The sequence below is a fragment of the Nothobranchius furzeri genome, chromosome 7 (assembly GCF_043380555.1).
Source record: "Nothobranchius furzeri strain GRZ-AD chromosome 7, NfurGRZ-RIMD1, whole genome shotgun sequence".
In the NCBI taxonomy this organism is placed as follows: Eukaryota; Metazoa; Chordata; class Actinopteri; order Cyprinodontiformes; family Nothobranchiidae; genus Nothobranchius; species Nothobranchius furzeri.
Genome location: NC_091747.1, coordinates 28,917,289 through 28,989,377, shown reverse-complemented (window position 1 = coordinate 28,989,377; position 72,089 = coordinate 28,917,289). Strand labels below are relative to the sequence as shown.

The 72,089-nt window shown below is 43.3% G+C and overlaps 1 protein-coding gene across 1 annotated transcript; it reads right to left on the bottom strand.

Annotated features, from left to right (window-relative positions):
• Nucleotides 1-16,322: 16,322 nt before the first annotated feature.
• On the bottom strand, nt 16,323-69,249 carry aoc1 (amine oxidase copper containing 1). The gene is made up of 5 exons (XM_015955055.3): nt 68,992-69,249; nt 50,411-51,949; nt 47,906-48,194; nt 47,622-47,754; nt 16,323-17,169 (listed from the first exon to the last, which is right to left on the bottom strand). The coding sequence occupies exons 2-5, from the start codon at nt 51,945-51,947 to the stop codon at nt 16,900-16,902; spliced, it is 2,229 nt and encodes a 742-aa protein (XP_015810541.1). The 5' UTR covers nt 51,948-51,949; nt 68,992-69,249; the 3' UTR covers nt 16,323-16,899.
• Between the last annotated feature and the right edge of the window lie 2,840 nt (nt 69,250-72,089).

Sequence of the window (72,089 nt, the reverse complement as noted above, 5' to 3'; positions counted from 1 at the left end):
ACTTTAGCAGCTGGGCGTGCTAAGCTAGCAGGGCCTGTTAGCTAAACAGGACTTTCCGGTCTAATTCTGTTAGAATTAGCCAGTCCGAGTAACCAAACGTTCGTGAGGCGTTCTTGTTAATATTTTGGACTAATTAGTGTGAGCAATTCGTGCTGCAGCGCGCTCTTCCATTTTAAAAGCTTATAAGACAATTGCAATTCAGTGCTAGTCAAGCTGATTTGCCGGTGATCAAACGGCAATCGGGGAAACAAACTTCCGGTGAAGAAATTATTTTATCGCCGTACACAAGAAGAATACACAGTGTCACGAAACACTCAAAAAAGACAAAAAAAAACATTTACATTAAAGATGACAGCAGGAAAAAACCTGTGCTTTGTGATAGAAGCTCCAACATGGCTTGAGCTGACGTCAGCCTTAGGTGAAGAGAGATGAATCAGCGCCTCCTGCCAGAGGTGAATAGTGTCACACCCCCTTTTGACTTTAAATGGAGATGCTGCACTCTAGCGGTGGATTACGAGATTGTCCCGTTTTCAACCAGAAACATCAAGTTTTAAGTGTTTGACTGTTTAAAAATGTCTCAGAATGAGCAAAAAGTGTCAAAAATGTACAAATATCTGGCAATGGCTCGCCATTCTGTAAAGGGTTTAATTTACATGCTATTTCATGAACCATGAGACATGAGATTCCATAGGAAATATGGAATCCATCGTATGGATCTTTTTATTGCAGGGATTATGTAACACTTCGTATTGACTGAGAGACAACAGAAGAGAGAGTCAAGCTTTAAAGTTTAAAGATTTATTACTAAAAAAATTAAAACTAGACTAACTTTAAACACTAAATGTATGGCGTAACTAAGGTGAAGTTAGATGGAGAATGGTGTAGTGTGGAATGTTGTTCAGAACCAGCAAATCAGAAGAAACGATTAGTTGTGATGGGAGTGAAGGTGATGTCTTCGCGCTAAGCTTTAATTCGGAGATTCATAAACACATAAGACGCCATGTTGTCGCTCCACACATACCCTTAGGATGAGACCTCCGTACAGACCCTGAATGCCAGGTCCTCGAATCCCTCTTTCGGTACCGGAGCAGATAAAACAGCGTCAGCAGTATGACAGACTAGTCTTTGGATTGTCTCCAGGTAAAAAGTGACAGTTGGTTGACAGCGTCAAATGGACACGCGGAGGGTCAGTCAGTTCAGCTTTTATTCTGAAAGGAACCATTGCTTGGTTGGTAAAATGCAACAGATTTTACCCAGCTTGTCGTTGCTTCTCTCGGGTGAAGAAGAAAGTTACAGATTGGCCACTCCGTCAGCTTCTCTAGAACACTTTGAACTGGCGTTAAAGATGACGTGGGCATAGTTTTATACTTCGAATGTTTTGGTTTATGGTCGAAGGAAAAGATGACAGATTTACCAAGCACCACCAAAACCACGCCTCCGTCAGATCTGGCAGATTCTGATTGGATCAGTAAAAGCAATGTGTCATGTCTTAACGCTACGTGAGATCAGTCTCGAGTGGAAACATTTAAAGTTATATTACTTATTATATTCTATTGGATTATAATAAAGTAATTAATATTTTCATTTCGCAAATTTCACATTTTATTATTGACTAACACTTTGTTTGATTAGCTTATTAAAAATAGAGTTCTTTGATTTATTAAAAAGAAAGAGTCCTTTGTCTTCATTCTTCTCTTGCGCTGGAAAGGAAAACAGTTTAGGAGCAGATGCATAAGACCTTGGGGCAGTATCTCATGCAGATTAGTTCTTGCTGAGGAGAGGGGGGAAATGACTTTTAGGTGGAAAACAGTCATTTCATTCAATTACAACGGCAACTTTAACGTAAAAGTTAAAGTCCCATCACATTTGTTCTCCGTATCTGACCCATCCCCTGGGGGAGTGATGAGCTACAGCTCTGGCTGCGCTCAGGAACCATTTGGTGGTTTAACTCCCATTCCAACCCCTTAAAGCTGAGTGTCGAGCAGGGAGATGTTGGGTCCCATTTTTAAAGTCTTTGGTCTGACCCGACCAGGAATTGAACCCTGGTCTCCCAGTCCCAGGACGGACACTCTACCACTGGGCCACTGAGCTTTACATTAAGTATGTAACCCCGATACCTCAACACAGTGGCGGTTTTACCATTTGGCATAGGTAGGCGGCCGCCTGGGGCCCCCTTGTTTTGGGGCCCCCCTAGCCCTGACCGCCGGCACCCCTCTGTTAATGCCACAATATTCTTATTACCAACCTGTCGCCGCAGATGGGATTGGACATGCGCACTTCTCATTACCATAATTCCTGAACCGTTCAAGACATCATTGAAATTCCAAAAGTGCTGAAAAGATTAAAAATGGGGCTTTTCGTGCTTATAAAATACATTCTGGTAGCCACCGAGATTCCCTATCTTGAGCGCAACAAATCACAACACAGATTCAGAGACGTGCTGTTTGTCATCCAAAATGCTCCGTTTTATAACTTTTGAATGGCTGATCAGATTCAAAAAATTCTAACGGTTCCTAAAAGTACATAAAAGCAACTTTCCAAGATCTACAGCATGAAGCAATCAGAGTTATGGAAAATATCGCTACAAGGGGAAATCCTGCTGTACAGCCTGATTGAAACGGAGCACAGCGAAGCGCAGTGCCGTGGTGAAAGCGGATAACAGAACAGGGAAGCTAGTTAGCATAAAAAGCCGGCATGAAATTATGGAAATGCCTCAAAGAAAATCAACACGATCTATTAGGTGTCCCAGAAGGCTTATATCTGAAGACAGTGACCACGAAGAAGGACAGATCTCCAGTGAACCAGGGTATGAATGTTTGTTCAGTCTTTATTTTTTAATTTTTATTCAAACAACCCTCAACTATTTGCTAATTTTTAAGATTCAGCTTCATTCCAGCATTATTTATCTTTTTACAATAAATAAGTATTTTTACTAAAACAAAAGTTTTTGGTATAGCAGTGCACGGTATGCAAGAGAAGCACCCCATGGCAGTGTGAGGTGTGCAGGACTCTGCCCCCAGCTGGAGAGAAACTGCTTCAAGGTCTACCACATCAAATAAAAACGCCTGAAAGTTTACAAAAATAAATGGTCTTAAACACTGCTAAAAAAAGATACCAAGGTTCAAACTTTCTTAAGAATAGATGCATTTCAGTTCAAAGTTTAAATTGTTTGCCCAGTAATTTTGAAGTTCCTGTTCAGTAATAAATGTAAAAAAATTATAATCCGATTTTTGCTTTTTTCACTTTTAAGCTGATTTTTTTAAAGGCTTGAATAGAAGTAAATTCTAAATACAAACCATACACTGAAAGCTGAGGTTGTTCTGAAGAAAGGAGAAGAGTTACACACACTTTGCCCTTTTCATTACAAATTTACAGCCATGAGGTTAAAAAAAATACCAGGCGGCCCTTTTAAAATTATGGTCATAAGAGGGTTATTGAGACGGCGATGCACAAACAGGAAGTGATTGGTAGTCATTCCACTCCAATCCAGTTGGTGGCGGTAATGCACAAAATTGTTGTTTGCCAAGTGCCATAAGACCACAAATAAGAAGCAGAGAGGCGGGAGTGTTTGTAACAAACTCAAAGCGATAGCCAAAACATTAAGCATGACATGAAGTTATCCTAGTGGCTCCAATAAGAGAAAGAAGCAGCTTGCTTCATAAAAGCTTTTATTTTCACTTCTGAAAGTGACGTCGTTTTTCGATGTAAACATCAAAGTCAAAGTTGGTTTTATTGTAATTTCTACCTCATGTGCAAGACATACAGACAAATGAAATTGAGTTTCAGTACATACAATTCAGAGATCAGACATACATGGGCAAGACACATGACAAGAATTGGTGACTGTGGTCCTTTGCAACATGAGTCGCGCTACCTTAAAAAGATGAAAAGGGAATTACATGAGGTTAAATTGGGGGAAGGGGAAAAAAGGCATACCAGAGTTACTCCCGGCAGGGCATAGCTTTACTATGCAAAAAAACCCCGCCTCAAACATATAAGCACAATCCTGTGTGGCGCTCAGCCAGCTGTACCCACAGGAGGGAGAGAGATTGGAGGAGCGCAGAGCACATTTGAGTTTCCTGCAGATTGATGACCTCGCTAGGCAGAAGTCCACAATCTGAAGGCGGGGGGGTAGGACGGGTTTCCACAGCATCTGTCTGCATTCCTTCCTTCGTGGGGGTTGTTGTTAGCAGCTCAAGGCTGCCGTGGCGTCAGATTTGGATAACAAGACTTTGTTTGGGTCAGGCAGAGATAATTTTCCCCTCTGCCTTCAGTCTGTAACTGGTCATTCCAGTCCTCCAGTGAAGCCCATTTCAGTTATTAAACATCTCCACACCATCCGGTGACCCTCTCCGAGATGACATCCATTTTGCGCACTAACACCGGTAACGCAGCTAAGACATTGTCCAGCTTACGATTCACCTCAAGTAACGTCCCAATCTGTGAGGTCTCCACCCGGGCGGTGCTTTCCGTGGGTGCGGGTTTCCCTCCAATCGCTCCCGTCTTCCCAAATTTCCAGAAAACCAGATATCCTCCCACTCCAATCAGAAGAAATCCAGTGATCATCAGGCCAAATATCCACATATCTTCGACGTCCTCAATGGACAGCTGAGAGGGACAAACGATCCTCCACACCTTCCAGGAATCGAGTGCATATCCCGCTGCGTGTGTCCCTTGAGGGCAAGTGGGAGCCCCCTCCTCCGTTCTCATTGTAGAAAAGATCTTATCAATCACGTTGAATGACCAATTATTTAAATCCATTTCCAAAAAATAGGGATTTCCTGAAGAAATGCAGAGAAGTGCTCTGTAGGCAGACAGAACCATTTGGGAAAGCCTTGGGAAAAAAGATAAGGGAGCAAAAGCAGAAGCGTCTGTTCTCTGCGAGTGCCGGATGTCTTCCATCAATGAAAAGGAACATTAAAACATCAAAAGGAAGCAGAAAGGAAAGACAATGGAAAATGTTTAAAGAGAGGAAAACATAGACCAAAATGGAAAATAGAAAAAAAAAATTACTAAGGCCAAAGCACAGGAGCACTGACAGGAAAAAGAAAGCAGAGCAAATATTAAAAGCACTCAAAGGGAGGGAAATACAGGAAAAAAGAGGAGGACTAATAAAAAGGGAAAATAACTCATGTCAGAAGAGGGGAGAGTTTCGCAAATCCAGTTAAAGGTAAGATTGTCTAAATCTGCCTCTGCCTCAACATTTGAGTGTTTACATTTCATTTTGTAGTTTAGACTTGTCTTATTGCCATGTTTACATTATCCTTTTACATGTTTAGTTCCTTAAACTGGCTGAGTCTGTGTGGTTGTGTGTGAGAGAGTGTGTATGCATGACTTCTGTTTTAGCCTTGTTATTTTATTTTTCTATCTCCCGATGTGAGCTGTCTCTAATGATCCCAAAGTCACTGTCACTGAACACCTGTGCAGTGACAGAAACATTTTCACCTGAAAACGCTCTGGAAAGTTGTTACGATCGCTGGTTTTATGCCTTTAGAAAAGTTTCTGTACTTAGGGTTGGTTTTTTTTTTTTCTCTGAGTGTACAGCCCAGCTCTCCATATTCTTCAGCCTGCAGCCCAGGGGATTCAACTGACTGTGTTCCTGGTTCCTCCACCATCACCTGGGACCAGCTGGGAATCATCCAGCAGTCAGCTGCTGGGTGGCTTAGAAGACACTTCCTGTTCTGCCTGCATTTGGGGAGCAGCTGACTGTGTGCTGTTTGCCCCACTTGGTCAACTTTGCTTGAACTTTGTGCTGTTAGTAAACTCTAGTGGGTTACTGGTGTAAAATTGCTGCTTAGTAGCTTTGTTAGCCTTTAGACCTATAGGTGGTTGTACAGAGAGTTAAATCTCCTCTGGTTGGGTTTAGGTGTGGTAACTGCTATTGCCCTCTTTCATTTGAAGTCTTTATGAGCCTGTGTATGGTTGGTATATCCTCAGCATTGTGCGCTTTAAGTTAATTTCATGAGTGCCCTGTTTGTCTGGTAAGGCTTTTCTCTGTTAGTACTTATCTGTGCCATTCTGTAAATTGTAAGTTTATTTATATGCAGTTTTTTTTATTAAATGCATGTACTCCCCTCATTCCATCTGGTCACAGGTTTAGGTTACCTCGTTACCTTCCTAGCATAGCCAAGACGTAACATAAGTGTACGTTGCGTATTGATAGCAGTGCATTTTGTGTGTTTTCTTGTCACACAACCACTTGCACATTTGCACAAAGATGAAAATAGATGTCAACAAAAATCCTCCTATTGTAGCCGACCCCTCCCTTGTTTCTTTGTATTCTGCGTTGTGTGTCGTGGACCAAGGGGCCAGCAGACAAGAACCACCACAGGGTTGCAGCTAGTCAGGCATTATTCTGTTTAAAACAATAATACTTTCAGCACAGCACTTCGGTAACACAGGTCTCCTCACAAACACCTCTCCCAAGCGCAGCTAAGCGTGAACTCAGCTTACAATTCTCAATAAAATCAAATCACTATTTTACTGGAAAACCTTAAAATAAAACACAGCACATAAACAAAAAAATCTGCCTGATAACTTATATTTGTGTATAATTTATGGAACAAACTACCATCAAAACTTTGGCACTAAAATATTAACAACCGTGGATACAATATATTTTACAGGCAACCAATGCAAAACTCACTTACATACCTGTTTAAAACAAGAATACTTTCAGCACAGCACTTCGGTAACACACGTCTCCTCACAAACACCTTCAATAAAGAACAAAAAGAAACCACAATGGCGCTGGAGAACCTGATAAAGGTTACATGAACTTATAACCACTGCACTGATGAAAAAAAAAACCCGCCCAACAACCCCTAAATGGGTGGATAACAACATTAAACAGGCTGTAGCAAGGCCGGATTAACCATATGGGTAACTGGGCAATTGCCCAGGGCCCACAAACTCTAAAGGGCCCAGGCCCAGGGCAGCAAGGGCACGAGCAAAATACTGTATCTGTAATCTCCTGCTTTATATTAAACCAGTGTGACCATATGTCCTCTTTTCCCCAGACATGTCCACTTTTCACTCTCTGTCCGGGGTGGGGTGGGGGTGGTGGGGGGGTGTTCTTGTATTGATGAAAATGTCCGGTTTTTCATCCAGGAGCAGGGATCGAATTATGGGGGTGCTGGATATCCTACACATCCAGGGGAGCCGGAAAAAAAGTTTTCTACCTATATTACATCATTTATGGGCTCTTTTGAGCAGAGAGCACATTTAATGATGATCGTTGTTGCGCGGCGCTCCAGGCAGCTGCTTCCAGCACACGGTCCATTCTCAAAGTGGCACAACCAACAAACTTTAGGTTACTGTCGTAACCCCGGTTCTCTGAGTAACATGAGTGAGATGTCTCACTATGGGATACGCCCCTCCGCGGATTCCTCAGAAGCACTTATCTCTATACGCCAATCCTGATTGGCCAGTGACCGTGACGTACGCGTCACCTGCTACTATAAGTAGCAAGCGTACCAACGTACGCACTATTCAAGATAAACACCTCTTCTCGCTTCGCCCAGCAAGAAGGGTTGTCTGGTGAGACATCTCACTCATGTTACTCAGAGAACCGGGGTTACGACAGTAACCTAAAGTTCTCTTTCTTAACATTCGTTTCGATGTCTCACTATGGGATATGGAGACTCCCGTATTGCCAGACAGCTTATCCAGCGATCACCAACCTACAAGGATACGTCTTGGCCCGCCAAAGACCCCACACTCAGAATCGTGTGAGTCATTGCAGGGACCGAAACATCAAGCTTATAGAAGCGTGCAAATGCAAGTGGAGAAGTCCAACTTGCTGCAGCAAAAATCTCCTGGATTGACAGCCCCCGAAAAAGGGCCCAAGAAGCAGACAGGCCCCTAGTAGAATGGGCCCTGAGCCCAACAGGTGCCTGAACGCCCTGACAGGAGTAAGCCATAGAAATAGCCTCTACAATCCAGTGGGAAAGCCGCTGCTTTGTGACGGGTTTCCCCTTACGAGGCCCACCCCATGACACAAAAAGCTGGTCCCCCCTGCGAAGGTTCTCCGTCCGATTCACATACTCCTTGAGCGCGCGAATCGGACACAGCTTGTGCAACCGCTCCTCCTCAGGAGAGGAGAAGTGTGGTGGGTAGAAAGCTGTGAGGATAATAGGAGAAAAGGAGCCCACCACCTTAGGCACAAAGGCAGGGTTGGGCTTCACGGACACCTTCATGTCACCTGGTGCAAACTGGGTGCAGGATGGGTGCACAGAGAGAGCCTGTAAGTCACTAACTCGCTTTGCAGATACCAAAGCCAGGAGTAGCACCACCTTAAGAGACAGGATCTTAAGGTCCAGGCCGTCCCTAGGTTCAAATGGAGGCCCGGAGAGGGCCGACAGCACCAAAGACAGATCCCATGAGGGCACCAGGGGTCGAGACACAGGGAGAAGCCTGCACGTGCCCCTCATGAAGCTACACACCAGGGGGTGTTGACCTGCCAATTTCCTCCCAAAACCCAAGTGTCGGGCGGAAATGGCTGCTAGGTACACTTTAATGGTGGAGAAAGCCTTCTTCCCATCCAACAAGTCTTGCAGGAAAGACAGAATGACGTTCACCGGGCATTGGAAGGGTGAGACCTCCCTGCTCTGACACCAGGCTTCAAACACCCTCCATTTACAGTCATATAGGGACCTAGTGGAGGGGGCCCTAGCATTCTGAATGGTTCGAATGACTGCCTGGGGCAGCTCTGCTGACACTAGCCCACACCCCTCAGGGGCCAGGCCCACAGGGCCAGCCGTTCTGGATGAGGGTGGAAGATCGAGCCTCCCGCTTTGGACACCAGGTCCCTGCGAAGCGGCAGTTTCCAAGGTTGGCCGTCCAGGAGCTGGAAAATGTCTGCCACCCAATGCATGGCTGGCCAGTATGGGGCCACCAGAATGAGAGTGTGGCGCTGGGTTCGTACCCTCAGCAAGGTGGGTGGTATCAGGGCCACTGGGGGAAAAGCGTAAAGCAGTCCCCGTGGCCAGTCGTGCGCCAGCACGTCCACGCTGAGTGGAGCGTCTCGGTCGCGCAGGGAGAAGAACAGAGGACACTGAGCATTCTCCTTGGAGGCAAAAAGATCCACTACGGCTGTGCCGAACCGGATCCGAATCTGTTCCAACACTGCTGGATGCAGGCTCCAATCCCCGTACAGGGGTGTCCCTCTGGACAACAGATCCGCCCCCCGATTCAGAACACCCGGGACGTGGGTGGCTCTGATTGAGAGGAGATGCCTGCTGCACCATAGGATCAGTCTGCGTGCCAGCGTGTGTAACCTCATGGAGCGCAGCCCCCCCTGGCGGTTTATATAAGCCACAGTCGTGGTGTTGTCTGTTCTCACTAGGACATGATGGCGGAGAGAAAAGGCAGGAAGCGCCTCAGGGCCAGAAAGACCGCGAGGAGTTCCAGATAATTTATGTGTGTCCCCCAGAGCTCTCTGCTCCACACACCCCTGACAGAGCAACCCTCCAGGAGCCCCCCCCAACCTGACAGGCTCGCATCTGTCGTGACCACTTTCCTCACGAGAACCAACCCCAAAGGCACCCCCTGTGCCAAGAGGGAGGGGTGACGCCAACAGCGGAGCGCTGCGACGCACGCTGCAGAGACCATCACCCTGCGCGCTCTGTGGCGCACTGGAGAGAGACCCAGAGAAGCCACCCAGCGTTGAAAATCTCTCATGTGTAGACGGCCGAGTGGTACCACTGAAATAGCCGACGCCATGAGACCCAAAAGCCTGAGGCATAACGCAAACCGCACCGAACTGTGTAGGCGGAAGCGCGCCAGGCAGAACGAGAGCGCGTTCACGCGCGGTGCCGAGAGACGGGCCGTGAATGCCCCTGAGTCCAGATTCAGACCTAGAAAGGTTGTTTTCTGGGAGGGGAGTAAAGCGCTTTTCTGCCAGTTTATTCTGAAACCCAGACCACACAAGTGATGGATCACAACCAGAGTGTTTGACGCTGCCTCCTCTCTGGACCGTGCCAGCAGGAGCCAGTCGTCTAAATACGTGGCCAGCCGAATGCCCCTCCCTCTCAGAGGGGCGATCGCCGCCTCCGTACACCTGACAAACACCCTTGGGCTCAGCGAGAGGCCAAATGGGAGCACGGTGTATTCGTAACACACTCCCTGAAAGGCAAACCTCAGAAATTTCCTGTGTGGAGGGTACACGGGAATATGAAAGTATGTGTCCCTCAGGTCGATTGAGGTGAACCAGTCGTTCTGGTGAATCAGACGCAAAAGGGATGAGAGCGTGAGCATTTTGAATCTGTACTTTCTGAGGCATCGGTTCAGGGCCCTCAGATCCAGGATCGGGCGAATCCCGGTCCCTCCCCGCTTCGGGACCAGGAAGTACCTGGAGTAGAAACCGCTTGAGACCGATCGGGAGGCACAATGCATATCGCTCCCTTCTCCAGCAGGGAGGAGATTTCTCCCTGAAGGATGTGAGCTGATGTCCCCTGGGCGTGGGAGAACACTACGCCGGAGAATCGAGGAGGAACAGAAGCGAAATGGAGCCTGTAACCTCTCGAAATAGTTCTCAGCACCCAACGTGAAGCAGAACCCGCTGTCCATTCCTCCATGTGAGTGGAGAGCGGTGACACAGCCGTGACACACGGAGCAGCAGCTCCCTCCAGAGGTTGTGAGGCAGCGGTGCTCGTGGCAGCCACTGCGCATGAGCGGGGGCTTTGTGCTTTGACGGCCAAGGCGTACGGGGACGACCCGTGGCTGGCGGGAAAGTCCGCCAGGGATCGCCCCCGCCTGGAATCGCTCATGGGTGACATTTTTATTGATTTTTGCTGCGCCCTTGACATCTTGTCTGGATGCGACAGCGAACCTTTTAATGCTCCTTGAGCGTGACATGTTTGTGAAAATCTATGTGAGTGCTTGTGACGTGTGTTTCGAGCCGGCACCGCCGGCTGCACGTCCTGGCCCCACCCTGGACCACTCGGGAACTCTGCCGGAGGGGTTCCGTGGGGGGGGGGGGGGGGGGGAGCACCATGGCAACATCGAACAGGAGGAGCTGGCGAACGGGGAACTGCCAGCTGCAGCGTCGGGAGGGAAGAACTCCGACAGGCTGCCCTCATCTTCCTCCTCACCTGCTGACCGCCGTGTCTGGTGGATTGTCCCGGCGGCGGAGCAGCTTGGTTGCCGGATCCCTGAGGCCAAACTGGTCGAGGCGCTGAGCCCGAAGGAGCTGGTTGGACAGCCTGAGGCTTTGGGCGCTTTGGGATCCGGAACTGAGGCTGGGCTTGGGCAGCTGCCTGAGGCAGGTTCGGCCGAGCCGGTGAGGGTTTACGGGGAAGGCAGAGCTGAAGGGCTTCATCCTCTTTCCTTTTGGCCGCACACCGTTGCTGCATTGAAGCTAGGGCAGAGCCAAAAATGCCTTCAGGCACGATTGGCATGTCCAAAATGTCCTTCTCTCTCTCAGAGAGGTTGGTGAAGATCAGCCATCGTGCACGTTCTTGAAGCACCATCATGCCCATAGCTTTAGCCGTAGACTGGACCGCGCAGCGCTGCACAAGCAGGCAGATGTCGGTCAGTACGGTGATTTCCTCCCACACCTCCGGGTCCGGCTTCGTATTCATGTCCTCACAGAGCTCGGCTTGGTACGCCGAGAGCATGGAGGAGACGTTCAAAGCTCGGACCGAGATGGCGGCAGCCTTGTACGCCCTCTCGTTCAGCGCTGACTGGAAGCGGTCCGCCTTTGCAGGGAGAGCGGGAGGCCTGGAGGAAGTCGCCGAGAGCCGTGGGTGCAGGTGGGCTGCAACCAGCGGTTCCATCGGCGGCATGCGAAGCATGCCAGCCTTCTCCATCCCTTCGAAGTCCAGCGAGGAGGCTCCTTGGACAGGAGACCTGGAGCTGAACGGGTGTTTGTCCCAGGAGGACCTCACTTCTTGGAGAAGCTCCGGGAAGGCGGGAAGGAGGGGCTTTGCCGCCCTCGTGGCCTGAGGCAGCTTCTTTCCCTCGTAGCGGGATCTGACAGCCTCAGTGACCACGGTGGGCCAAGGGATGTTGAGCCTGGTCGCAGCGCGTCGGCAGACTGACTGCATGTCCAGGTGGGCGGCCGGAGAAGCCGCTCCATCCCTGGGAGAGGACGGAAAGCTAGGCATGGAGGCCTGAAAGATGGGGAGAAAGACGTCGTCCTCCTCTGAAATGAGGAGTTCCGAGGTGTCCTCGTCGTCTCCGTAGTCCAACTCCAACACGTCCTCGGCGGGGTGGCTCGGACCGGCCAGTTCGAGCTGTGAGCCCCAGCTGAGTTCGGCACACGGTTCCGGCTCCAGGAGGACATGTTCGCTGGCATCCCCAGGCGGTGGCCCAGGGGCCGGCAGGCAAGGGTCCTTCCCCGACAGGCTAGCTTGGCGCGCTAGCCGCCGGCGAAGGCTCTTCATGGTGAAGCAAGCACAGCTCTCACATGACCCGGGGACCTCCAATGCCAGCTGAGCGTGTTCCAGCCCAAGGCAGCTCGAGCAGACCCTGTGCGGGTCTTTGCTTGAGATTTTGTTCCCACAGGTACAGAGGCGAGCTCCTGCGCCGTCGACTCCTCTGGTGGGAGGAGCGGCTTCCATGTCGGCTAACTGGTGTGTTAGCACAGAACGAACAGATGCACTGGAGTGTGAAGCTGCTCGTTATGCCCCGAGCCTATGGTGAAGGTCAGGACAGAAGGACGGTAAGTTAACGTTCGGCGACCGAGAGAATATTAAAAGGCTCGGTCTGTGAACAGTTGAGCTAACTTACCTCAGAGATAAGCGACCACCGAAGCGAGAAGAGGTGATTGAATAGTGCGTACGTTGGGACGCTTGCTACTTATAGTAGCAGGTGACGCGTACGTCACGGTCACTGGCCAATCAGGATTGGCGTATTGAGATAAGTGCTTCTGAGGAATCCGCGGAGGGGCGTATCCCATAGTGAGACATCGAAACGAATGTTAAGAAAGAGAACTATAATTAACACACGATTGTTCATGTCCATACGTGTTCTCTGCTTTCTGAAGCGCTCTGCTGCTGCGGAGCTCATCACTTGTGCTGCGGTGATTTCACCTCACTGATGCAGCATCGAAACGCGCTCTCCGCTTTGCTGTCAGGAGATCCCTTTGATCTGCTCAAAAGTAACTGATGAGGTGAAAAAGTAAGAATCCAGGCAACAGATTTTCTGGAGAATTTAGAGGAGATGCAGGAAGATGAGAGACAGACAGGACAGGAAATAGTTCAATAAAAACAAGAAAACAAAACAAAGTGTTGAAAAGTAAAATCTAGGTAGATTTATCTCCACTACACGTTTTTACCTGCATAAAGCAATAAGTTCTACACATGTAATAATTATACATCTGATACAATTCAGATCACCTTCAAAACTCAGTCACACACCCAGGGCCGTTTCAAGACATGTTGTACCCTCTCCAGTAGTGTTAGTTATACAGTGTTTGTAAAAGCCCCTCAGACATCACTGACATGTTCTAATATTATCAGATGAAAAACTAAATTATCAGACATGCTGTCTCATCTGCTTCTTTTCTAAACTTGCAAAAAGTAACAAAACCATTTGAAAGCCACTATTTGTGGATTCTCTGAAAGTTTCCATGGAGTGTGGGACAACTTATTTTTTCATTGATCCTATCGTCTAATCTCACAGCTGAAACAAGCATCCTTAATAATCTGTGCACAGGAAGCGTACCGATGCTGTAGTAAAACAAAAGTTATAATAATTTCTTATTAATAAAACCTTGTTGCTGCACTAAAGCAGAAAAATGAGATTTTGCAATAAATACGCTAAATATTTACATATGAATTGTTTTAGAGCCCTTTTATTGGCAGAATCTGATATTAATTTAGTTCTTACAAAAAAATGGGTCCCAACGTGGTTTGTGTGGCTTTGCCATAGTGTGACGTCATAGGCACAGATCCCCTGTCCTCTTGTTTGGAAATGGAAATATGATCACCCTATTAAACAAACTGTCCACCCGGGCTTTTGCGCTGCACAGAGACGCTTCGCTTGCTATGACTGAACGTCAGTTGAGAGTCAGTCTCATGCAGACTGACCAATGAAGAGAGGGCCTCAAGTGAAGACCCTCTCCTCATTGGTCAGTCCACATGAGGTGGGTCAAAGGTTACCCTGAGCAGGTTATGTGATGTCAGGCATTCAAGTATTGAGTATATTTACTGCATATTACAGTAAAATATTCTGTATGTGACCATATTATGGTGATCCTTGGGTCATGATGATGGGGCCCTTTAATATTGTTGCCCAGGGTACAACAAAGTGTTAATCTGGCCCTGGGCTGTAGAATTAATTAATGCAAGTTGAAAGTGTTTTCTATAACATTAACACATTCATATGCGACACAACTCAACTCACTCACCTCTCCCAAGCACAGCTAAGCGCGAACTGAGGGAAAAGAGAGCCAACACGGAAATGACATCCAGTGGGTTAAGAAAATAAAAGCTTCCCCGCCGAAATAAAATACAATCTGTATATCAAGAAGATAAATACACACAGAAAGCAACAACTGATTTTGGATGGAATATAAAATTGCTTCTCTTGTTTTACACACCTGTTACACTATACCTGTTCAAACTTCCAAATCTCCTCCTCCTCGGTGTCATGAGGTAAAACTACAGAGTCCAGCTTTAATTCTGATTTATGTGACGCACTCTGCTTTAAATCAGGACACAAATGTCTTCTCTTACATGCTTTTTGGAACATTGTGGACCAGCAACCAGCTGCTACTTTCTAGAAACTCTTTTCCTCATAACACCCTGCCCTCTTCATCATCACATTAGTGTGTAACTACGTATCGGTGCATTTGTTTAATTCTACTGCATGTATTGTTCTATATTTCAGCACTGCTGTATATACAGAATTTAATGCTGAACAATTACTTATGTATTGGTCTTATTTGTTCTCAGCTAAACCATGAAACGCTCTTCGTAACCTGTAGCACAGTACTTTATATTTATTGGAAATGTAATTCAAAACAAAATAAAAAAGACACAGAAGGACAAAATCAGCTAGCATCATAACAAAATTTAACTCATTCACTGCCAATGACGACTAAAGTTGTCATTTGCATTTTTTTTTTACTGTTTGAGCATCAGAACGAGCCCCCGCGCTGAGAGAACAAACATCTCAGCCCTGAAGCCGATCTTCATCCGCATACGTCACATGATCAGGAAAAAGACCATCCATGTATTAGGAGATCGTTTTGGGCCGTTCCTGTAAAAAAAGTGAAGCGCGAACCGGAAAAGCGTCTGCCAATCACAATTCAACAACGGATTATGAAAGAACGGATAACGCTCAAAACACACGGATTCTTCCTGATGTAAGAGGTGAGTCTCCGCTTTGTTTTGGTTGTTTTGGCATCGACATCATGCTAGAGCGCAACGTTCTGTGACTCTTAAAAAAACAGTAAAAACGGTGAGAAACGCTGGCAGCGAAGGCCGTTAGCGATCAGGAAACGGCTGGCAGTGAATGAGTTAATAGGGGTATCATTATTGATTAAGTGTAATTGTAGCCATAATTATTTTCTTTTTTTTTTTAAATCATGTTTAACTCATTTAAATCTATAACTTTATTGTTTCGACATTCAGACTTCCATCGTAGATAGAAGTACAGGTTTGAGCAACACTTGAGTCTGGTCTCAAAACCAGTAAACATGAATGGATTATTACATATTAGATGTGAGGTTTTATTTGTGTAGATGTCTAACGGTTAACCCCGAAAACTGCTTTAAATAACAATCAATCACCTCACAAATAATCTCTCCAAAGGTGAGGTAAGCTCAGGAAAGAAACTTTTTAGAGCTAAAATAAATCCAATTTAAGTGGAACAAGACATCAATGTGAGGCTAAATCAATGAGAAACTCGGCTGCTGAAGACTTTACTACCTCTTTACCCGGAATCAAGACCTTTGTTGCCAGGGGAAAAGCCTCTGGAATGCTGGTTATTCAAGTCGTGTTGTTTTTGGTGGGGCACTCATTAAAGTGTTTTTCATTCACCAGCTCATGTTTCAGCTTCTCTACTTTCCTTCTTTATCTACACACACACACACACACACACTGTAAAACGTCAGCAAACACATAAAAACAAGCTTATCTTTTTCTTAAAGGAGAATCACAACTCAGTGCTTCACACAAACCAGTGTTGTGCTGATGGCCCTCACCTTGTGTTATACTGGTAAAACAAAGACCCTGACCTTGTGTTATACTGGTAAAACAAAGACCCTGACCTTGTGTTATACTGGTAAAACAAAGACCCTGACCTTGTGTTATACTGGTAAAACAAAGACCCTGACCTTGTGGTATACTGGTAAAACAAAGACCAAATCGTGCTTGTGAGTGAATATTTAATACACAAAAGCTTAGATCAGTTGGTGCAATTTGACAAGTAAAAAACGATTAACAGAGTCATTTGAAACAAAGAGTTTGTATATGTGGAGATGTTGCTTCAGAGGTCAGGGCAACAGCGCAGCTAGGTGGTATCTTGAATTATTTGTATAGAAGGAACAAGAGTCTTGCTGTTTGCTTTGTCAGGTCTGTTGTGTTTCCCCGTTGTGGGAGAAGGCGGAACATGCTCAGAGACAATCCTGAATCCGTGAAGCATCCTGTTACCAGACTTAATCCGTGGAGACCCAACATGGAGTAAAGGAACTTCTAAAGTGTCCTTGGGCCTGGCTACATGTGACGCTTGGCTCAGATTTGTATTGATTGAATCAAAAGTAAAATGAAAAGAATTAAGTAGTTATGGATAAAAGTTTTAGATCTCCTACAAAACATTTTGAGTTACAGCTCATGGTAATAAAAACAGAATACACATAAACCTTTCATCATGACGACTTTTAAATGAAAAATTTAAATCTGTGAATGCAACAGAATGATTATTAATTATTAACATATTTTGGATCCTCCATTAGACTCCTGCATATGTACCATTGTAAGAGAATGGCCTCTCTGTCACACAGTGACCTATGACCTCAGGCGTCCATCTCTGGATTTTGGGTTTGCCATCCTGGCCAGGACGAACAATGACGGTGCTTTTGGATGCCAGAGAGGGATCTTCGTTAAAGAAGTTGAAGGGTCTGAGGAAGAAGCCTACTGCATTCCCAGGTGTGGCCGTGTTGGGAATGTCTTCTGAATGAGGCACGTGTAGGAAACCCACCGTTACCCAGGCAACTAGGTCCTGCAGGAAAAATAAACAGAGGGAATGAAAAGATTTTAAAATATTATCGAAGAAAACTCTGAAGCCTCAACCCAACCTGACCATACATGCATGTATTAAACATTAATTATTGCATAAAAGCAGCAAAATCAGTAATAATAAAGCAACCAAGCATAAAATAATACAGAACTTTAAAAAGCAGCAGAAAAGAAGTGTTTTCAAACAGTCAAAGTTTCCTATCTGTAATGAAAAATCAGCCTATGAATTTATATACATTTGAATGACCAACTAATGATAAATTATCACCATACTGTAGAATTTTTAAATATCAGAATAAACAGTTCTAACATAAGTCCTAACCCTAACAGTGGCAACCTGGACTTACATGGACAAGCACCATCATATACTGGTGATCTTCTTAGTCCCTACACCCCCAGCAGGTCCCTGAGGTCCAGTGACCAAATCCTACTGGTTGTGCAGCATCAGGCTAAAGGTCAAAGTTAAAGTTAAAGTCCCATTAGTTGTCACACACACAGGTGTGTGTGCGAAATTTGTTCTCCGCATTTGACCCATCCCCTGGGGAAGCGGTGAGCTGCAGACACAGCCACGCTCGGGAACTATTTGGTGGTTTAACCCCCCAATCCAACCCCTTAATGCTGAGTGTCAAGCAGGGAGGCATCGGGTCCCATTTTTTCAAAGTCTTTGGTATGACCCGACCAGGAATCGAACACCTGATCTCCCAGTCTCAGCAGGGCCGGCTCTGTCGACAGGCGACACAGGCGGCCGCCTGGGGCGCCATCTGATGGACAGGGCGAAAAATTTAAAAAAAAATAAATAAATAAAATTAAAAAAAAGTTGATTAAATTTATGTTTGTAATATGAAATGTGCCCTCTGCATAATCAAAATTTCCCTCTGCTCTGAAATGACATGAAATTGAAACATCAATATTTAAATTCTAATAATCTGGCTGCATGACAAGCTCCCGCTTGGGCCACCGCTCCGATGCATTTGAAAGTTAAGGTTGCCGTAGATCAAGTGCGTGGTTGGTGGCGCTGTAGAAGGACTTCCTGTTGTCGCGTTTAAACCTTTGGTATTTTACGATGAAAAGAACACCTAAGCCATCGGGATCAGCATTCCGAAAGAGACGGAAGGAGGAAGAAAAAAAACGGGCCCAAAGCAGAGGTATGTAGACTTTATAAATTTGGCAAAGGAACTTTTTGCGTTAGCATTGTAGCTAACTGCCTCTCCTGCCACGCACGGTCCACGGACGGACCCTCGCTAGCTGTTTACATACACAATACAGAATCTCATAACTTTAACCAATTAATTTTACTTTTGAATCGTCGTGTACAGATGCAATGAGACAATATCTGCAGCCACACAGGCACCTGTTGACACCACAGGGGCGGGACTGTCTTCAACACCTGTTGAGTCTCACTGTGAAGACGAAGAATGTAAGATTTTTGACTGTTTTTTGGAATATGATCGCAGGCTTTTTATGAACTTTGTTTCAAGTTTTAAGTACACATACAATATTTAATATTTGTATATCAGAAGAACGTGTGGGTGGGTGTAGCAAACTTTCACTTTGTCCGACACATCGGGCGGGCGGCGCCGCAGCGGCCGTGGCGGGGACTCCCCCGCTGCCGCCGGGCTGGCGGGGAGTGAGAACTGCCTAAACACAGCATGACATCCTATGCCGTCTCTTTCTTGTTTACGCTGCAGCGTCTTCTATCCAGGCATCAAGCAGCAGCAGCACATTTACTGAGCTGCAATCTCAGCATCTAGAACCAGGTGAGTAAGTTACTTGTTAGGCTATTTGTAATCAGCAGTAGAAACGGACTTTTTCAAATTAAACGGCTTATCACATATATCGCTATGCAAAATTAATTTATTTAAATCCACACCAGACACTTGTTTTTGGCACAGTGAGTGCAGCATTGATTTAGCATTGAGAATATTAAATAATCTGAACATACACATCTGAAATCGTCTCCTTACTTAAGGATGTCATTGTCAATTAGGCTCTAAATTTGTAAAAAAAAAAAAAGGATGGACATTAGTTTTTGTGACATTAGTCGGTGTTTCCTTGTTTAATAAATGAAAACCTCAGAGTGCCTCAGATCACCAGTTCTTCTTCCTCATGTTCTACAATTTATTTGATGCTGAAGAGCACCTGAGAGTGAGACATAATTTATTACAAATATTCCCCATGGATGCACTCACTTCCACCTGTTTTTGATAATTGCATTCATGTTTTCATAGAACAGATAAAAAAGATCAATAAAATAAAAAGTCCAGTATCATTAAAAATAATGAAAAGCATCACTGCACATGACTGAGGAAGTAAAATACTGAATGTGAAAGTGGCACTGTTCTTAAGTAATTCATGCATCAGAAGGTTAAGTTGCTTTGTGTGTGTGTGTTTTCTTTTTCTCACAGAAGAAGAACCCAACACCAGCAGACTCAGTGCTGCTTCAATCCAACAGCCTGAAGAGACACCATCATCAGCTTCTAGAGATGTCTGTGAACATGTACGAGCTGGCCCCATGGATCCTGCTGACTGGCCACAGCAGTTGACTGATGCAGTGAAAAGTGAATTAGTTAGTCGAGGACCTTATGAGGTAAAGCCAGATTTCACTTTCCCCAAAAATGAGGACGGAAGAAGTTTCCATCACCACTATGTCCACAGACAGTTAGTGAATGGGGAGAAAATCAAGAGAACGTGGTTGATGTATTCACCCAAAAGGGATAGTTTTTACTGTTTCTGTTGCAAAATCTTCTCCCAGAAAGCATTTAAATTAAGTAGGGATGGGTTTAACTACTGGAAAAACTGTAGTGAGAATCTTAAAATGCATGAAAATAGTCCAGAACACACCAAGAACATGGGATTGTGGAAGGAACTAGAGAGCCGTATAAGAACGGGCAAAACAATAGACAAAGTGGAAATGGCACTAATAAATACAGAAAGAAGAAGGTGGCGTGAGGTGCTTACCAGGTTGGTTGCCATCATCCAGTCATTGGCCGAGCGCAACATTGCTCTCAGGGGAACCACTGACAGATTAAATGCTCCCAACAATGGCAACTTCCTGAAAGAAGTGGAGCTCATGGCTCAGTTTGATCCTGTCCTAAAGGAGCACGTTGCCAAAGTGGAAGGAGGAGCGAACCACACATCATACCTTGGAAAAATCATCCAAAATGAAATCATTGACTGTATCAGTGAAAGGATTGTGGAGTCCATTGTGTCTGAAATTATACAGTCAAAATATTTTTCAATAATTTTAGACTGCACTCCAGATTTGAGCCACAAAGAGCAGTTGTCAGTGATTCTGAGAATTGTTTCAATTGAAGGTATTCCACAAATAAAAGAACACTTCCTTGGTTTCCTTGAAGCAGAAGAGACAACCGGAAAAGGCCTTTCAGAACTAATTTTAGGGAGACTTCAAGAGTTACACATCCCATTTGAGGACTGCAGGGGGCAGTCATATGATAACGGTGCTAACATGAAGGGGAAGAAAGCAGGTGTTCAAGCAAGATTACTACAACGAAACCCCCGAGCATTATTTGTGCCATGCGGAGCACACACTGTTAATTTAGTTATCTCGGATGCAGCAAAGAGCTCTGCAGATGCAACTGGATACTTTGGCTACCTACAGAAACTGTTCACTTTGTTTTCTGCTTCCACTAAAAGGTGGTCCATTCTACAAAAGCACGTGAACACAACTCTGAAATCCTGGGCAGATACACGATGGGAGAGCCGAATTAACAGTGTGGCAGCTGTAAGGTTTCAGGCTGCCAAAGTTAGAGATGCCCTTATTGAGGTGAGAGACAGCACTGCAGACCCAATCATAAAAGTAGAAGCACAGTCTTTGGCTGAAGAAGTTGGTTCATACCGCTTCTGCATTTGCACTGTTGTCTGGTATGACATTCTGGTAACAGTCCAAAATGTCAATAAACTGCTGCAGTCTGCAACCGTGCACTTGGATGTTGCTGTAGACCTCCTGAAAAAAGTTGACGTCTCCCTTGCCAGTTACAGAAACACTGGTTTTGCTGATGCACAATCCTCTGCAAAAGAATTGTGTGAGGAGATGAATGTAGTTGCTACCCTAAAACAGATGAGGCTCAGAGTGACCAAAAGGCAATTTTCCTACGAGGCTCCCGATGAGCAGCTTAGTGATGCACTGAAGCAGGGACGAAATTTTGATTTCAGAAGTGGGGGGGACACAGCAGGCTTGTGCGGATTTGGGGTGGGGGGTGTTATGTAAAGACCCCTTGACACGTCACGTGCCCATCTCAATAATTTTTCCATCCTCAATATATATATATATATATATATATATATATATATATATATATATATATATATATATATATATATATATATATATATCTCAAAGTTAAAAAATGTACAACTCTATTATTATTTTTATTTATTCTCATTATTGAAGTGCAGTTTTGGCTGTTGACAATGGATAGGCCATTGTATTTATTGTTTCGGGTCTTTTTTTATTGTTTTTGGTGCAACATTTTCTAACAGGGAGTGAGATTCCTTTTTTATTTAATTTTTGTTTGTTATTTTTATTCATTTAGAAGTTCTGGTTCTGGACATTTCAATGTTAAATGAAGGTTTATTTGTTGCATTTTAAAGGGTGTACTTGCATTATTATGATATATTAACATTATATTAGTGGTTATTTTGGTCTAGATAATGTTGACAATGATATCGTTTATCATCAACAATTTGTTGGACAAAATATCGTCCAGCAAAATGTGTTACTTTCCCAGGCCTAGTCAAAAGTATAAAAATTATTTATACATAAACGGTCCCTCCTGAGATCTGGCCGTTTGTTCATTTGCTGTGTTAGAGGACATGCTGAACTAATGTTTTACACATGATCATCACCCTAACATTTGAGTGTATAAAAACATATTAAATATGTTTTTCCCTTAAAAGTGTTTAAACAGTTGTTGCATTTCAACACACAAAAAATAAATGGAAAAAATAAGATAAATCTAATGAAAAGTGTACATCTTTGACATTAAGCTTAAAAAAATCTGTTGAAGATGATGATACTGTTCATTTTTCATAGCTTTTTAATGTGAACATATACATTGCAATAGATAAGTTTACAATAAAGTTAAATGATAAAAGTTTTGAAGTTACACTTCTACTACTACTACTAGTAGTAATAATAATTATGATGATAATAGTAATAATAAAAAACATAATAATTATAATAATACGAATAAATTGTGTCTGAGGAGTCAGTTATGTGGAGGAGATGAGTTTGTAAAAGTTAGTTTTGAGTATGTGTGTGAAGGAGGAGGTGAGTGAGCTTAATGCAGGGGTGTCACATGTTCCAACTTATGTTTTGACTTTGAAAGAAGTCTCTTATATCCACTTTTCGTTTTCTTGACATGCTGCCTCCTGGCTGTGCCTAACTACCAAAGACTCACAAATGAACACTTATTCAAATGTTATGTAATGGAAGCTGAGCTGAGCTCTGATATTACACAGCGTCTAGTTGACGATGTGACTCAGTACCGGTGTTCCCTAGCGGCTCCAAACTAGCAAAACAACGTGAGCACGTTTTGTTTACAACTTGAGTGACAGCAGCAACAGCCAATAATACGTTAGCAAGTATCAGCAGAGCCAATAGATTAGCTTTTGGGCGGGTCTAATAGGAAACCGGTTTCTGTTTCGGTCCTAGTGCTCAACCATATCCATTTAATGGAGCGTAACATTGTTTTTGGACGGAAAAAAGTGCAGGGGACCAAAACTGCCTTTTGAAAAAGTGGGGGGGACATGTCCCACCCGTCCCCCCCCAAAATTACGTCCCAGCACTGAAGAGAATGGAAATTTCTTTCTTCAATGCAGTTGTTGATGTGTGCATTTCATCACTAAGAGAAAGAACAGAAATGATAGGTGACATTGCTAGCAAGTTTAGTGTTCTCACAAACTTCCCTGATCTCCCAGCTGATGAGCTTGTGAACCAAGCAAAAAAACTGGCCAACACCCTGACCTTCGGAGATCAATCAGATTTGGATGCAGAAGAACTGATTGGGGAGATGCAATCTTTTCCAACTTGGCCGAAACACAAAATGACATCTCTTGAACTGTTGGTGTTTCTTGAGGAGAAAAACCTTAAGGAAGCATATCCCAATCTATGGATAGCACTGAGAATTGCTGCCACAACTCCAGTGACTGTGGCATCTGCTGAGAGAAGCTTCTCCAAGCTCAAGCTAATCAAGACATATTTGCGATCCACAATGTCTCAGGAACGTCTCAGTGGACTGGCAATAATAAGCATCAATCAGGAAGTGTCAAAACAAATTTCATTGGATGAAACCATAGATGCCTTTGCTGCTAGAAAGTCCAGACGAGTGCAGTTTTGAATAACACTGGAAATGATAGTGAGGTTTTGGTGTTTGAGATTATCTTTTTGTGGAAATAACCCACAATATTTTCCATCTTGGCCCAAACCTAAAATGACAGCACTATAACTTATTTTCCTTGAGGTGAGATTTTAGTGCTTCTCTGTTGTGTAAGAATCTTTTGATTGCCCACTGTGATATGTTTTTAAGTTTTATTTATAACAACATTGACTAAAATGGAAAGTAGAACTTTCTTTATGACACTTTGATATTTGAGTTTTACTTTTGATTGCACAGTTTAATGCTGCTTTTGATTTTGCATCCCCCCAATGACATTTGCACGACATTTTGAGTTGGATATTTTAATATTCTCAGGTTAGTTTTCTTCAAGCTTACTTTTATTCTTCAGGCTGTTGCCTTTAAATAGTTGTTCTGTGAATATTTAAAATAAAAAATCAGTAATTAAGGAAAAATTGTGGAGTTGCTTTTTTCCAGTGTGTGGTGGGTGAACTTGGGTTTGGGTGAGAGGTGTGCAGGGGGGGGGGGGGCAAATGGGCACTATCGCCTTGGGCACCAAATTACCTAGAGCTGGCCCTGAGTCTCAGGGCGGACACTCTACCACTAGGCCACTGAGAAAGGTGACAGATCATCTGCTGCTGTGGCCCCCAGACTCTGGACCTCTCTCCCCCTGAGCCTGAGATCAGTGGACTCAGTGGTCTCCTCTAAACTCACCTGTTCAGCCTTTGGTGGGACCTTCATCACCTCCTTCTCCTTGTTCTGCTCTTATTCCACCTTTCCTGGAATCCCTTGATTTCCCTCTTTCCTATCCATTCTCTCTCTCCCTTTCTTTACAATTGTTTTGTTCTTTTCTCTTTTTAAATATATTTTAATCATTTTTAAAATCTTTTTATACTTTAATTGTTGTTTTTGTGAAGCGCCTCATGATTTTTATATAAAAGACAGTCCTCTTCTTCTGCTGCTGCTTTCTTAACACTGGAACTCCCAGCATCTTCTGACCTCTCTCAGCTCAACCTAGCTGAGTCAAATAGCTCATTGGTTTGTTAAACCACTGACGAGCTGCCTTTATTTGTAAATGTAGCCAGCAGCGGCATTGAAATGTGCCTGGGTGTTGTCAGTCTTTCAGGTTGGCCTCTACTTTGGCCTTACACACTAGCATCAGCTCCACTCCGTCTGGACCCTGCCTTGGTTTTTCCCACGCACAACCGGACATCTTTTTAGCCCTCGTTTCCAGGAGGTTTGCTTGGAGCCAAATTGGTCCAACACACCCACTGCTGACTGACTGGCTGGCTCAAAAGCATGCCTACCATTAGGGGGAGCCTCCAAATGGCGGATAGAATCAGCCCGCGAGGGCTTCCCACATGCGCCATTCATTATCGTTCTGGATGCTGTGGAGTTAACAAACCTCAGACTGTAGCCATTTCTCTCTGTCTCTCACTGTTGTGAGGAGACACACACACACACACACACACACACACACACACACACACACACACACACACACACACGCACACACAGCTGCCAGACACAGCAAATTAGGGTCCAACGTCAGAGTCAAAGTCTCCAAAAGCAAGACTGCTCAGGCAGTTTTTGTTTAATAAAGAAGACACAGCCACTTCCCTGCGCTCTTTTTCCCCACCCATGTGCTCAGAGATGCACTCATGACATCACAAACCACAGACTGCATGTGCTCTATTACGTCCGCATTCCTAACTGTGCCCAGGCTGGGCCGGGTGGGGTGGAGCTGACGCTAGTGTGTAAGTGCCACTTGTCTCCTCTGTCTTGTGTCACAAATGTGTGGGTGAGATGAGCCAGAGGTGAGGATCTGCACACTGGGGAAGAAGGCAGGCAGGTAGATGGGAACAGTTTAACAAGTCTTTAATATAAAACATGCTGGACAATGAAACAATGAACCGACAAGACACACAGAACTGAGAGGGTTTAAATACATGAGGGCTGGGAGCTTGGGCAATTGGAAAATGAGAGGCAGGTGGGAGTAATCAAGAGACATAGGACTGAACAGAGTGGGGAGACAGGACAGGGTGTGACATCTTGAATGTACAGTAGTCACCTGAACTTGACTGACTGCTTTTGCAAAGACTTCACAGAAGCAGGAATTTTACATACCGCTTCTCAGAATAAAAAATCGTGAGGTGATTTACAAAAGTAATAAAACATTTTAAAAGTATTTGAAAAAAGATCATAATTTAAAAAAGGGAGGAAAAAAAAGAAAATTTGAGATTCAAAAAATGAGAATTAAAATGAAAAAATGTGAGCACAGGAGCCGAAAAATGTGAAATTTTTCATGTCCTGTGTCCTATGTGTCCCCAGTTCCTTCCATGTCTCTCCCCTTATGTGTCCTTGTTTTTCCTGTGCCTTTACTCATTATCTTTCAGCTTTCATACTCATCCTCCTGTTATAGTACCAATCCTGCCATTTCCAGCAGTCGATAGGCTCTTAAGCTTCTTTTAGAAAAGAATGCACACACACACACACACACACACACACACACACACACACACACACACACACACACACACACACACATGCATTACCACATCTTATGCTGCAGGACTCCCTTGAAAAAGAGGTTTTATATCTCAATGGGACTTTTTTCCTGGGTAAATAAAGGTTTAATAAAAAATAAATAAATAAAATTGATCATTCAGTACAAGTAACCACTTCCATCACGTTACACGATAAAATTCTATCCTGTTGAAAGGTTTGGTTTGATCTCCAAATGAGAGGTTAATTTAGCATGAAGGCTGAACACCTTCCTGAATATCCAAATATAGGACGTGTTGCAATGATTCATGTTCCTCATGTTCTGCCTGTCATGTTGGTTGCCCTTTCTGCACTAATCAGCATCATTTAGTTCACCTGAGTTCTGCCTGATTACCTCATGGAGCTCACCTGTTCTTTCCTCTATTTAAACCCTCAGTGATCTCTGCCAGATTGGCTGTAGCCTTTTGTCTCAGCATTCCAGCAATTCATCGTTCTGACCTACCAAGCCCTGTACCACGTTCACAGTCCTGGATTTTCTCTGCCTAGCCCTTAAAGGATTTTTCTGCCTTTCTGACCTCTGACCTCTGGACTCTGACCCTGTTTTGAACCATGGCTTCTGATCCTAGTCTGCTCCTCCTGTTAAGTATGCCTGCTTCTGCCTCTCTGTTGATGACGTTTGCCTGTTTCTGAACCCTGCCTATGGACTGAGAATTTGTGGATAATATTTGTCTGCTTCACAGAAGAGGAGACATATTCACAGACCGAAGAGGAGGGAGTTATCTAAGGAACATCCTGGGAACTCTAACCCCGGGTTTCCACGGGAGCCGTTAGCAGCACCAGCACCAGCACGTCTTGCTCACGTAAGCTGCTGCTTGGCCCTTCCCACGAGACGCGAAGCAGCAGGGGAGCAGCTGTCACAGACAGAGCACGAAGTCACACGAGTGACTTCGTCAGTAAACACAACAACAAGCAGGAGAAAACTACAACATGGTTTGTGTTTTATGTTCTGTCCGTTGTATAATCGCCAATACGGACCTGAAAAACAAAGGAGACCGCTAGCTAGGTGATAACTTCTCACAGGGACGCACAGTTAGTAACCTTTTTTAAAAGTAAAGCAACCGGAAGGCAGTACGTTCTTTATTCTGAAAATCTCGGTAGATTCTCTCCATTTCCGCGTCCGATTTCCTGTCTTTCCTTCACCAAAAATGTCAAACTTGACCCATTTCAGAGGCGTCGCGCGTAGAAAATAGAACCGGCGCGTAAAGGCCGCGACATGCTGCACCTGAGACGCGGCGGACTCACGCTGCTGACGGCTGCTGATGGCTCCAGTGGAAAAGGTTCTGTTGACCACAGCAGTTCCTATCAGCAGCTATGACGTGCTGCTGCAGTAACGTGCTGCTGACGGCTCCCGTGGAAAGCCGGGGTAATCCAAACCAACGTTTCCCCCGTCTCTGCCTCTGCCACATTTTCCCTCTACACTTACCCCTTCAACAGTACATGACTGCAAAGACCCAGCTCATGCCCAAACCCTTACTCCTTTAAATTATCTTTTTATATATTTAACTCCTGTGTGTGGCTGAATTCCGGGTCTCCAGAAAACCCTTTACACGTGCTCCATCTTTTAAGAGTTCACTGTTGAAGTTTTCGTCTAATCAGAAGCCAGAAAGTGAAATGAGCATTATCAGACATCCCCTTTCTCAGACACTTAAAAAGGCTTATTTCACTTAATGTGAAGTAAATCTGTGAATGAGTAATTTGTTAACACTGATATTAATATGTGACAACTGATAACAAATCATTATTGCATCATTAAGTAGACTTGTCTGGTGTATTTAAGATGTGAAATAAAGGCATTTAGTATAAAACGTAAACATTTCTGATGATTCGTTCATTACTGTAAAGCAGTCAAGACATCACTTTAGATTTGGTAGGGCAGGCTGTTGACGTGTGTGTAATATATATATATGTGTGTGTGTGTGTGTGTGTGTATGCAGGGTCCGAAATTAACACTCGCCAAATGCGAGCAAATTGCTCCATTTGGCGAGTACATTTTTGAGCTCAGCTACAAAGCGAGTAAAGGTTTACACCAAATTATGTTTATGAGTCATCTTCCATGGATTTCTGTGATACTCCTCCCGCCTGCATGCAACGTACACAAACGTACGCGAAACATGAGCGCCGCATCCAACGTCATTTCCACCTATCGGTCAGTTTATCAAGTTAGCAGTTGGCTTCATGTTAAAACTAGCGGTGAAATGTGGCAGTTTTTAACTGGAGTCAGCCAGCCACCCAAAAGAGAACTCGTGGAACTGGAAGAAAAAACCACCAGGGCCAGTGGCAACCAGAAGATTTTGTGAAAAGTAGTGAACTGGAGATGGCGGAGTCGTAAGACACTGGCTACATTATGAACCAGAATCTGCGCAAATGAGCTGCACCGTTTGCCGCCAGCACGCTGGAGAGAAGAACTGTAACAACTCGTTTGTCATAGGAAATAAGACAATGAAGCCTGAGACTTTTCGATAACATGAAAACAGCAAATGCCACATTGCCTGCACATCTATGTCCCGGGCTCACTGGTGACACCCAAGGTCTGGGCGCTAATGGCTGTCAGAGAAAACAAGCACAAAAATGAAAACGCTGTTTCGCACCGTGCATGCTATTGGGAAGAAGGCAAGGCCATTTTCCGATTTTGAGTGGATGTGCGAGTAAGTAAACTTTTTTTCTCTGAAATGTCCGTGCTCTTAAGTTCAGATGTGAAATATGGCTAATTATAATAATACAAAGTGTTATTACCTGGAAGGCAAGTTATGTTGATTAAAATTATTGTATATTTACAGTATGCAAATATACAAATACATATTTTTATTTTTAACAGTCTATTTTTATTCTTTGCAGTCTGGATGAACAAAAGGGAATAACTGTGATCAACATACAGAAATGAAAAGCAGGCCAAAGTGTTTATGCACTATATTGCTGAGGTAGAAAGAAACAACATTAGAGAGAATCTTAAAACACAAAATTTATCTCTATAACCACTGATGGCTCCTCAGACAATTCTGTGAAAGAGGAGGAGTGGGTATATGTAAGATTTAGTCTCAAAATCAAGTCAACGTTTGTTGGCATCAAGTCAGTGGAGAAGGCAGACACATCACAAATTAGCAAAGCCATTAGTGACATCATGGATGAAGTGAGTGATGACTGGGGAAGCAAACTAGTCGCTATGGGAACAGATGGAGCGGCAGTAATGACTGGAGCAAAAAATTGAGTCGTCAGCAAGTTGAAGGGTGACTGGACCTACATCACTGGCATCCACTGCATGGCACACCGCCTCGAATTGAGCTTTCTGATGCTATGCGCTCAAATTAGATGTTTCAGAAAGTGGAAGCCCTGTGTAGCGTCATGAATGGCCTCATATTTGTGACCCAAAGGTCACACTTTCCCAGCTGGGTCGAGCTGGGTCAAGCTGTAACTTTTGCTCCACAGATTACCCGTCAGGAGCCGGGATGTCTGCAAAACATCATCTTTATGTGGCTGCAGTTCCGTCCCAAGATGAAGGACACTTCAAGATTTTAAAATAATAATTTTAAAATAATAATTTAATTAACTGTTTTACTGTTCATTACAATCATCATAAATAATCATCTTGGTTCAGTATAATGTATTTACTTATTGAAATGACTTATTATTCTTTGGGTTAATAATGATTATTATTTATGATAATCAGTAATGTGTGATCATCAACCAGAAGGTCATTAGCATGTGTACATGTCATGCAGGACTGGATCCAGGGTAAAAGTTAAACCACCTCACATGTCTTTACTCCATAACATCAAGCTTTCTGATGCTGAGAGGGCATGTTCTGAGGATTTGTTAAAACCAAATCTCTGCAGCCGAAGTTCAGTTATTGAACCCACCAGAGGACGAGGGTCGGCCGCCCCAGCCTCACTAAGCATTCTGTCACGCCGATAGAATTGCTCCGAATAGACGCACCTGTTTCCAGCTGACGCAAAAACTCCTTCAGAGTTATTGATTTTGAGACGCAAATAGTTTCATCAGTCATGTGACCCACGGAGACATCTCAGGACCGATTAGAGACGCACCGAGGTCTCTCTACCAACCTCGTGCCCGGAGGAAACGATCTCCACCTGACATCTCGGATCCACGGAAGGTCTCCTGAACTGGGTGAGGTAGACATTGTCCGACAGATGGTGTCTGTATGCTGTTCTCTAAGAAACATCAGTTAGCTGCCAAACAATGTTTTCACCCAAAACACTTTCTCTCTCTGACAGAAACCTTCTGAGATTCATTCACGCATCCAAACCTCGCATTTCACTTTAGCTTTTCATTCAGACAGGTAAAGCTTTTAATAACAAGTTTAATATCAAGCTGTTGTAGCGTTATGGATGACCGTCTTCCTGGGACAAAGTTCACATTCCAGCTAGGCCACAGCTGGGTCAAGATATAACCTTTATCCACAGATTAAAGACATCAGGAGCCAGAGTGTCTGAAGAATAATCATCAGCCTGACTGTTTATCTGTGTCCATCTGAAGATGAAGGACATCTTCAACTATTATCAAATAACTCAATAAAAGCTTATTATTATTAAGGTTTATAATAATCATCATAAATAATCATCCTTTTCATATTAAATGTATTCTAATTAATGAAATGACTTATTAACCTTTGGTTAATAAGTATTATTTATGATAATCAGTAATGTTTAATCAGTAACCAGAAGATGCCTTTGCACGTGTCCAGCTCATGCAGGATTCCCTACAAGGTAAATACTTCACACATGTTTTTGACACATGATCAAAGCTTTCTTCCTGAGAGAGTGGGAGTGTCCTGGAGCTTGGTAAAACTAACCATCTACAGCTTCAGAACCAGTTCTTGAACCAACACCACGGAGAAAGGGGAACGGCCGTCCCTGAATCTCCACCTGCTGTTCAGGCACGCCGACCAGAATAGCCAAAGAATAAACTAACTGTAACCAGCTAACGAAGACTCTCCCAGAGTCAGTGATTTCTGAGTTAAGTTAAAAGACGAAAAACTCCTTCAGAGTTACGGATCTTGAGACGCAAATCGTTCCACCAGTCGAGTGACCCAAGGAGACATGTCAGGACTGATTTGGTCGCATAGAGGTTCTTCTACCAACCTCGTGCCTGGAGAAAACCATCTCCACCTGGACACTTCGGATCCGAAGGAGGCTCTTCTATATGGGTGAGGTAGACTTCGACAGATTGCGTCTGATGCAGTTTTCTCTCTAAATAACTTAGTTAGCCTCAAAACATCATTTTCATCCAGAACGCTTCCAACTCTCTGGGAAAGAAACCTTCTCATAACTTCATCCACGCATCCAAACTCGTATTTTCCATTTAGCTTCCATTCAGGCACAGGTTCGCTTTTAAAACAAGTTTAATATCAAAGCTGTTGAAAATTGTCATTGAAATTGTCATCCTTGAATTGTCATTTTATAATTGTGGTTTCAAATCTTGCAGTTTAAATTTGTTAGTAATAAAATTTCTTCATTTTTAAACTTGCCTCCTTATTGAAACGGAACACAGAAAAGGTATAATAGTTCTGGTTATTTGAAAGTAAAGATCCTAGTTTCTGATTCAAAAATAACTTTTGCTATTAAATTTAATTATCTAAATTAAACATTAATCTTTGGATTACAATTAGATCAAACAGGTTGATGTATGAACTTAGATCGATATAAGTATCCGGGATATTTATATATGATCTAAGCCTCATAGGTTAATCTGATTGGTCATTTTTCGGAATCTCCACTGAATAGCAACAGAGGTGATTTCAGTATGCAGATATAACTCTACACTGTTTCAAATTGTCATTTTAAAAAGTGTTAGTAATAAATTCTTAACTTTCTAAAACCTGACTCTTCTTTGAAATGAAACACAGAATGGTGTATATTTTGGAATAAGCAACGATTCCTTTAAACTTCTGATTCAATAAATAAACTTTTGCTAAAATTTAATTATCTTAAAATTAAAAAATTAATCTTCGGATTAAATATAGACCAAGCTCGTTGGCTTATCAGAATCAGAATCAGCAGGATCCTGAATCCTCCAACGGGAGCTGCCAGTGTAAGCACGGCGCTCAGCCAGCTGCAGTCAAACAGGTGGGAGGGAGAGAGGAGGGCCAGAGAGCACATCGAGTTTCCTGCTGCCCGCAGATAAACGGAGAAGGAAGTGACGCGCCACCATCAGCGTCAGCCTGAAGAAGCCGGCAGCTGTCGGCGAAACCGTAGCTACAAACAGGTAAACAAAACTGTTTCTGTGTTTAAAAAAGAACGAAAGCATGGATTTACAAAGACACAGCAAGAACACACCTAAGATGTTCCTGCAGGTTGATGACCTCGAAGCAGAAGTCACAATCTGAAGGCAGGGGGGGAAGGTCGGTTCACAGCATCTGTCTGCATTCCTCTTTTACAATAAATCCAATGTTTTATTGTCTCTGGTGGGGGATGTCACACACTGTGTGAAAGTGTGGGAAACAGAGTCCAATGATGCATGATTAAAATCCCTTGATATTAAAAACAGTGCTTGTGCAGACTGTGTCTGAAGTCTGCTAACTACAGAGAGGAGAGAGTCACAGGCAGCCTCTGCATTCCTCGAGCGTGGAACAAACACAGTCACGACAATAACATGCGAGAATTCCCGAGGGAGGTAATAAGGTCGCATACTCGCAGCCAGTAGCTCAATATCCCTGCTGCAGAGTTGCACCTTCAATGTAATATGATCAGGGTGGCACCATCCATTGTTTACAAACATCGCCAGCCCGCCTCCCCTCCCCTTCCCGCTCTCGTCTGTCCTGTCTGCCCGCAGGAACTGAAATCCAGTAAGTGAGACGTCTGAGTCGGGGATAAGCGATGTTAACCAGGTCTCTGTCCACATCATCATTCTCGACTGTGTGAATTAAGTCCGGTACCGAATCAGCCCAGCAAGTTCATCCATCTTGTTGGAGAGAGATCGCACATTCCCCATAGTGATGGAAGGTAGGGATGGTCTATACCATCTCCTTCGTGGGCAAAGACGCTCCGTCTCTGCTCGGCACCCCCGTCTTTTCCTCTTCAACTCTCCGCAGATGTCAGGTCTGTCCGCCACACGCATCGCTGCAGGTTTCAGTGCCAGTAGCTGCTCTTGGTTGTAAACAAGTCAGCCACCTGCCATGTCACCAAACACCGACAAAAAAAAAAACAAAAAAACAAAAAATACCAAACAATGACCAGAGCGAACACAACCCAATAGTGCATTTTTGTGCTGCCCCTAATGAAAAAATAAAAATAGTAAAGAATCAGAAGAAGCTCAGAAATGAGCAGAGCTGCTGCAACAGGCTGCCACTCAACGGGGGCACCAGATGAAAGCTCCAGTGCTAAAACAACTCAACTGTGTGTTGTTCCAGCAAAAGGAAAGGAAAACCTAAAGTGTGCTCTACCATTACAAGTTACCAAAGTGGAAGTAAGTGGGAGGAGTGTGGAAGCTTTGATTGACACAGGTAGTGTTCAGACACTAGTGGAAAGAACCCTGGTCCCGCATTCCCCTGTTAATGTGTTAGACACCATTCCTATCCAATGTGTGCACGGCGATGGACGGAGGTATCCTACTGCCAGCCTGTATATCAAAGTTCAAGGACAAGTTCATTTGCTGAGAGTTGGAGTGTTAAACAGTCTTCCTTTTCCAGTGGTGTTGGGTAGTGACTTACCAGTCCTGTTTGGCTTGATTCAGGCTCCATTGAACTATGCTGTGGTTATTCGCTCTCAGGTCAGGCAGAAGGAGGAGTCACTTCCGCCTCTTAGTGCGCTGCCCTTCTTCGACGCTGAGCTGGACGTGCAGCCTGGGAAACTACGCAAATCCCATCAACAGCGGAGGCGGGAGCAGTCTCTACATACTGCGAGGATGTCTAAGAAGGGCCTGATAGAGGTACCACAGGGTTTCACAATGCCTTCAAGGATGGCCCAGATGCAGCAAGATGATATTGAACTATCTGAACTCATCCAGAGAGCCCGGGGAGATGGGAGTGGTGAGCACAAGGGCTGTGCTGAGTATGTTTTACAGGATGGCATTTTGTATCGGCAACAAGGAGTACAGAGGCAGCTGGTGGTCCTACGAGAGGCACGAGAGATGGTGCTGGAGTTGGGTCTGCTATTCCTTGGGCTGGCCACCTGGGGAAGCAGAAAACATGGGCCCGCATTCAACCCCATTTCTACTGGCCTGGTCTGAGGTCTGATGTTGCCCAATTTTGTAAAACGTGTCCTGAGTGTCAACTAGCATCCAACCAATGCCCTCCAAAGGTACCATTGCAACCACTTCCTCTTATAAACACTCCTTTTGAGCGTCTGGGAATGGATATGGTGGGACCCCTCGAGAAGAGTAATACGGGTTATGGCTATATGTTGGTAATTACAGACTATGCAACCAGATACCCTGAGGTATTTCCTCTTAAGACAATGAAAGCAAAAGCAGTGGCTCTTTCCTTGGTGCAGCTGTTCTCTCGGGTGGGTTTCCCTCGTGAAATTGTGACTGATCAGGGACACTAACAGCCGCCTAACCCGATGGGCCTAGGCGCTGCAGCCTTTTTGTTTCACAGTTCAACATATGCCGGTCAGGAAGAATGTTATGGCTGATTACCTTTCCCGCTGGTGCAGTGTGGACTCTTAAGGAGGGGGGACTCTGACAACAGTGTCTGTCACCTCAGGGATATGGTCTTCTGGTAATGTTTGTTTTCTGTGTTCTGTCCAGGATGACTGGTTGATACACACACAATCAGTCTTCTGTTTATGAATGCATGTGTTAATTTTATACTTCTATTTGAGTTACCAGTGACTTGGAGTTGCCCATTGAGTCTCACACCTGCAGCTCATCTCCTCAGGAAGCCTAATCAGCACTCCTGGGATCTACCTACTCCCAAGGGAGGAGAGATTCATGTTTATGCTTATGTTTAATTTAATGTAGATATTTTCTGTTATGGATAGGAAGTTTGTCATTATGATTTAGTTATTTGAGTTACCTGAATTGATTAGACTGGTTAGTTTGTGTGTGTGAGGATGTGTGTGTTAATTGTATGTTAATTGTTCCCCTCTTGTTTGTATAGTGGTCTGATCAGCCACTATTTAAGTTGAACCTGGTGGGTCTGAAAGGGGATAATGTGTGTCTTGTGCTGGTGCCATTCTGACTAATTTACACTGAATAGGTTAAGTTCATGTTAATTTTGAAGCTTCTCCAAAATAAAATGGACTTTTCAGTATATATATATATAAATATATATATATATATATATATATATATATATATATATATATATATATATATATATATATATATATATATATGTTTATGTTTATGTATTTAGCAGACGCTTTTGTCAAAAGCGACTTACAAGTGATAATCGGCATGTTGCCCTTGAGGCTAACAACAACAATAACAACAACAACTTGACATCAATCATGGAGAGGAGGGAACAAGGAGTGGACAGTAGAGGGGGGGGGACGAGTGCAGGGAGGGTGCTAGTTTAGAAGATGCTCTCTGAAGAGCAGGGTCTTCAGGAGTTTCTTGAAAATTGAAAAGGAAGCCCCTGTTCTGGTAGTCAGGGGCGTCGGACTGGGGGGGGAAAGGGTACCGTTTACCCAGGGCCCACTGCAGGGAGGGGCCCTGAGACAGCTTTGAATAAAAATGTTTTATTGTTGTTGTTTTTTTCCCCCAACTTACTTAATGTCTTAATAAATTTCCCTTTACCTGGATAAAGAGGTTAAGAAACAGAATTTCGCCTTAAAAATAATAACTGAATAATCTCTGAGGCATCTATCACCCCTTAAAAATGTGCAAAGTGGTTTAGTCCACACCAGCGGCCAGGGGCTGCCCGGCTGCATGTGCTAATAAGACATCGCAGATGCCGACAGCCAGAGCTGGAGGCAGGAGAGTCAGTCATGTCTTTTCCCAAGAAAGGGAAATCTGGCTTCCAGAAAAGAAAAGAAAAGAAAAGAAGGAGAAGGAGGAAAAGTTAATTGAACAGAAGCAAGTAGAAGGACGGTGAGCAGCAGCAGCAGAACACAGTTTTAGCTGATATTAGCTAGCTCTCAGAAGCTGCATTCATGTTAGGTGTTCAGTGTTAAACACCTTTAGTTTCACCATCAAGATCAAATATAAATTAATTAGTGTTATCAGTGAAAACACTAATTTTAGGGATAAGCCGGATACTCATTTCAGACGAGTATCCGGTACGGATAACGCATTTTTGACGAATACGAGCATGAAACTAGTAAAACGAGTCAATATCTGTAATCGTGCTGAAGGAAAATCTTCATTGGGTAACTGACTGTCTTCACGCTCTGTGATTGGCCAGTCACATAGAGCGCCCGCCCCTCCCTACTTACAAAACTCTCTAGCCGACCGGGAGCTCAGTCCGGCCGGCTCATCCACGCACACACACAGACAGTAACGGATCGCGCTGTGATGGCTTCACTGTTGCTCACGTTTCTTCAGTTTTCCCTAGGTTTTCTTCAGCTCGCCTCTTTTTCGGTTGAATATTTAAAGTTACTTTTTTCGTAACTGACATGGTGCATTTGACAAGACAGAGCTGACGTGCTGTTGTCACTACCTCCGCTCCGGTGGGGTTTTAAATTTTTTTTTTATCTCTCTCTCTCTCTCTCTCTCTCTCTCTCTCTCTCTCTCTCTCTCTCTCTCTCTCTCTCTCTCTCTCTCTCTCTCTCTCTCTCTCTCTCTCTCTCTCTCTCTCTCACACACACACTCACACACTCACACACACACACACACACACTCACACTCACACACTCACACACACACACACACACACACACACACATTAATCAACATTTCTTTGTTAAACTGTGTGGGAAAATGCCAAGAACGTTAAGAAAAAAATCAGTTTAATCAAATTAAAATAAAATATATATATATAAAGTTGTGTCTGGTTCTAGCATTTCATATTTCCTAGTTCCTACTGCATGGGTTCAGATGTATTAATCCATGCACTCAAATATTAATGTTCTGATTTTATTGAAACACTTTTTCTGTAATAGTTTCTTTACTATTGTGATCAAAAATATTTAATCTCACTTCTGAGGCTGCTCTGTAAATAGTTTTCAAATAAACAATACACATAGCAACTTCTGATCAATCCATATCAATTTCAGACTTAAAATAATACATTGATGTAAACCATGTCCACTTCCGGTTAAACCATGCCCACTTCCGGGTTATGCCACGCCCATTCCGAGTACAGATACAGATAGTGGTGTACTCGCTCATCCCTAATATATATATATATATATAAATCAGAATTATTATCGCGGGCGGCCGCCGCCAATTCATTCGCGGACCTCGCAGTAAAAACAGGTTCACTCTGTGTGGATATTTCAGCTCCTTCCCAGTCATGGACCAGGACAAACTTGGTATCGATGGATTTGTGGTAATCTCAGGAATGAGAAGCTGCCACTGTTTTTCGTATAGCATGATGACACGGGTGTTAGAGGATTGTTATTGACTTGGTTAGATATTTTAAGCCTATTTTAAATTTCTTTATATTTGATCTTGAAAACGGACAATCTTATAATTTGGCTGATAATGCAGGGATTATAAAATTTAGAGTGCATTACATTCACAGAGAGAACCTGGTTTATTTCATGTCATATGTATTTAATATATCAATACATATAAGTATTAGCAAAGCTTAACATCATGAACCATGACAGACATGACTGAAGAGCAGATGAAGACATCATGCCAGGCACTGATGAGAAAATATTACAAGGATCTCACAGCTGAATTTGAGAATGAGATGCTACACCTGAGAACAATATATGGTGCCACATTTCCACACATTCGGTCTCCTCTTGAGCTGCTTAATGCCATCTACAGGATGCAATTACAGAGCATTTTTGGAGAAGTTTGTATTGGACTGAGGATATTTTGCACACTACCTGTGACTGTTGCTGGGGGTGAACGGGCTTTTAGCAAACTGAAACTGGTGAAAAATTATTTGAGATCAACAATGTCCCAGGATAGACTGAACAGCCTAGTTCTTCTTTCTATTGAAAGCCAATTAGCCAAAGGATTGGACTTTAAAGATCTCATAAGTGATTTTGCTAACATGAAGACCCGTCAGTGGGCATTTACAGGAAAATAAATTCCAGGATTTTTGTTTGAACACATTGTTGGCAAATAAAAATAATTATATGTGAAGTCTTGGCATTTCACTTTTATTATGCTGGCATTTGTATTTGCTCAATATAGAGGTTAAACTAAGATCATATTTATTATCTTGTCTTATAGCATGACAAAAAATGTGTCAGAGAGTTATTAAGTAATTGAGCATGGGGGCCCACCTAGAAGACTTGTACCTAGGGCCCAGAATTTGGTGCTACACCCCTGCTGGTAGTGCTTGGAAGGTCATTCCACATTTGTGGAATGATGCATGAGAAGAGCCTGGGTTGTCCTGAGCGTGGTGTAGGCACTGCTAGCCGACGATCTTATGATGACCGGAGTGGCCGGGACGTAAGCCTTTGCAAGAGGATTCAGGTAGATGAGAGCCGTACAATCTCAGACTTTGTATGCTAGTGTTAGCAATTTGAATTTAATGCATGCTGCTAGCGGTAGCCAGTGGAGCTCAATGAACAGAGGGGTGACGTGTGCTCTTTTTGGCTGACTGAAGACCAGACACGCCGCTGCGTTCTGGACCATTTTAAGAGGTCTCACAGTACAGCCTGGAAGACCAGTTAGAAGGGCATTGCAGTAATCGAGGCGGGAGATGACAGTAGATTGCACCAGGAGCTGGGTGGCATGTTGTGTTAGGTATGGTCTGATCTTTCGTATGTTATACAGTGCAAAGCAGCATGAACGAGCAACAGAGTTAACATGATCTTTAAAGGTCAGGTGTTCATCAATCACAACGCACAAAGACAAAAACCTGACACCAACACCACACAGACAAAAACAAGCACTAACAGACACTCAAGGCCCTTCGGTGCAGATTCAAGTATGTTTGAAAGAGCTTGCAGTTTCTTTTTAAACTTTGCTTCAGGTGAGAGGACAGCCCACCTAGATCACCATACCATAACATACCATACCATACCACCTTCATTTACGTAGCACTTTAAAAACACAGCCGGCTGACCAAAGTGCTGAACAGTCGCACAATACTTGAGATAAAAAACATAAAACAGTACTATAAAATACATCCAACAATAAAAAAAGACAAGCCGACAAAAAAAGTACCAATAAAACCAAAGAAACCTTACAGTGGATGATAAAATTAGAGTAGTAAAAGCCAAACTAACAACTAACTTAAAAGCAAGGGTGAAATAGTGTGTCTTTAGTCCAGACTTAAAATCTGCCCAGGTGGATGCCAGTTGAACTGTGACTGGAAGTTCATTCCACAGTTTAGGACCCGCAACAGAGAAAGCTCTTTGTCCACGTGATTTGTAACATGCTTTCGGGACCTCGAGGAGCAACAGGCTGGAGGACCTGAGTGTGTGACCGGGAGTATAAATTAAAAGAAGGTCTGATAAGTACACGGGGGCAAGACCATGGAGGGATTTGAAAATAAATAGTAGCATTTTATATTGGACCCTGAAAGTGATGGGCAACCATTGAAGGGATTTGAGAACTGGTGTTATATGCTGGCGCCTGTCAGTACGTGTTAGGAATCTAGCAGCTGCGTTTTGAACGAGTTGAAGTCGAGCAAGGGTTGACTTATTGACACCCAGCAAAACTGCATTGGAGTAGTCGAGCCTAGATGTGATGAAGGCATGAACAACTGATTCCAAATTTTTCCTAGATAAAACAGCTCTTAATTTGGACAGATGGTGGAGTTGGAAAAAACAAGATTTTACAGTGGCATTGACCTTGTAACGTAATGAAGTTCATTATTTTCAGCTCCACACAGCTGCCCCTGTACACAGTAACACCCGTGTAGAAAACGCCAAGGTCGGGTGTTCCTCAGACTGTTTACATTCCAGGAGAAGAGCCAGAAGGAGAAGAAGAACGCTTTTCAATAATCAAAGTACTTAATTTGTGATTAAAGCTATTCGAAACATATGTTGATCAATAATAATCAAGTGAATGATCTGTGGAATAAAGATGTCATGATTTATGTGTTTAATGAAAACAGGACTACTGCACAGACAGACTGACCCTCATCTCCATAGAAACGCATGACACATTGTTCCAACCAATCAGAGCTTTCGGCTGCCGCAAGAGAATCTGGCTTGTTGACTTTAAGTGTCCAATCCGCTTTACTAAAACTTATCAACAATTCAGAGATATAAAACAAGGCAACGCCATTTTAAGCTCAGTTCCATTTTGACTTCAGTTCTAGTCACCGTCATCCCAAAGAGAAGCACAGCCTGGCCAGATGTGTTTTCTTCTTTAAACTAAGAACTGTGAAGTTGGAGATTTTCGTCGTTTAACAACCAGACAACATCCTTTCAAAATAAGAGCACCTGCTGACGCTGCCGATTGTTACCTGGGTCGACCCTTCAGACGGGCTTTGAAACGCTGCGATCGCTGTTTCGACCAGCTCCAGCGCACATCCGAGGTCTTCAGACCTGGCATTTCCTGATCTACCTGGGAGACCCCCACTGGGTACGTACACGGCAAAATAGCAGCTCATGTCATCACTTTATAAGCCTTGTGATATCTAGTCATAACAAAGACTACCAGATTCAATGACGTCAGCCTAAGGAGTCTGAACCAACCACACACACACACACACATCGAACATCACATTCATTTCCAAACAACACAGAGTTAGTCCTGATAGATTGTTAAGAATTTATAATTAAGAAATTAAATATTCTTAAACGATCCCAACTCTCTCTCTTTTCTTGTTTCAATGTCAATACAGAGTGTTTCATTAAACTCCCTGATGATAAAAACAGCCTATCTTCTGATTATAACAAGTGATCTACTTACAGTGTATTAAAATACAACTCTAGGTAGTTATTTCACTCTATTTTTCTACAATTGGCGAGCCAGCCAGGAGGAGAAGAACAACGCTTTTCAATAATCAAAGTACTTAATTTGTGATTAAAGCTATTCGAAACATATGTTGATCAATAATAATCAAGTGAATGATCTGTGGAATAAAGATGTCATGATTTATGTGTTTAATGAAAACAGGACTACTGTACAGACAGACTGACCCTCATCTCCATAGAAACGCATGACACATTGTTCCAACCAATCAGAGCTTTCGGCTGCCGCAAGAGAATCTGGCTTGTTGACTTAAAGTGTCCAATCCGCTTTACTAAAACTTATCAACAATTCAGAGATATAAAACAAGGCAACGCCATTTTAAGCTCAGTTCCATTTTGACTTCAGTTCTAGTCACCGTCATCCCAAAGAGAAGCACAGCCTGGCCAGATGTGCTTTCTTCTTTAAACTAAGAACTGTGAAGTTGGAGATTTTCGTCGTTTAACAACCAGACGACATCCTTTCAAAATAAGAGCACCTGCTGACGCTGCCGATTGTTACCTGGGTCGACCCTTCAGACGGGCTTTGAAACGCTGCAATCGCTGTTTCGACCAGCTCCAGCGCACATCCGAGGTCTTCAGACCTGGCATTTCCTGATCTACCTGGGAGACCCCCACTGGGTACGTACACGGCAAAATAGCAGCTCATGTCATCACTTTATAAGCCTCGTGATATCTAGTCATAACAAAGACTACCAGATTCAATGACGTCAGCCTAAGGAGTCTGAACCAACCACACACACACACACACACACACACACACACACATCGAACATCACATTAATTTCCAAACAACACAGAGTTAGTCCTGATAGATTGTTAAGAATTTATAATTAAGAAATTAAAGATTCTTAAACGATCCCAACTCTCTCTCTTTTCTTGTCTCAAAGTCAATACAGAGTGTTTCATTAAACTCCCTGATGATAAAAACAGCCCATCTTCTGATTATAACAAGTGATCTACTTACAGTGTATTAAAATACAACTCTAGATAGTTATATCACTCTATTTTTCTACAACCTGGGCGTCCATCTTTGGAGATGAATCCATCTTCACACCCAGGTTTGTCACAACGGATTTTAGATTTTGATAAATCGATGAAAGATCTGGGGTTTGGAATGAGCTAGATCTGACCGGACTAAACAGGATCAGTCCAGTCTTGGAATCATTGAGATGCAGAAAATTTGTGACCAGCAAACATTTCACATCACGTAGGCAGTCTAGAAGAGGCTGGATGGATTGCTGGAGTTTCACTGACATGTAAATCTGACAGTCAACAGCATATAAGTGATATGAGTGATATTGAACAGAGTGTTTTTTTAGGATTAAGCTGAGGGTAAGGAGGTAAAGACAAAACAACAAAGGCACCAGAATAGATCCCTGCAGGACCCCACACGAGAGAGGAGCAGTTCAACACTACCCATTGGGACCTGTTAGACAAATAAGACCTAAACCAAGTTAGGGCTGGACCACGTATTGCAGCAACCTCATCTAAGCGTAATAAAAGGATGTCGTGGTTGACGGTGTCGAAGGCGGAAGACAGATTGAGAAGTAATAACACAGCATAGGAGCCAGAATCAGTAGCCATAAAAATGTCATTGAAGACACGGAGGAGAGAGGACTCAGTGCTGTGCAGGGGTCGAAAACCTGACTGAAAGACATCCATTATGTTATGATCGGCTAGATGAGTCGATAGCTGATCATAGACCACCTTCTCCAGATTTTTTGCCAGAAATGGAAGCTTGGAAATAGGGCGATAATTAGAAAGAACCGAGGCATCAAGGCCTGGTTTCTTTAGAAGCGGCTGAACCACAGCATGTTTGAAGACAGGGGGTACAGCACTGGAAAAAAGACTGGTATTGATGAACATCTCTTTCAGGAGGCGCAGAGGAAGGGTGTCGTCTGGGGAACCAGATGGTTTCATCGACAGAAGCAAAGATTGCAGGCATGGAAGGGAAATAGGTTCAAAGTTGAGGAAGCGTGCTGTATTAAAGGTTAAGGTAGGAAGGGTGTGCAGAGAGAATGATAAGCTAGCTCTGATAGAGGAAACCTTAGAAAAGAAATCTAGAAACTGATCCAGAAGATTTGGTGCAATAATTGAGCGGTAGGACTCATGAGGAACGAGAACCGAATTAATAGTTTTGTTAAGAACTTTTTGATTCGACCGGTTTGCAGAAATAATTTTAGAAAAGTAATAGCTTCTGGCATGCATAACTGCTTGTTGATATTTGGACCAGAGGTCTTGCAAAATCTGATATCAAATCTGGAAGTGGTCTTTTTTCCATTTGCGCTCAGCCTGTCTACAAAGTTTTTTGAAACTTCGAGTATGAGAGTTGAGCCAAGGGTCAGATTTATATTTGGAGTGAGCAGGTTTCAGAGGAGCAACAGAATTTAAGACTGTAAGACATTTATCATTTAAAAAAGCGATTTGATCATCCAGGCTAAGCTGACTAGGCAGATCAGACTCTACCTAGTCAGAAAAGTCAAAAAAGCACTGACAAAAGATCCTGCTGTTTCAGAGTTAAAGATGCGCCGTAACGAACGTGATGGACGAAGTGAATGATAGTTTATAGGTAAAAAAAGTATCAAAAGAAATAAACATATGTCCAGACCAGCAGACTATGAAAAGAGATAGATCATTTAACAACAGACCAGATGAGAGCACAAGGTCGAGAGTATATGAGTGTACATGAGTTGGAGCATTTACAGACTGGGTCAAACCGAAAGCATCAATTAGACTAAGAAAATCTATGACAAATGTTTTTTCCAGACAGCAGATGTGAATATTAAAGTCTCCAAGAATGAGAACACATTGATATCGAGCAAAAATCTCAGCTAAGGGAGCAGAGAAATCAGTTATGAAGTACTTATTGTATCTGGGGGGTGGGGGTAAATTAACAGACAGGACACACACACGCACACACACACACACACACACACACACACACACACACGTGTGTGTGTGTGTGTGTGTGTGTGTGTGTGTGTGTGTAAATATAAGATAAAATCTTTTATGGCTGGAGACAAAGAGGAGCAGAGACGAGCCCAGCATGGAGCTTAAACATCAGACGAGCTTAAGACATCTACAGGAAGAAGATGGAGAAACATCTGGGGCAGAACAATGCTCATGGTGCATGGAGAGGCCTCAAGAACATCACAGGTCACAGTGGGAGGAGTGTGGCCTGTGAGTCTGCTGAAGGGGACCATTCTTCTTCCGGCTCTTGGAGAGAACAGACGCTTTTTTTTTCTCCTCTCCCTCCCTCCTCATCCCAAGGCTCTTTGTCCTGTCGTTGTGTGCACAGCACTTTCTGCATTTTTTTCTGGAAACTGGAAATTATTAAAAATGGATCTGGTCAGTTGGTCTCTCAACGCGATTGAAATTTTTTTTCGATAATGAGAACGGGAGAAGGGGCTCCCAGAAGCCCCTCTGGGACAGAGCCAGCTGTGTATGTCATGGACTCCTGGAAACAGTGGAACATGATCTGCCTCTCTCAACTGTCTGTAGAGGATTCCAAAGATGTTTCGATATTCGTTGTTTTGGTTACGGATTCCTGCTGTTTGGCCTGAGCGGTTACCTGGCTTACCGGAAAATTTACGAGCTTTCAAAGAATATTGGCTCAATCCTGGAGCTAAGGGATGGAATGCATCGTGCTGTGAACGCACAAACTCATAATTGTCGAGATGAGTCGTAAGCTTGGAACTTTGGCTGAGATTCAGGCTCTGGCACAGAAGGTGGATTCCATCAAGGAGCAAGTTGACGGATCAGCATGGATTGGGAGATTAATTACGCCATTACTGGATCTAGAGGGGTTGAAGACCAACAGAACACTAAGACAGAGAGGAAATTATCTCTGTCTGTCCCCAAACAATTCTTATCTGAATCTGGTGCCCTTGGAGCCTGTGAGGCTGAAGTGAAAACTCCCCTCAGAAGAAATGTGGAATGCTGCCGTTGCTATGGAAACTCTTTCTCCCTATCCCAGTCTGGGTGTGACTGCAACCGGTGATGGCTGTGGAACCGTATCTAGGTGTCAATGTGCCCTCTAACCCATTATCTCCCTTCCCTGTCCAAACGGAGGTGATGAGCGCTGCCCTTTGCGGCTGCACGCACTGAAGTGAGGAGAGTCCCAACCCTACCTCCCCACGTAGTGGACACTTATGTAATGTCTGAAGTCTGTGTGCATATCTGTCTGAGGTGTTTTTTTGTATAACAAAGCTACCCTCTTTGTTGAGGGTAACTCTGAAGTGCCTTTTTTTCCCTCCCCTTGACTCTATCCTCATATAAACTCTCTTGATCTATTACGATAGCGCGACTCGAGTTGCGATTGACTACAGTCACCAATTCTTGTCATGTGTCTATGTCTATGTATGTATTTCTGATCTCAGAATTGTGTGTATTGAAACTCTAATTTCCCTCTGGGATTAATAAAGTATCTTTGAATTGAATTGAACTGGGCCAACGAGCTTAACCTGTTTTTTAACAAATTTGACTCCACCCCCGCTACAACAGGGACTACCACCACCACCCTCCCCCCATGGTCTTGCACATGTTCATGTTGAGCCTTTGGTGGGAGCAGGTCCCCATCCTGTGGAAGACCTCATGTGTGGTTACAGTTCCTAAAACATCCCATCCCAGGGAACCAGACCACAACGGACCTGTCACCTTGACCTCCCATCTGATGAAGACCATGGAGAGACTCAATCTCAACCATCTACATTCAGTGGTGAGCCCAGAAATAGACCCACTGCAATTTGCATATAAATCAAAGATGGGGTGGAGGGTGCCCTCATCTACCTGCAGCACCGGGCTCTGGCTCACCTTGAGATGCAAAAAATCACTGTGAGAATCATGTTCCTTAACTTTTCAAGTGCTTTCAAGCAGCCATGTCTACTGCAGCAGAAGATGAGGGGTGCAGGAGTGGATGAACATCTGACTGCATGGGCCATGAACTACCTGACCACAGTATGTGAGGCTGCACAACTGTACGTCTGAGGTGGTTGTGTGGTAGTACTGGAGCTCCACAGGGTATGGTTCTCTCTCCTTTTTCTCTTCACCTTCTACACCTTGGACTTCACCTACAACACCAGCATCTGTCACCTCCAGAAGTTATCTGATGACTCAGTCATTGTTGGCTGTGTGTCTGGGGGGGATGGCCAGGAGTACAGGTCAGCCATCTTGGACTTTGTGGACTGGTGTAAGTGTAACCACTTTCGCTTGAACACCAGTAAAACAAAGGAAATGGTGACTGACTTCCAGAGAAACACTCTTCCTCACTCACCAGTAAACATCCAGGGAGCAGACACTGAGGTGGTGGATACCTTTAAGTACCTGGGTGTTCACCTCAACTGCAAACTGAACTGGTCCAACAACACAGAGTCTGTATACGAAGGGCCAAAGCCGCCTCCACTTCCTGAGGAGGCTGAGGTCCTCCAGAGTTAAATCTGCTACTAAAATCCTTTTCATCAGTCTGTGGTTATCCACTCTGCTGTGGTCTGTTGGGGTGCAGGCAGCTAGTTCACAAAGCTAACTTGGTTCTGAGCTGCCCACTGGATTCAGTTGAGGAGACGTGTGAAAGGAGGATTCGTGGGAAAATGACCTCCATCTTTAAGAAAAACCATCCCACCCACAGCATTCCACTGTGGAGACCAAGGACAGCTTCCTTCAGAGTCGGACTGAGACATCCCAGAAGTAAAACAGAACACTACCATAGGCCATTGATCCCCTCTGCAGTAAGCGTGTAGAAGTCCTCAGTTTAACTGGTACTGGCATTATCCTGGTACACAGTAACACCAATGCAATACTCAGTATGTGTTCAATACTGGAGGTATATTACTGTGTCCCTTACAGAACACTGCCTAGTTCTCGAAACACACGTTTTCTTTTTATTTGTTGTTTTTAGTGATTAAAGGTTACAATACTAGCTCACTGCCCTTGTGTGTTAACCTGTAACCTTGTTATTATTTTTCATCTTCCTTTTCTCTAAGTGAATGTGCTGCTGTAGCAAGTGAATTTCCCTACTGAGGGATCATTCTGTTCTATTCTATTTAGTGTCTTGTCTCCCACTCTGTTAATTAGTCTGACTTGCCCGTTGGTTACTATTGGTATAACACACACCTGCTCCATGACATTCCTTGCACCTCCCTGCTGTATTGATACCCGGTTCAGTTGTTTTGTTGGTTCCTTTGTGTTTTCATCCTTGCAATTACGTCTAGTAAAATGTATGTTTGATCCTTGATGTGCTTGTTTGTGTGATAAAATACTAAGTTTACTTACCTGGCTGCTTCCTGGATTGCTTGTGTTTGGGTCTTACCCCAACAAAAACTTTATGACATAATCATAATATGAAATTGTCATTTAAAACATTTAATATCTATAATTGGTTTGTCTTTGTCTGGTAGTGACATTTGTTTGCTGATTTGAACCATTAAAGGGTGACAGGAAACTTATAAGGGAAATACTTTTTCACAGCTCTGTATCTGTATTGCCCATTCCATGAATACTTCACAAGTAGCTAACCCAATTCAAGGCAAACAATTCAAAATAAGACTGTTAGATTATCAATCCCTAACCTGGTTGCTTATATCTTCATTGTTGCGGATGTAGTCCTCAAATGAGACCACGGGCTCCCAGGGGTCATTCTGAGTGTAAATGCTGCTGCTTGTGGCTTCACTGTCTTTATGACGTGTCACAGCCAGGGGATATCTGAAGGAAACAGTCAGGTGTCAGTCAGTCTTTTTAAAAGTAAACATAAAAAGCTGCTAATGACATTTACTAATCCCAGAGTTAAGTGGTCATTTTAAACACAATCTTCCCCATCTGAAACCAGTACCAAATACTCAAGATGCAAATGTACCTGGCCCAACTGATGCCAACTTCTTCTTTCCAGCCTTTGGGGAGGACGCTGTGGGCATGTGAATTAAACTGAATCCGATAACCCCTCTGGTGTCCCCATTTATTTTTATCATTAGGATTGTAAAAGTGCAGATATCGAGGAAACTTTTTCCCAAAGCGGAAGGCAGCAGATCGCTCAGTCTTGTGCTCGTTGCGTTGGAGTTTGGACTGGACGATGAAATTCTGCTTGCTCCATGGATTTGTGAAGTTGACATATTTCAGATCCAGCGTCTCAAAGCTGTTCTCTCGACCTGTGTCACAAAGAGTTTAAACATATTACTGTGATATGATAAGATATCGCTAATTGCAATGAGCAGTTCTTCATTACTTTCACTGATGGATATAAAATATAAGTTTAGGCTGAATGAGACACCATTGTCCTCAAATGGTTCACCTTAACTGAACCTTAACTCTCATGAGGAAACACATGAATAGCAACATATTAGCGAGTTTTTATGATATTTTACCTGTAATCTGGTATGGCTGATTCATTTCCAACACATAGTCTAGACACCAACACGTGGCTACTAACTGCTTGATTTAAATGAGCTACAGTGCACAGCTGCCCAGGGACAGACTGACAGAAGTGAGGCTGCTGCATACAGGCACCACCTGTGTTCAGACCTGGAACCTTCTGATTACTGGACAACCTGCTCTACCTCCTGAGCTTCTGCTGTCCCTAACGGGGCAAGCACATAACTCCTGCCACCACCACCCTAGAATGTCTGATTTTGTTGGCAAAAAGTCATGAACCACTTGGCAGATTGTTTTCAAACTTTTAAGAAAGCAATCACTGCACATTAGGGCCTGCACGACTTTATTTTTTTTAAAGTCGACAGTCAAGTAATGAAAGTCGAGTCGACTTCGACTAGTCGTTGATGACGTCATATGCCGGAAGCGGCGGCGGGGGGGGGGGGTGTCGGTCGGTAGGTTCGCTGGAGTTTTTGACAATTAAAATTGCGCCCACATTTTCAAAGTTAACACATCTCTTTTAACAACGGTAGTTTCTGCATCCTACTTCAGTCCTCTCCCACCTCCCCCTGCGCAGCAGCCGCAAACTCACCGATGTGCCTGCAGCCTTTCCTGCTGCTCTAAACATTAAAATAATTATTTCATTTTCTGTTCCTCACTTCTGATTACCTTCAATGGTGTCTGTTTGTTGCAACTTGCAACCACCAGGTACAAAAACGAACTTGTTTTTATTTGACTATTTTTCTGTCCTGTCTGTTTATTGCCTTCCTGCATCTCCTCTCAATCCTAAAGAAAAACTGCTACCTGGGTTCATTTATATTCACCTTATGAGTTACCTTTGAACTGCAGTTCTAAAAGATCTACCGACCGCAAAAACAGCGGAGCGCTCGCTGTTTGGCGGCCGTATCAGTGATCAGTGCGTCGGAGGACAAGGTGATGCGCGCAGCGCCCCGCTCCACAGCATGCAGCGAAACGCATCAGGCGCAAATAAAAGACAGAAAACATTAAAGGAAATGAACTGACATGAACGATCGCGTGTTAAATTAGTTTTTGAGGTGGCGACACCTGATTGTTACTGTGGCCGTGCTCAGGAGGCAGATCTACCGACCGCAAAAACAGCGGAGCGCTCCCTGCTTGCCGGCCGGCTACAACGGGACCGTTTTTGCTGCGGAGTTCATGCCGGAGCGGAGTGGAGATAGTGGAAACTTGGGGGTGTCACCGGAGGACAACAGGTGATGCGCCTCGCTCCGCAGCAGCGAAATGCATCAGGCACAAATAACAGACAGAAAACATGAAAGGAAATGAGCCGACATGAACGATCGCGTGTTTAATTTGTTTTTGAGTTGGTGACACCTGATTTGGCGGTGCTCAGGACGCAATGTCTGGAGCGCACGTCAATGATCAGAGCTTTGCATGCGCAAACTGGTTAAGATTAGGATGGGGGTGAGGGGAAGGTTAAATTGCAAAAGGGAAAAGCTCACAGGTTAAATGTCCGTTTTACCGCCGGTGTCAGTACCGCACAGCGCGTCGCCTCCGCCTCGATCCAGACGCGCAGGGGCTCATCACCTGCTGTCCGAGGACTGCATCTTGTCAGTCATTATCACGTGACAGCGACTAGTTGATGACAGGCATAAAAAGTCACTACAGAGCCGTGAAGTCGACTAGTCGACTAGTCGACTATTTCGTACAACCCCTACTGCACATACCTTATGCAATTACCCTGGATTCAAGATGGCTGCCACACCTAATGGGCAATAGCAAACACGAAAATTGCTATGGTAGGGTCACAGATACTAAGCAGCAATCTGAACTTCTGATTTTGTAAGATCATGCATAATCATTACATCAACTCCATAAGTTCTCAACATAAAAGTATGTTTATTAAAGGCTACTGGCCCTTTACTTTTATCTAGGAGCCATGGCTGGATGTAATCTGATACCAAAATCTAAAACTTAGATATGGATCTAAAACACAAAACTGTATCAAAACACTTACCAGCAATATCCAGGTCCACTTTGTAATGAATAAGGTGTGTGTGCAGGTTGCCCAGCACATAGTTGTATACCTTTGTGCCATAGTCAAGTCCCTGAGGTGTAAAGAATGTGGCATGGATATATCCAGTAGCACTAACCTTTACCTCTACAACTCCATTCTGGTAGAATAGGAAGTCCCAAATGTAATCATAGTTGTAAACTGTTGAGGTTGTTCTCATTACCAGTACAGTATTCTCTAAGCCGCCAAAGAAGTTGTATCCTCCCTGAAAATTTGAATTGAAATGTCTTCTCAGGGGCATTGCAGTGGTCATCTCAAAAATACAGAGAGCATTTTTGTGAAGCACAGGTTTGTCTGTGTCAAAGAAGTGATGAAGGTCAATAAATGTGGCAATCTCAGGACAGTCAATACCAGGTGCCAGCTCATAAGTGGAGCTGCCCATCGCCCATCCTGCATCTATGTATTTTGTTTGCATAGCAGCAGGAGTATCACCAGAATAGAAGGCGATCGCTTCTTGGAGGCTGATCTCATAGGCAATTCTTTCTCCGTTAAAACGCAAATCAAAGACTTGGAGGCCAGCTGATGAGCGGACTCTGTAGGCAAAGGACCAGCCAAAATATTCCACAAAGTTGTGATTGATGTGATAGCGATGCCCCTGAGGCTCAACAAGCTTTGGCCCATGAATATTAGTGGGTGTGTTGCTTTGACCCCGCGGTACATAGGTAGAGTACAGGTCATTATCATCATGAACAGGCAACTGGAACTTCTCTACTTCTCCTGATTCATACTTGTCTATCAGTTCCTCAACACTGTCAAAGTACATGCTGTTGTACCAGACTTTCTCAACAGTCCACTTGTCTGGATCCAAATCCTGATGATTGATCAGCACCTCAAATCCAATCGGATGAATGAAATAACCCTCCACAAACTTCTGCAGCATGATCCATGTCCTCCTCTGACCTGGAGCCAATCCACGGGGTGCAATGTCTGAGAACGTCAGGCAGCGGTTAGTACAGTTAGTGTAGGAAAAGCCTCCAGTGCTCTCATAAATAAGCTTTTGAGCTTTAGTTGCGATCTCCTCCAGCTTATTTTCAAGATGAGCGTACTCTACATTAGTGATTGGTCGTGACTCAAAGAGAACAGGTTTGCTCCCTTTGAATGTCTTGACCTCATGATAGTTTGGGAATGGTATGGGACCCACAATGTACTCAGTAATGTTGGGCTTAATTTGGTTCCCAAACATAATAACCACACGAGCTTGTCGGGGGGGTTTGGCATGCCCACGGTCCAGAGCTCTCAGAGCTTCATGTTTCCTTGGCAGGTGAAGTTCCATCAACAAGATGCTGTTCTTCTTCAGGGATTTACTTCGAGCATCAGTGAGCTTCATCTCTGGGATTTCATGTAGATAAGCCCGGACAGCTTTCATCTCACTCACTGTAAGGTCAGCAAACATGGGGGCACCATGATGAGCGTATTCTCTAGATTTGGAAGCACTAGAGCCAGCCAAGCAGATCAGCTGCAGCACAAAGATAAGCTTCATGGCTGGAATAAAATGAAAAAAAAAATTACATTCAGTTAATAGACAATAACATATCTTATGAATGTCTTTTGATCGTCAATACACCCCAATACTAACAGTTAAAACATCAAACATTTTATTACTAATGACCCATATTTTATTTAGTTTTAAAATTTCAAAATGTTTTTACAATGCCAATCCTTTCAGCTGTTTGACCTTTTACTCTGTAGGGTCAACTTTAACCTAGACACTTAAATCCAAAAATAAAGCAGTCACAAGTCGATTTTACTACTGAGTGCCTTTGTGTAAGAACTGTGTTCTATAAATAAAGCAGTCTTGTCTTGTCAAGTTTTTTAGCTGTATTTATTTAACCCAGCTTCTCGAAACCTTTTATCATTTTTCTAAAATCACAGGTTAAAGTTAAGGTACGACTTGGGATTTTCAGAAAAATTCATAATAATTATATTGGGAAGAGATTGGAGCAACGGCCACCCCTTGCTTCATTTCAGGCCTTGTCCTGACAGAACCATAGGTCCTATAAAAATGAGAAGCATCCTGGTGTAAAGCTGATAGATATTCCTACATTTTGAGCCATAACACATAAATGTACTCCAAAACTTGTACCATTCGTTGGTTTGAGAATGTTTAAATTTAAAACATGTTTCTTCCTACTCTAAGTTCATGTGACCTTGAGTGGAGCTGAACATTTCTTTATAGACGAAAATCTTCAATCAAATTTCTGCAACAACCACATATTTTAGAGTGCACTAATTAATTTATCAAAAGCAATATGGCTGTTATGTCAGTGTTACATCCAACAGTTTTGCCCGGATGCCTGGAAGGCCCCGCCGTGTGATTACAGCTCTGTTTTCAGTGGATGCATGTTTCAGGACCTTGGACAGCTCTGTGCTAGAGCCTTGACGGACCGCGGCTGTGAGTTGTTACGCTAATGAGGACGCCAACAAAAGAGAGTTCATGAGAAGAGCAAAGGAGGAGACGAGAGCTGAGGAGCGAGAGAAACAGAGAGCGAGGATCTGAGAGAAAATGAAAGTTCCTGCACTTGGAGATGGACCTGATCAAACAGATGAGGATGGAGAGATGAACCTGAGACGCTGGAGTTGAGAGACGACCTAGAAACCTGATGGATCTCCAATGCTGATCCCTGAGCTGAACGGGAAGCCTGCTGCTTCCCGTGTGTGGTTATGACACCCCAGAGGAAAGCTTCTGGCCGATGAGTTGGGATTATGGTTTTTAGACGGTCTCTGAGTAAACTGGTGCTGTGTGTGGTATTTGCCACCAGACTAAAGCTCTCCATAAATATCAAGTAAACAGATGTCCTTGTGTGGAAGCTGCTGACTAGAATTCAAGCCCTTCTTGTGTGCTGTCCCTGCTGGGAACTGGGAGAGTAAATAAGGAGAAGTCCTAGGCAGAGTCGGGAGTTGTTTTTTTTTTTTTTTTTTTTTTGTAAACCCTTTGGAGTAATCTCCTGAAAAGGAGTTTGGCCCTCTGATTTGAAGGGGATGTTTGATCCCTCTCTCGTGGGGGTTTTAGATGACACGCTGGGATTCGAGGCCATGCATCCTCCTTCTCTTTGTTTGTGTAAATAGCTCTTTTTGTTCTCTTCAGCTCCTGTGGGTTGATTTCTGTTATTAATTAAAATACTGTTCATTGTTTACTGAATGTTTTGACCCTTCCCCTGAGCTTCAGGGATATTTTTGGTTATTTTTGTCACCCAATGCTATTGCAGGAGATCATCCAGTAGAGCTTATAAAAATAAAAAGCTGTTTAAATAACCTTAACTGCCTCACCTTTTGTTATGTTTCGACCCCATACCCTCCTTGACATGGGGGGGTTGTAACAGTCAGCTTCAAGGGAATGTCTTTGTTTAAGCTGTAGGTATTACGGTTCTTTTGCTACGAGCCTCAAAAGCAGGAGTGAGCCAGATTTTCATCTACTGGGATCCATTAAAAACAAAAGGTTGTGGTCGGGACAGCAGCAGTCTTTGCTTCATATCTCCTAAAAAAGTCAATTTAGGCACCCTAAAATTTACAGATTACCATCCAAGATTTCTGCCACTAACAGTTTTCAAATTGTTGGATAAGATGTAATACTTTTTGAATGGGAATGAGAAGTTTGAGATCTCTGACCTGACATCTGCCTACCTACATGTAGTTGGTCATTAGGTGTGAATGTAAACGATGTAAAGATGGAAGGCCTCTCCTTAAACCAGTCATGAATTATTTGTCTGTCTGTCTCTGTGGCTCCCTTATTTTGTATTTCCCCGTCTCCCTCAATAATTTCCCTGTCTCTGTCTCTCTGACTCCCTCCCTCAAACATTTCCTAGCATTTCATCACAAATTTAAAGTTTTTTTTATTTTATTTTAGTTATTTGATATAAACACAACCTGATCTGATTAGCACATCCTGACAGATTGTACAGTGGTTAAGGAGCGAGGCTTTAACCCTAGAGGGCTGGGTTCAAATCCAACCTGAGATAAGAGGTAAAGAAATTACATTTTTTCTTGACTAAAATTTCTCCTTAAACCACATAACTTCAATCACTATCTGTCTATCCGTCTGTCTATGTGAAGTGGTCTTGCACATGTTCATCCTGAGCCTTCGGTTGGAGCAGGTGCCCATCCTGTGGAAGATCTCCTGTGTGGTTCCAGTTCCCAAAACATCCCATCCCAGGGAACCAGACCACCACAGACCTATTGCCTTGACCTCCAATCTGATGAAGACTATGGAGAGTCTCATCCTCACCTATCTACGGGGTGACCCCGGAAATAGACCCATTGCAATTTACATATGAACCAAACATGGGGGTGGAGGAAGCACTCATCTACCTGCAGCACCGGGCCCTGTCTCTGACTGGGATTCAAAACAGCGCTGTGAGAATCTTGTTCTTCAACTTCTAAAGTGCCTTCAACACCATCCAGCCGTGTCTACTGCGGCAAAAGATGAGGGGTGCAGGAGTACAGGTCAGTCATCATGGACGTTGTGGACTGGCATGAGCATAACGACCTTCGCTTGAACACCAGTTAAAGGAAATTGTTATTCACTTGCAGAGAAACACTCCTCCTCACTCACCAGTAAACATCCAGGGAGCTGATATGGAGGTGGTGGATACCTTTAAGGACCTGGATGTTCACCTGAACAGCAAACTGAACTGGTCCAACAAAATAGTTGCTCTGTACAAGAAGGGCCAAAGGTGCCTCCAACTCCTGAGGAGGCTGAGGTCCTTCGGAATTAATTCCCAGCTGCTAAAATCCTTTTATCACTCTGTGGTTGGATCTGTTATCCACTCTGCTGGTCTGTTGGGGTGCAGGCAGCTCTGACCTAGACCAGAAGAGACTGAACAAGCTAGTTCACAAAGCTAGCTCGGTTCTCAGCTGCCTACTGGATTCAGTTGAGGAGACGTGTGAAAGAAGGATGCTGGGGAAGATGTCCTCCATCTTTAAAAATAACCCTCCCATCCACAGCATTCCACTGTGGAGACAATGGACAGCTCCTTCAGAGGCAGACTCAAGCCCCCGCAATGCGGCTCAAAAAATGAGGCCAACCCGGAAGTACCAAAAATTGCAGTTCCACCCTCATCCGCTAGGGGCTGGTGTCAGAAGCGAGCAAATTCTCATTGACACCCATGTTAAAAATACCAATTTCACAGCAGAAATAAACATGTTTACAGCCTGGTACCAAAACATGTTTTTTGTTTAAATGATCTAGTTTACACTCATGACAACTCTGAGGGGGGTGAATTTTTTTCTCACTCTTCTGTTTAAGTGTATTAAAAGCCTAAAAGTCTGAATAATTAATAGCATCAGACCCACGGGACCACAGAGCTAGCTCCGTGGAAAGGCCTCGGTAGAGCCTCAGTCTGGCCTGGAAACTGCTCCGGGATTTTGAGTCTCTGTGTTTGTGTATTCTTTTTTGGATAGTATTTGTGCAATTGTTGGACAAAATGACTTGCTGTGGTATTAATTGCACTAATAGAGCGTCCAAGGAGTCTCCACTTCATTTTTTTCGGCAAGTAAAATTATATTTATGTATTTTAGGTCACTGCCGAGCTGAGCTTAGATTTTAACATGTACTGTTTAACCATGAAATTTAAATGTAATAGGGTAAAACCCAGTGCATTTAACATAATGCTGCACTTTAGAAAATGGGTTGAAATATAACATGTTGGTGGAGCTGGGTTCCGACTATCGGCTTGTCGAGCTCTCGGGAGACCGATGTTTTCCACCCGGTTCTCTACTCCCAGCAGCTCGGCGCATCTCTGTCTGATCGCGGCTTCTGTCTGCTGCGCGGGCTGACGGCTTGTGGAGCTCTGGGATGGAAACCTTTCCACCCGGTTCTCCCCAGCGGCAGCTCTGCGCATCTCAGATCGCAGCGTTGCTTGTCTGCTGTGTGGCTGCCGGCTTGTGGAGGTCTCGGAGACCTCTGTGTTCCACCCGGTTTTACCCAGCGGTCAGCCCGGCGTATCTCTGACTCAGAGGCTCTGGTGTTGTGCACAGTTAACTCCGGTTGTAGCTAGGTTGCTACCTCCGTTAGCTTAGCTCCCACCTCCACATTAGCTTTGGGTTAGCTTCAGGTTAGCTAGTAGCTACTTGTAGCTAGTTCGACCGGGTGTGGTCAGTTGATCCCAGCCTTACAGCCCCACCCTCAGCTCCACCTCTCTTTCCTTTTGTGGAATTGTCTGGGCTTGACGGAACTTGTGACACATTGTTATTGGAGCCTATGGAAATGAATTGTCCAGTATTTATATGTCGATGGGCAGACTGAGACATCCCAAAAGTAAAACAGAATGCTACCATAGGTCATTCATCCCCTCTGCAGTAAGAGTGTAGACCTCATCAGCTTAACTGGTACTGGCATCATCCTTGTACATAATAACACCAATGTAATACTCAGTATCTGTTCATTGCTCATGCAGTACCAGATTTACATAGTATGTCTGAGTCCCTTACAGAATGCTGCATTGTTCTGGAACACGGTTAGTTGCATTAACCCGGTTCCGCAAGGCCATGTAAACACCAGCAAAAACCTGGTTTTGCTCATAACTGAGTTTTAAAAAACCAGGTTATTACCCCTGGGGTAACCCTGCTCAGCGCTGCTCACTGTCAGCCCACACATAAGGTGGACAGCGAGCTGAAGATGTGGAGAGGGGCTTGGAGCGCGTCCCAGAACCAGAACCATGCAGGAAGAGTCCTCCCACTGAAGCGAGTGTTTTCCAAACACTGTCTCTCAGAGAGACTTGTCACTTAGAAAATGTTCCCTGATTATGAAACTTTGGCTGAATAGCGCTTGTTCCTGTCTCCAATGTGGCGACACATCCATCAGCCTGTCTGAGGAAAAGTCCAGAATCCAGAAATATCCCCTTCAGCTCAGAAAGCTCCCATAGAGACATCTGACTAAGCACAAGCTATGTAATCGGGATATTAGAAGTTCCATGTCTACAGGGGTAACTCTTTCCTTGTGCATGCAAATGAGTTATTGTAGATTTTTCAGAAACTCAAATATTGGCCTTAACCTGATCAAAACCCAAATACTGGCTGTGTGTAAACTTAGTCAATGTAAACAATTTAAATATTAAAGGCCTCTCCCTATATCAGTTATGGATCATCTGTCTGTCTCTTTGCCTCCCTCTTTTGTCTCCTCTATACTGTGATAAATAATATATGCTTTTAGTTTCTGCAACTTAATTCAATTCAAGTTTATTTATAAAGTGCCAAATCACGACAAGACTCATCTCAAGACACTTCACATAATAAACATTCCATTACATGTCAGGTCATTTAGCCAATCAGAAAAAAGTTTATAATATAAGGAACCCGGCAAATTGCATCAAGTCACTGACTAGTGTCAGTGACTTTACACCAATCCTCATACTAAGCAAGCATAAAGCGACAGTGGAGAGGAAAACTCCTTTTTAACAGGAAGAAACCTCCAGAGGATCCTGGCTCAGTATAAGCAGCCATACTCCATGACTCACTGGGGATCGAGAAGACAGAGCAGACACACACACACACACACACACACACACACACACACACACACACACACACACACACACACACACACACACACACACACACACACACACACACACACACACACACACACACACACTTGAGAGCTAGAGGTGTATCAAATGTCCCACAGGCACGTTTTAATTATATATTTATAATTAATGTAAAATTGTTTAAATTTCATTTAGGTGGGCCAAATCGTTAATTTCTTGTCCAGAGTGTTACAACCCAAGGGGTAAACGCGCACACCTTCCTGTCTGCTTACCACATTACTGCTGTTCAGCTCTGTTATTTTCCTCTCAGGTTCAGCTCAATGCAGCGAAGCCTGCTGCTCCACCCAGCTGCTCCCCATCAAGCTAATCAGCTGCAGCTGCTACTTAAGGAAATGCTGAACTCTTTTTCAAGGAGGGTTTGTGGAGTCGAATGGAAGTTGAAAGAGAGAGTAAAGAAGTGAAGTAGAGGAGTTGGTTGAGAGCTCAGGTGTTGGATTAGTCTCCTTTTGAGTATTTGGAGACTTCATTCAACTTAGCTGCTTTTGTTTAGTCTGTTTGGCATTTTATTACACTTAGTTAAACTGATAGCCTTCATCTTTGGTGTGTTCTTGCTGTGTTGAGTTTCAAATTCCATCTTTTGTCACGATCAGAACTCAGAAGACCCATGATGATGCCAAACACATTAAGAGTTAAATAAAAAGTCTTTATTAGATGTGGCGTTACCAGAAGTCTGAGGTGGGAATTGTCAAATGCCTGAAGTCCAGTGTCAAGTACCCACAGTCAGTGATGTTCAGGGGTGCCATGTCAGCTGCTGGTGTTGGTCCACTGTGTTTTATAAACGGCAGGGTCAGTGCAGCTAGCAATCAGGAGATGTTGGAGCACTTCATGCTTCCATCTGCTGAAAAAGCTTTATGGAGATGAAGATTTCATTTTTCAGCACAACCTGGCACCTGCTCACAGTGCCAAAACCACTGGTAAATGGTTTACTGACCATGGTATTACTGTGCTCAATTGGCTTGCCAACTCTCCTGACCTGAACCCCATAGAGAATCTGTGGGATATTGTGAAGAGAAAGTTGAGAGACGCAAGACCCAACACTCTGGCTGAGCTTAAGGCCGCTATCGAAGCATCCTGGGCCTCCATAACACCTCAGCAGTGTCACAGGCTGATTGCCTCCATGCCACGTCACATTAAAGCAGTCATTTCTGCAAAAGGATTCCCGAATCCTGACCAAGTATTGAGTGCATAACTGAACATAAGTATTTGAAGGTTGATTTTTTTTAATTAAAAACACTTTTCTTTTATTGGTCGGATGAAATATGCTAATTTTTTTAGATAGGAATTTTGGGTTTTCATGAGCTGTATGTCAAAATCTTCAATATTAGAAACAATAAAACGCTTGAACTACTTCAGTTGTGTGTAATGAATCTAATATATATGAAAGTCTAATGTTTATCAGTACAGTACAGAAAATAATGGACTTTATCACAATATGCTAATTTTTTGAGAAGGACCTGTATATATCATCTACATTTTAGAAACTCAATGGTTAACAGAGTGTTTTAGCTAGGTTTTAGCTCCATGGAGACCTGGAGCTCAAATGTCAAAATAACGTATTCATAAACCTGGTTGCTCACACCAGAATGAACACACTCACTTTAACTTTCGTCAGGCAAAATACAAACGAGTTAAGTTCAAGTTCACAAAAAAAAAAGAAATAAGTTTGAATAATCATTCAGGGAATGAGTTCGGGCACTATACTATTCAGAGATTTATTGGATGAAATATCAGTATACAGCAACCATGGTCAACAACACCACCGACTGCATTCTTCCTTCATACAATGTGAGTACAGTGGAATTTTATACTCGTCTTTTTGCATGGCTCTGCTACTATCACACTGGCTTATAGTCAAGCAACCAACTCATTGGTATAACAACGCTGCTCCCTGGTTATCTCAGCCACCTCTATCTAAAGCAATGACAATTGGGGTTGTCTCTGTTCTCCACATACCTGTTAGGGTGAACCAGGATTAACTGGATCAATGGAATTGACACCCTGTGGCTCCTCTTTGAAATAAACTGCCATGCAAGGCACCTTAGAGGAATGAGAACACCCTTATGGCTGCTCACAGTCAGCGCTGTAGTTCTTATGGCAATCAGTATCCTAATCTACTTAAGATGTTGTGCCTTGGCCCTCCAGAAGCAAGGTATGCTGGCTTGTTAAGTTTGGGTCAATTGTTCTCTGGGCACAGGGGGTCTTGTCCCTGCTGTACTAGTGTAATGTCGTGTTCGAGCTGGCCATCGTGCTCTGGTCCTTCTCCCTGGTTGGCGGCACACTCCAACTAAGAGCAAACCACCACAGTCTAGACCATGAAGTTGTCTGGACACAGCCTTTGGCTGTTCTGCAAGTTGTGCTGCTCAGAATTTTAAGAGTTATTGTCACAGAGATGTTTGTTCTAATAATTCACGCTGGCGCATCGAAGGCTGCAGTAAAGTGAATTTTTTACAGTTGCCTATCCCACCATTTATGGTAACAGAAATATCTTTTCAGACAAAATACACAGCACTCCCTCTGAGAATGCACTGTTGTCTGAATTCCTTCTCAGCCAGTGAAAAAAACTCAGCTTCTGTCGATGAATCACTGAGTACTTTGAAGCTTTTTCTCCACTCCTAATCACTTCCTTTTTTAACATCTTTTTAACATCACACCAATCTAGAATGTATGTATGTATGTGGATCATCATCGTCAGTGGTAGAGTCGTGTTGCTGTTAACCAGTCAGAGGAGAGATGTCCACATATCAGAAAATAAGACTCCACATCCTGTTGTCTGAACCTCAGCTGTGATGTGGCTTACTTCTATGGTGTTAATTGGGTCTCATTTGTTTTCCGCACACGCATGTGAAACATTGAGCACATTTGCACACTGTGAGAGAGCAAACTGTGTCTGCAAGTCTACAAGGATGTGCACAAGTAACAAACCTGGGTGGCATGTTGGCCTAGGAGCACATGGCAGACACAAACGTGCTGCAGAATTTTGACACTCTGGGGGCGTGGACTGTGGCTGCTCTGCCCTGACCTCTGATTGGTAGGTTCACTCCTCTCCCTACGTCCTCCCTCATTGGCCCATTGGCTTCCTCAGGGCTGTTCCAAACCTTTGTCTGTAAAAATCAAGTGTTCATGTTTATTTCTTAATGTTTATACATTTAAAACACTTTACTTTATTGAAATGTTAATGTTTAAATTACAAGTAAAAAATATATGAATTTGTTTCCAATGTGTTGTGGGATGACAGGAAGTTCTGTTTTATCCGAGAGGTCAGTGAAGTACACACGGCTAGGGGGGTCAGTGTTATTTTATCTAATGGGTGCTATCCGAGGAGTCGAATACTGACCTTTAAATGAACTCCAGGCTTTTAAATGAGCCGATTATTTGCTCCTCCCTCCTGCGCTGCTCCAAGTTGCAAATCAAGCGCTCCTACATTGTTGTGAACTGAATTACTTTGTTGTTATTTTTAACAGCGTTTCAGACCCCTTTCTTTACCTTTAAACCCAAAGCACCTAGCAAACAACATTTCTGAAAACTCTTAGCTACTTTCTGTAGAACGTTGTTGTCGATAATTTCTGCAGGTTAGAAGGAAGATTGGAAAAGTGAACGAAGTGCAGTAGGGAGCATCGACTCATCATGAACCTTCCTCTGTGGATCTCACTCGCTAAAACAGCCGTTTACAAGCTAACTCAAACTGTTAGACAAAGCAACCCCTATCTGAAGTGGATTTATATTTTATCAGAGATACAAATCACAGTTCAAATTATCTCTGAGCAACATGGTGCTGCTGTACGTACACACACACACACACACACCCAAAAAATGAACTCTGTCTATTGCTGCTTTTAATAAAGTGCATTTCGTTGTATCTACTTAATAAACTTGATTTTGGAAAGATTGGAAATGTGCTTGAGCAATTGTAATGTAATATAGTTAATTTCTGTTTCTACACAAAACCATTGAGCTGTCAACATAACATTATTGAATAAATTCAAAGAGTTTTGTCCCTCTGCTGATACCGTATTGCTCAACGTTATGAGCTGCCTGCCCAAACAAAGGCCAATACGCATGTTCACTGTCCATGTGCGAGGTGCATTGTGGGTAGCCGTTTTTTTTTTTTTTTTTTTTTTTTAAGTTGATTATTTCTGTTTTGGTGAGTTTTCATGTGTTTAGTTGGGGGTTTTACTACTAGGGTTGGGTTTTGTTGGATGTTGTAGTTAGTTTTTGGGTGTTATTTTTGGTTGGTGTTAATTTAGCACCGTGAGTAAGGGTTCCATTCTGAGTAATGGGACCGTAGTGCCATTCAGGTGTTTCATAAAGTAGTCAGTGACATTCTCAGGTGTGACGCTGCGCTACGGCTGAAATTCCAGCACCACACCTACAAAGTATTATTTTCATATATTACATATGTTTGCACTGAATAGCCCTTTTGACAGGCTTCGCAGTATTTTTTTATCAAACTAGGTCTGTGGGCTTAAGTTGGACTTTATAACCATAAGCGTGAAACTGTGAGCAAGTGTGCTGGCTCTTTTGTTTCCCTGTCCTGTTCACTTTCTCTCTCCCTTTCCTTACAAGTTTTTTTAATCGCAATTTTTATTTTTGGTCATTTAGAAAATATTTTAATCATTTTTGAAATATTTTTATACTTTACTTTTTTGTTTTTGTGAAGCGCCTCGTGATTTTTATCTGGAGAGGCGCTATAGAAAAGATCGTTGTAATCAGAATCAGAAGGTTTTATTAGCAGATGTGCGAGAACCACAACATTAGCAAACTGCTGGGGTACTTGGTGCAAAAAAGGAAGTTTAAGTTAAAGATGAGAAAATATAGGATGTAAGAACATTATCATAATAAAATAATGACATAAGTGGCAATACTTGGAGGAACGGCTGTTATGTACAAGTCTGTGTAGGCACTGATCAGAGTGGATGAGTTCAGGTGCGAACACAACACAGGCTCATGTGACTGGGACCAGGCAACTGGAGTGGGCCGGTCTAGGATTGTCATTCATGAGTCCGAAGGCAGAAGCGAAGAAACTGTTCCTGTGGTGAGAGGTTCTGGACTGAATGGATCTGAGCCTCTTGCCAGATGGGAGCGAGTCAAAGAGACTGTGTCCAGGGTGACATGGTCAGCTGCTATCTGACCTGCACGTCTCAAGGTCCTGGAGGAGCACAGGTCCTTTATGGAGGAGAGTTTGCAGTCAATGACCTTCTCAGCAGAGCGTACAACACGCTGCAGCTTTTTCTTGTCCCTGGTGGTGGCTCCAGCGTACTACACGATGAATGAAGAGGTGAGGATGACTCGATGACTGCCGTGCAGAATTGCCTCATCGACTGTGCTGATAGGTTGAAAATCTTCAGCTGCCTCAGGAAGTTTATCCTCTGCTGGGCCTTTTTATGATGGTGGTGATGGTGGGCTCCCACTGGAGGTCCTGGGTGATGGTGGTGCCCAGGAAGAGACATGAGTCCACCATCATGATGGGGGTGTCAGACAGGGTTATGGGGGGTTGTCCACAGAGATGAGTCTGATGACGGTGGTGTCATCTGCAAACTCGATTAGTTTGACAGAGTCGTGGTTGGAGGTGCAGCTGATCGTGCACAGGGAGAAGATCAGAGCGGAGAGTACACAGCCCTGAGGGGAACCGGTTCTTCTTTTCTTTTTCACAAGGAATCAGGGATTGTGTGTGTGTGTGTGTGTGTGTGTGTGTGTGTGTGTGTGTGTGTGATTATCTTGTTTCTGTTCTTTATTCATTTCTTTTTCTCTGATTGTGCCCTGTGCAATGTTATGACTGAATAAATAATAGATCAAATTAATGTTATTTAAAGATTGTCATAAATAATCGTGATACGTGTTGTCATAAATGTGCAGCCCTAGCTGCAACAAAAGCTGTTATGGTTTAGCAAATGGGTGCTGATGTTGAGTGCTTTTGTTCTCTACATGAGCAGTAAAAGTCTTTGCTCCCGTACATGATTCCTATCTAGTTTCTCCGTGGTCCTCAGCCCATTCCATTCAGAGGTCCACAGGAGTTTGGTTTTCTGCTTTTTCTTAATCAACCTCACATGATAAATTAATATGATTTAAATGTATTTTTATTTTTATGTTTCTGGTGATAGCCTAACCCTGCTGCTTTCTTATGCTTCAGGCTAATCTTTTCATTTTTATATAGCTTTTTTTTTGTATAGATATACCTTACTGCTAAACTGTTCAAACCAAACTCTGCATCTGGCACATTCTTTTCCAAGATACCAATCCTAGAACTGGTCCATTCTAACCCTGAATCCAAACTGGAGGCATCAGCAGTGTGGAACGGCAGCGGGATTGTTTACTCGTGTGTTTAGCGATGCATCAATCCACACCGGGAGAGTCTGAGCCACGGAGCAGCTATGCTGTACTCACTGTCCTTGTGAGATCTAAAAAATCCCTTGAGCCTTCATAGGTCATGCTTTGTTTATGCCATCTGCCATTAAACCAAAAAGAAGAAGAGGAGAAATGTCTGCCAACATGATCAGCCCTATAGACCAGTGATTACCAACTCCTTTTTCAGCACGTTTTAGTTGTTTCCCTAATCCAGCACACTTGATTCATCTGTTCAGGCTCTGCATAATCCTGAATAAAACCAGTTGTTTTGGGAAAACAGTAAAACGTGCTGGATACTGGCCCCTGAGGGAGGGAGTTGGGGATTGCTGCTACAGACATGATGGATTCTATCTGAAGCAGTGGCGTTCCACTGCTGTTCCGTGTGTTCCTGAATTTTAGTTCTTTTATTCTGTAGTCTGGGTAAGGTTGTCGCGTGCCCGTCCCATTTACCGGTTCCGTTAGAACTTATGAGACGGTGCATCCATCAGGGTTCGAGTGGGGGTGTCGGCGAGTTTAATCGTACTAGACCCGGGTTTGGACCACCTAATTAGAACCGTGTCTTTTATTTTAAAGGTGAAATGACTTGCACAAATAGCAATCCTCAGAGTACTCCACTTCTTTTAAACTCGTTACCTTTTGGTTAAGATACTAGAGAGAAGTCTGGAGGCAAGCCAAGCCTCTCAGCAATTGTTTGGATTATCCGGATTAATTGCGCCTCTAACAGCTTATGTGGGAGGTTGGTAACTATAAAATGATTTATGCTAGTTGATCAGGCTATCATAAGTTTATCAATTTATTTATTAATCCAACCTTCCAGCTGGTAGAGACTTTTTCAACCTGCAATCAGAGCCAAAAATAACCTCTAATATTTTGTTTTTATCGCCCTTAAGACAACTCGTTACTCGCAAGGAGGGGGGAGTTAAAACTCCGCTTATCTTAAGGTTTCTTTATATTATTTTATTATAAACTGCAAAGTAAGTCCTGATAATTCAGAGACCTGTGATCGACATGCTTACCTCTGTGCAATTTATGGCCAGGGCCCCAAACGTGAAGCTTTAGAGAAAACCTGAAAGAATCAGGATTATGTTTCTTTTTCAAAAAAGGTTTATTACAAAATCAAAAATACAAAAATGGGTAAATAAAAAACAACTGCTATCCCCCAAGGAGGAATTAGTTCAAAATGATTAAATAAGAATTAGTTTACACTAGCTCCTGTCTTCTGAGAATCTCCTCAAAAACTCTCTCTGGAATCTCTAAAAAAAAGTCCGCCTGTCATCCCCCATCCAGGTTTGGACGGGGGATGACCCCTCCAAATCTGCTCTGTCTCTTCTTGTCGCCTGCCCCAGCTCTCTCTCTCAATTTTTCTCTGCTGTTCAGAGCTGTTCTTATATACCCTTCCTGGACCAGCTTAAGGTCATGGGGTCATTTACCAGATACACACTTTGTAGCTCAACACAAAACATTTGGTGTCATTTTCACTACATGCAGCATTCTTCTTAACACAGGTCATTACATCATCTTTTGCAGTATTCTTCAGTTTCTCTCCAATGTTCCCGAGAGGGCTTCTGGATCTGATGGGCTTGTCTTCACTCTGTTCTCCTCCAATCCCATCTTTCCAAGCCAGGGGTGGATCCAGGGGTGGGGCCAGCCAGCCTGACCTTTTGCCTAGTTCTGTCCTCTTGTCCCTGTGACCCTTGTGTGACCCTTGTTTCTGACCACAGTTTTTTGACCTGCAGCCCAGCTCCTGTCCTTTGGCTGATTTTGCTCGCACAAGCCAGTCCAGTGTGGCTCACCTTTTGACCCCGTACTTGCCACCGTCTTTGGCATGTGGGGACTCGCAACAAGGTAATATAGTTTGCCAGATTATTATTCTGTGCATCACCACCCCAACTCACTTGGAGAGTGGGCTAGAATCAAGATCATATGAAACAAGTAAAAAAACATTTTAAAAATCAGTGTTGGGCAGTAGGTAGCAGAAATGCACAGATTTGTTGATGGGCCACCGCCATTGTGGTCCTAGCCCTCGCTTCTTATTTCTTACATTTTCCACACCACCAGGTTCACTCACCATCTAAACATCCTTCAAACAAAAGCCTAGAGTGCTTTTAAAGATACAGATTTGACTCCTATATCCACAGAAAGAACCCATTAATCGTTCCTAGCTGTGTGCACTTCACTGACCTCTCGGAATAAACAGAACTTCTTGTCATCCCATAACACATTAGAAAACAAATTAAAATATTTTTTTTACTTGTAATTAAAACATTAACATTTCAATTATGCAAACCGTGTTTTATCTGTTCAAACGTTAAGAAATAAACATGAACACAAGTTTTTGACAAAGGTTATTTACAGCCATCGTGGTGGTTGAGCAAGCCAATGGGCCAAATGAAAGACAGCGTAGGAGAGAAGTGAACCTACCAATCAGAGGACAGAGCAGATCAATCAATCAATCAATTTTATTTGTAGAGCACCTTCCGCAATGTTATCAGAAGCCCAAGGTGCTGATCAGCATCATAAAAACATTCTCAGTACCTGGGCATAAGAGCAAGATAAAAACATAAAATCATAAAATAACAAGCAAGCAATATTACAAACACAGAAAGGTAACGGAATGAGACTAATCAATTAAAAACAAATGGTGGACAAAATAAGATCAAGCATCCTGATCAAAAAGAAGTATTAAAAACCATAATGTCAGGGCAATTTAATGAACCCTAGCGCTGAAAAGCAATCAAATAAAAATGAGTCTTTAGATGAGACTTAAAGCCTGCCTAATGCTCAATGGCAATTCATTCCACAGAGTTGGAGCCAAAACAGAAAATGCACGATAACCCCTCGATCGATATTTCGACCGGGGGACCACCAGAAGTTCCTGCTCGGCTGAGCAAAGAGACCGAGATGGAACATACTTGTGCAAAAGTGCAGTGATGTAAGAAGGGGCCTGGAGGGCCTTATAAACAACAGTTAAGATCTTAAATTTAGCTTGATATTGCACCGGGAGCCAGTGCAGATCATCCAGCACTGGAGTAATTTGATCTCGGCATCTAGTACCTGTCAGGAGCCTAGCCATTGAGTTCTGCACAAATTGGAGCCGTGCAACCGTGCACTGGCCCAGACCGGCATACAGAGCATTACAGTAGTCCAGACGGGACAAAAGCATGCAACACAGACTCCAGATGAGCTCTGGACAACAGAGGCCTGATCCTGGATAGTCATTTCAGATTAAAAAAACAGGACCTCACCACCGTATTTATGTGGGTGTCAAGATTAAGTGAGGATTCATTTTTTATCCCCATATTACTATTTTCTTTTCATGGGGGTCAATGGGCCAAGGTCAATATCAGCACCTGAGCCATTTCTTCTGCCAGGACGAAGTATTATGACTTCCGTTTTGCTCTCATTTAGGTGCAAAAAATTAGAAGCCATCCAACATGAAGATCAGCCACAGTCTACACCCTCAAAGTGTCAAAATTCAGCCGAGCGAGCCAAACCTCCAATTGGGGAGGCAAAACCTCCCGTTGAGAGAGCAGAACCTCCCGTTGAGGGAGCAGAACCTCCCGTTGAGAAAGCAGAACCTTCCGTTGAGGGAGCAGAACCTCCCGTTGAGGAGGCAGAACCTCCCGTTGAGAAAGCAGAACCTCCCATTGAGGAGGCAGAACCTCCCGTTGAGGGAGCAGAGAGGCTGCAGCAGCACGTTTGTGTCTGCCGTGTGCTGTTAGGCCAACGCGCCACTCAGGTTTGTTACTTGTGCACATCCTTGTGGACTCGCAGACAGTTTGCTCTCTCACAGCGTACAATGTTCTCATGCGATTTCACCTGATACTTATAGCTTCCCTCACACATCAAGTTCAAGTGCTCAATGTTTCACGTGTGTGCGGAAACCATGTGCACAGATTTCGAGACCCAATAAAAACCATACACGTCTCGTTCCTAAAAATGGTTCACTGGTTTTTTTCTTCCCCATAGTACAACCTACAAAGCCTTGATTTCTTCTAGAGACCACTGCAAATGTATTGATTAAATGAGTGTTCAACTACTTTAAAGGTGAAATTGGGGCTTTAATTTAAGCTGGATCTTTCGGAAACAAGATCTGGGAACTGTCTTATTTTGAAAGGACCGTTCCGGTAACTGTCTGCTAGGTTCTGGCAACTCACACGACCAGGGTCCGATTTACGGGTGAGCTAAAGGGAGCCCAGCTCACCCCAAATGATCACAGGCTCCCCTGGAACCCCCAACACACCCTGGGGGAGCCTGAAAAAGATCCTGGTTCTACTTATATTACATTATCTATGTGGACTCTCCAGGGATTATTTTGACCCGAGAGGCCAGAGCTCTGATCGTTGACGCGCTCCAGACAGATGCGTCCTGAGCACGGCCACAGTAACATTATCAAAGTGTCGCCACCTCAAAAACAAACTTAACACGTGGCCGTTTATGTCTGCTCATATCCTTTCATGCTTTCTGTCTTTTATTTCACCTTACTGGCAAAGCTCCTCAAATGCACCTATTGTGCTTCTCAGATGTCACCATTAAAACATAATATTGTTATGATGACGTTCAGACATCTGAGAAATTAGTTTACCTTCTTTCCTTTCAGCTTCACATCAGGAAACGGATACATGCAGAGCTGTCTCTTACCTGAAAAGCTTTAAAAACAGATCAGTCTGGTCCGTTGGCCTCTGCGGCTTTGTGAGTGTCTCTCTGATGAGCACGAGTTAGAACACTGCAGCTTATTGTATAGCTATCTTCCTTCTGGGCTGTAAAGACTCTGATTGGCCTATAAATGTGAAGCAATACCCAGTGCTCTACCAGAAGGTCGGAGAGTAAGAGATTACAGACACATACTGCTGTGTGAGGCATAAAGATAATAAAATGCAAAGATATTTCGATTTAAAAAGGAGATTCTAACACAAGATAGAATTGTGAAAGAGAGTGACTCAATGTAAAGTTGAAGACATGTGGTACATGAGAAATCCAGAAATATGTTCCAACGTTGTGAATGAAAGCATCTGCGTGTTCTGAAATAGACACATTTAAAACAACATTCTGCTAAATCTTCTGGGTTTCTGGAGAGCAAACACTACCCAGCCCTTCTGCAACACATCTTCATGCTTACCTTCCTCACTTTCAGTAAGGGCTTGGTTTGTGAAAAGACTATATGTTTTGTTATTTCAGATTTGGTCAGAGAGGTTTTGTGCTCCTAATTGCAACTTTTATATGGAAATAGCATTGACATGTCAAGATTCCTGGAAAAAAAATGTTTTAATATTTGTTATATAGTCATGACATACTGCTGTGTGTTTTTTGAGTACGGTTAGCATGCATGTGTGGATATGCATGAGTGTGTGCATCCATGCGTATGCACACGTGCGTAAATAGTTCTGTTCTTTCTAAAGCTGGAGGAACAAGTTGGCTCAAGTTTTTACAACTTGATGAAGGCAAGTGAATTTTGACCCTTCGTTTCTCTTTGAGTTAACTATTGAAACATTCACCTTCAGATAACATGGAGGCACTTATTAACAAGGCTGCGTAACTACTCTATATGTAACCCTTCATGAGTTCTCTGCAGTAGAAATTAATCTATATGTGCTTATTTTGTTACATTTATTTGTAAACCACTGAAGTGCTTTTAGGTTTTTAAAGTTTAACTCAAATACATCAGCTACAAAAAGAGCTTGACAGGTCAATATTAAGTAACTGTAATTGATATTATTGTTGAAATAAACTGGATGAATTGCATTTCTTGCAGAAATGCTGTTTGAATGCTGAATTCTGAAACTGATAACTGAAGTTGCTGATTAGCTGAAGTGAAGCTGAAACTTTTAAAATTAGCTACGTGTATTTGAAGATGTAGGAGCAAAAATCACTAAACACATGCTAATACAACCTGAAAAGTAGTGGAAAACTGGAGAAACCAACACTGGACAGCAGACAATCGTTGAAAAACTGGACATTTAAAACGTTTTAAAAGCTGGCATTTTATCAGAAACATTTTAATAATGGAAGTTTCACAATTAGTTGAAATGTTTGTTTGTTTGTTAGATTATTAAGACCCCTCATTGGCTGCTGACATACAGCCGCTATTCTTCCTGTCTAATGTCAAAATTATGTGATTTTGTATCAAGACATTTTGAAGCAGGAGACAAAACTGAAGCAATAAATCTTTCTCAAGAGTAATAAGCTTAAAACTCTTTTCACGTGTCTGAGCAGAACCTCCCTGAACCGTCTACAGGTGGTTCAGAATGCCTGTGCTCGGCTTCTGACCAAGTCCTCCAAACACACCCACATCACCCCGCTTCTCCTCCAGCTTCACTGGCTGCCAGTCAACTTCAGGGTTCATTTCAAGACCCTGGTTCTGGTCTTTAGGACCTTACATGGACAAGCACCATCTTACATTGGTGATCTTCTTAGTCCCTACACCCCCAGCAGGTCCCTGAGGTCCAGTGATCAAAGCCTACTGGTTGTGCAGCACCAGGCTAAAGACCAAAGGTGACAGATCATCTGCTGCTGCCCCCCCCCCCCCCCCCCCCCCCGAGCCTGAGATCAGTGGACTCAGTGGTCTTCTTTCAACTCCCCTGTTCAGGCTTTGGTGGGACCTTAATCACCACCCTCTCCTGGTTCTCTCTCCACTGATTTCCCTCTTTTCCTATTCATTTTCTCTCTCCCTTTCCTTACATTTTTGTTGATGTTCTTTTCTCCTTTTAAACCAATTTTTTAATCATTTTTGAAATCTTTTTATACTTTAATTTTTTTTGTTAAAATAATTAGTTTTGTTTTTGTGAAGCGCTTCATGATTTTGATCTTGAGAGGCGTTACATAATAGATCGCCTTCTTTTTCTTGTATGTCAAAAATAAATTGCCTCTGATTTCAATCATCAGTCGTGATCTGTGCCTTGGGTTATCTGAGTTGCTTGCTTCCCCTTGGATTCGGGGCAAACATTTATAATTTACCACATGTTTATTTTGGCATTTCTGGGGCAGGATCGAAGCAGGGGGCAGCACTCAGACCCCAGGTCTAGAGAAGGTCATGATGCCAGTTTTTCCTGGTTTACCATGGGTGCCTAAGTAGAAAGGGACTGAGAGTGAGTTAAAGTATGTGAACTGGAAGGAACAAGTGCAGGGACTTTTAAATTAACAAGAAATTTCAGAATCCACACAGGTAGACATAGGGTAGGGGCTTTGACTGGAGAGGCTAAATATTAAGTAAATGTTCTAGATGAGTGTGAGACAAAATCTGGCAGATTTTACCCATCTGGATACTCTATGGCAGGGGTGGGCAATTATTTTTTCCATGGGGCCACATGAGAAATAGAAAATATTGTGGAGGGCCAGGCCAAAAGGCTGAAGTCAATTATGCATAATATTAATGGTATTTCTTTAAAAAAAGCAGTAAATGCCATCGTTTTTTCAAGCTGGTAAGAGTAGACTATATGTTATAAATGAGCAAAAAGGAAAAAGTGAGGTTGGCTTACAAAAATGTTATTTATTCAAATTTCCCAAGGCAATGGTAAACAAAGTGCACATTTGGTTTTTGTTAAACATTTGTGACTTATATTAGTTAACAGTTTTAGTCACATTCACTCCAAAACACATTTTGAGTTTCAAATATTGTTGGAAAGAGGTTCTTAGCATTCTACAGACACACAGTATTGTCTGTAAAATAAAATCACTGAACTGTGATCTTGAGAAAGAGGTTTAAAAAAGTGTCCCAGTTCACTGCTAGTTGCCTACATTTG

Bases quoted from the DNA above. Each gene is read 5' to 3' on its own strand.
- aoc1 (XM_015955055.3), bottom strand. From the start codon at position 51,947: ATGAAGCTTATCTTTGTGCTGCAGCTGATCTGCTTGGCTGGCTCTAGT. The intron at 47,755-47,905 runs GTACATTTGCAT...TGTTTCCTTCAG, and splicing joins GTTGGCATCAGTTGGGCCAG to ATATCCCCTGGCTGTGACAC. The intron at 17,170-47,621 runs GTTAGGGATTGA...TTTTTCCTGCAG, and splicing joins ATGAAGATATAAGCAACCAG to GACCTAGTTGCCTGGGTAAC.